Source organism: Aulonocara sp. 'chitande type north' Nkhata Bay, linkage group LG11 (genome assembly GCF_057382095.1).
Source record: "Aulonocara sp. 'chitande type north' Nkhata Bay isolate Kocher_YH1m ecotype deep benthic linkage group LG11, A_spYH_male_GT1.1, whole genome shotgun sequence".
NCBI classification, from domain to species: Eukaryota; Metazoa; Chordata; class Actinopteri; order Cichliformes; family Cichlidae; genus Aulonocara; species Aulonocara sp. 'chitande type north' Nkhata Bay.
In genome coordinates, this window is record NC_141354.1 from 16882771 (window position 1) to 16941836 (window position 59066).

Sequence of the window (59066 nt, forward strand, 5' to 3'; positions counted from 1 at the left end):
TTGTGTTCAATAGCAGGATTAAAAAGGTTGTGGAAGTCTGTATCTTCTGGGCTATCTACTCGGCAGTCTTTGTTGGTGCGCACATTTTGCAAGCTACCTGTGAGAAACTGGGGACATTTCTGCTCGAAATCCACCGTGCAGCTGCTCATTTTTGTTTTAGCGTCAAGAGCCTGCGCCATCTTGGAGATGTCCACTGATCACCCTGCATTCCTTCATGTTTTCTGTACATAAAACATGCCCTCCACCCTCTGGAGACATGGGACTACAGAGCCTATTGAAGCAGTATAAAAATGATGTCTAAAATTAGTCGTTTGTTTGACGTTGAAAAGCCACCCACAACGACCATTTGGATCTGCATTTGGACTATAAAGACCCTGTACACGGAGGTCCTACAGACGACAACATGTCAGCAGAAAAAAAGACCAAGACCTATTAATTTATCACTATTGATCATGTTTGACTAGGTCAGTAGTGTCTCATTGACATCATAAAAGGGATTTGTTTGACAGTACTTGCTGGATTATACATTACTCCAAAGAATTTGGAGAGTCCAAGAAATTCAGTGAAGATCTAAGAAGGAGATTTAGATTTACACAATTTGGGTCTCTTGGATGTGTCATCAATTTCCCAAAGTCAGGAAGAAGACCCAAACTATCACCCTCAAATGAGAGGAAAATGATTAGAAAGTTTAGGAACAGTGTCACTGTCCTGCGAAGCAAGTTTTACATGGCCATGGACTGAGAGGGTGCCAGACAAGAAAGAAGCCCCTGCCCCAAAATCCAAAACATTAAAAACTCTACTGAAATTTGTAGTTCCCCATATGAACAAGCCAAATCCTATACATAGTTAGATGAGACACAGAATGAAGAATTTAGCCATAATTACAAGAGGTATGTTTGGAATAAAGGTTAGGATTTCAAACCTAACAACATTGTTTCAGCTGTCAATTATGGTGGCGGTAGCATCATGCTCTAGGACTGTTTTGCTGCCACTTGTATTGGTACATTGCACAAAGTTGATGGAATAACGTAAAAAGATGGCTAGCTCCGAATTCTTAAACTTTATCATAATAGCTGGAGACTTGAAACACAGTTGGGTGTTCCAACAGGACAGTGATCCCAAACACACATCAAAATTGGTTTTGGAATGGATAAAGCAGGATAACATTAAACTTCGGGAAAGCCCCAACTCCAACAATATCGAAAATTTGTGAACCACACTTAAAAGCTGGTTCAGAAACCAATCATTTTAAATGAACTCTACCAATTCTGCCAAGAAGAGTTTGCTTACCATGACAATCCACCCTCACCTCCTCCTCCTCCTTATGGGTACTTTGTGGCTCTGTAACTTCACTTTACTGCCTCATTTGTTCAAGGAAAGCTATAATCATTAGACAATAATGATAATGGTCTCGAATGACATTAAACATAATAAACTCAATAAACAAGTGGTAATAATTTAGTCTCCATCTTTTGCAGGTTGTTAAATAAAATTTGCAATTTGCTAAACAAAGGTTTACTGAATTTTACTGAATTTTAGCACAAATGTTTGAATTCTCACTGTGTAAAGAGCAATTTGCAGTTTATCCTAAACAAAGCCAGAGACAAAACTCCATCCTCACCCATCCCTACTCCATATGTGTTCGTACAAGAGGAAAGAAACATTTTTATTAATAACAATTGGGTATCCTTTTTGTTTCTTTTAAATGGCTATGTAGATGAAGTCAATATTGCATCTAAAATGCTACATCCAGATGAAGAGAATCAACTTTTGGCGAATATCACAGCTACTCACTAAGTTTGTTTCAACAAGACTGCTTTTATCTAATATCCCCTACTACACACAAGGAATTGTAACCCAACCCATGGCTTAGGGTCTGCCATGGCCATCTAATTTGCTCTGCATTTAGGACTCATGAATAAGTAATGACATCTCTCAGTACTGACAGTAAGGCCAAGAGCTTTCACCTGCTCCAGCCCATGTTCAGCGTTAATGTTTTCCTTCCTTCTTGATCATGTGACAGACAAGCAGCTGACCTGAAACCATCATAAACAGTGGCATCCTGTAAGTGCAAGACAGTGAGGAAATAGGAAGCTAGAATATTTGATTTGGATCCAAAATCATTATCTAGGTAGAGTCAGTGCACAAGTTATCAAACTTAAGTGTACTTAAGTGTACACTTACTTAAGTGTAATAGATCAATTTCTGAAATAGCCAGGCATTAATATGAAATGGTTGATATTTTATTGAATTATATTTGAACTTTGTTGTATACATCAGTTAGTTAATTTGTGGGACCACTACATAACACTGGCACAAATTTTAGAAAGTATACAAAAGTATTAATTAAAATACATCCCTATGTAAACGTTAAAAAATAGAGAGATACAAAACTGCCCAAAGGCTTATCATCACAGGACACAATACATTAAACATCCAGAAAAGCTAGGATTTCATTATATAGATTAGTTCTGAGCTCCAATTTTGACCACTTTCTGTATTTATTCTTTTTTTTCTCTCACTTTTTTCAGTATGCACCTACAGTACTGTTCACAAGTCACTTGTCTTTCTTATATTTTGCTAGGAAAATGGCAAATCAGTGCACCAAATTATTGAAACATGCAAACATAGAGTTTGTACAGTTCTCATGAGCTTGAAAATCACTATTTATTATGACCACTTTTATTCAGCACATCTTGAATTATCTTAGGCAAACTTTCTCATAATTTCTTTAAGTGGCCTTCATAAACAGTTCTACAGGTTTCCACCCTCTGTCAAGATGATCCCACACTTCAGTAATGTTGAGGTTTGTGGTCTGCGGAGGCCATGACTGAGACAATGTTAAGCACTGTGTGTTTTTCTATCCTGCTTTTACTACATTGGTAGTGTGTTTGAGATCATTTGGACCTTATTTACTAACAGTGCATACACACAAATCTGAGCATAAGGATTTGCCATCATGTCATTGTTGACGATCAGTTGTACCATGTTGTCCACTGCCATGTCGACAGTGGACAAAAACTCCAGATGGCGCTTTGTGAGTGCAAGACTTCAATCTGCTACTGAACCTGCAAAGCTTCTTATGATTAGTATATCTGCTGATAGCTTGTAAGGTAGCCAACTCCGCAATGCTATTGACATGCTTTCTAATTTGATAGAAATTGATAAATTGTTATCTGATAGATCTGATAGTTATATCCTAAGCGTCTTGCAAGAAAAAAGCTATGGTTGGCACTACAAAGTAATATAAAATCTAATAATATCATCATCAGTATAAAAAGTATGATAGGTTTTCCGACTTTTACCAGGAGAAAAGGACCCAACTACTTTGCAAGAAGAAGTGTGTTTCCTTTTTATTCATACAGTAGAGGTGAACACCGGCACCACAACCTGGCGATAATATGCCGCCCCCCTCCTCTTATAGTTTTAGTCACTTTTTAAATTATGTTCCAGTGGTCATTTTTATCAGTACGCTAGATTTATTGATATGTTTAACAATACATTGTGATTTTGGCTCTAGTACCTCTCCCTTGCTGATGGATTTGCTATGAAGATGAAAATATGGGTTCTAAAGGTGATAATAATACCAGAAAATTTCAATCCTTTATCCCCTTGCTCTCTTTCGCTCCCTTTCTCTCTGTCTCTCCTCTTCTTTTGTTATTGTTGAAAAGGTTGCCTAATGTCCCCACATCCTTACTTGGGCATATTCATTTCATGTTAAATTGATGAATTAAGTTATCCCTGGCTCAAAATCAATTGCAGCTTGCTTTTTTACACTGGCGAGAGAGAGAGAGAATGCATAGAGACACTGATAAGGCTCAGTCCCGTTATATGTCATTTTAAACAAAGAAGCAAAGCAGCCTGTGGAGACTCCCTATCAGCTATTAAACAGAGACGTAGCACGCAGCCTGAGATTGATGATTAGCATTTTCTACTGGTAGAATAAAGATGCTGGCCTGGACCAGCGATAACAAGAGTGACTACAAAGAAAGGCATCCCTTTTCTCGCCTTTTTTTTCCTCCTTTTTTTTTAAGTATTTTTTTTTTTATTGTATATTTGACTTTATTAACACCCATAATCATAAATAATCATTTCTTCCTGTTTGTGTTCCACTCTTTTCCATTTTCTGTCTCTTTTTCTCTCTCCGTCCCATCACTCTTTGAATTTCTGTCCTTCTTTCCGTCTCACTTTACAGAGGCAAATAAATGTGCAGGCCACTTTGCTGTCCTTTTGTCTTGCATCTTTGTGTAATCGGTTAGGACTGGACGACGCAGAATCCCTTATGTCACAGTCAGAGACTTGTAAGTCTAGGCCAGCTACAAGGCAGAATGACACAGAATGAAAGCGGGTTAAAAGAGGGGATTTAAGTAAGAATTTGATAGGACCATGTAGGGGCATTGTTTTCTTTGCTGCAAGGCCAATATCAACCACTGTGCTGAGACCGTTTCAACAGCATGTAAGAGCTACAAGACAGCTGAGCTTTAGATGTACAAAGAGACATATTTCTCTTGCAAAATACTAACTGAGAGATTTGGTAGTGATAATCTGTTTTTGTAATCTTAAATACACGCTGACTGTCAGATGTACCCTTTCCTTCATTTAAACACTAATACCATTTTTAAAATGTATTTCATGTAATACTTTATAAAACTTAGCTTTCATTACATTTATGCCTGGCACACTTTTTTTCACCCAAAAAATTAATTAAGTAAAACAAAATTAAAAATGTAAAAAAAAATGCATAAAAGTAAGTGTCAGTTCAGTCATGGTTTTATTCAGTCTCCTGGATTAAATTGCCTCACAGGCTGTTGTATTCTACTGTATGTTGTTTGTTTTGGAGGTCAATTCTGATGTAAAAAAAATGTTAGTGGCAGGTCATTGAGGTTCCTGCAGCATTCAGTTTTTGGCATATGCTTTTGATTGTGCAGCATCTTCAATTTATAGCTTTGTATTTTGTGTACATTATTAGTTTTTAGAACATGTTATTTTTTGTTCTTGTTATCAAGAAAGACACTTTCTTTTCTTTTTCCGTTTCTGATTCTGTTTTTTTTTCTGTTTCAAAGATAATTTACATGAAATTTATGTTTAATGTGAATCACTTTTTTGTCTTTTTACTCTGGTTTAAGTTCTGTAACACAACTGATCTTATCCAGGTTTAATATGTGTTTACTTCAAATTTGATATCTGAGAATTTTATAGGACCTTTTTTTTTAATTATCATATTTATTTACTTAGAATAGACTTGTTAGATGTCAGGTCAGGGTCACTGTGACCTCACATCATTTCTATTATCACATCTATCATTTCTAGAATACAATACATGACACACAAAGGAAATTGAATTCAATATGGCATAAAAGTTCACTTAACTGAAGTATGAGCTGATGAACCGATGCTCAAAGGTTACGATCATATGACCTCACAAAAAACAAACTTTTTCCATAACTTAAGAATTTTTTTTATCACATTTACAACAACATTTAATAAGTGTAGCTATGCAAATTGGTTAAAGTGGTTAAACTAGACGAGTTAAGAAAATAGTCAATAAAGCAAATGGAGTCAAAGTTCACTTATAATCAAAGCACAAATAAGTGTTGTTTATTTTCATTGCTGTACTTGAATTTACACACGTTTGTTACCCATATGACACACATGGCTCTGTGTATACAAAAAATATGTATAAGGCTGTGCACATTGAACACATGCACTAACATAACTTTAATCCACAAATGCATGCATCGTCAGCACAGCAGCAGAAGTAACAAACATACAAAAATAGGTACACAGTCAAGGTTTGCATGCACATGTATACAGATGCAGATTTGGTCCTTCCAGTGGTCTTTCCGAGTGATCAAAACAATATCACTAGAGCTCCTCCAATTGCTCACAGTTAGTACTGCAGCAAAAGAAAAAAAGTCCACATTGTACATACTGTAGTCCGATAAGTGCATAGACATATGGATATAAATAACCTTGAAACAAGTCGCTTATTTTATCCAAATAAATTAAGTATTTCAACCTCTAGCATAGTTTAGATTTGCAAGTCTTAGGATAAAATACTAAACTTTAAGCAGAAACTCTAACCTTTATATCTTTGCCACCTACATAAAGATCTTAACTGGATGGTTTGAAAAAGATGAGGAACTGACAAAATGAAAAAGCAGGCATGTCTCAAAAGGAAAAATCAAAATCACTTTGCTTTGATACCTTTGTCATCACCATAGTTGGTCAATTAGACTAAACACTATCCCTCTTGCAGAAGAGAACATAGAAAGTAATCAGAGAGAGGACGAGAGAGAGAAAATGGGGTACATTTGTTGAAGTGTTGGCAGATTTGGAGACAGGGAAGAACCAAGAAAAAAAAAGAAGGAAAAAAAAAACCTAACAAGGACATTTGACACATGAAATGTGACATCTGCCTTTCATCAGCAAGCCACCCACACTTCCATTCCCACTTTGCCTGGACACTTGTACCAATCCAAGTAGAGTAATTTTGTTTCTGTCTAATCTTTCCAACCTGCTTGTCAAGAGAAGAATTAACCCTCTGTTTCTTCCACTCTCCTCTCCCAAGCATTATCTTTTTGAATCTGTCTCAACTGTTTTAATTTTGTTTGTGGTGCCCTCTAATGTAATACATTTTAAGAGTCTGGGTTTGTGTTGTTGCTTTTGAATGAGTGGTGATGAACTTTAAATTACTGAAGATTTAATGTTAAACTGTCAGCCACAGCATTAAAATGATCTGGCTAACATTTTCTTGTTCAACCTCATCAACCCTTTGGAAGAAAGTAATATTAGCATATTTAATTCAAACAAACATAATGCTCAAGCTTATTCTACCTGATAATGTAAGTGATTTACAGTAAACTGTCCTTGAAACCACAAACCTGTCTTCCACAGATAAAACGACATGTTAGGCTATAGAACAAAACCATCATCTGTCCCCACTCAACATGTAGACTGAATATTAATTTAATATTCAGGAATTTTTTGGAATTTAATTCCACGAGTTTCGACTTCCCTTTGTTATCAGTGGTCAGTGTGAAACAAAATCATATTTGGCACACACACACACCAAATGCAGGGTAAATTGGGTTGATACAAAGCAAGGACTGTCTTATGGGCTTCATCTGAAAGTAACGTGTATGTATCAAGAAATGTGCACCACTGCACAGATAGACGTGTCTTTTAGCAAGTGTCACTTGAACCATATCATATACATAATCAATTATGCCATAATTTAGCAGGTATCCAAAACCATAAAGCTGTATAGTTCAGAAAGCAGAGATACACTTGTTGATCTTGTTCTTGAAAATAATTGTAACAATCTGAAGACCCTGCTTTGGCTAATAAAGTAAAGACTAATTTTAGAAGTACATTTCTTTCTCATTCCTATTCAGAGACACAAATGCACACACACACACACTCGTGGTTTTACCACTGAGGTTGATCCGTGTTTTCTGTCACCTGACACTTCCCCTCTGATGATAGCACCACAAGATATGTGTATTGTGTGTGTATGTGTCTGTGCGAAAGAGCAGCATTCAGGTTTTATCTGTTTCCCCTTCCTGCTTAGTATGATGCAGTCACATTCCAAATCACTGACACCCATTTGATTTCCATACTGGCTTGTGTCTCTATTTTTTCTTCTTTCTTTGATTATTCAAGTGTATGGGGGTTTTTTTTCTTATTTTAGTGGGGGTTTTTTTTTTATCTCTTTGTTCCTTTGACTTCATTCTACACGGCTTGAGAAAATTATTTAATATGAAGATTACAACAAAAAGATCAAAGCATAACCAAAGTCCAAAAAATGATCAGTGATTCAGTCACGCCATGGTCACACTCGTTGTGCCTTTCAAGGTCAAATACTGTCTCTGAAATATCCCAGCAACATTTTTTTGAGTGTTAAAAATATACTCTCACTTCCTGAGAGATCCTTTTGAGACAAAGGGAGGTTGTTTCCCCATCAAACAGGAGTGGGCACTCAGCACCATTTAGTGATATATTACAAAGTAAACACATGCACAAGCACTGTCTGTATAATCTCCCCTTATAACTCCCCACTCTCCCTTTTGTTTTTGCATGTGTAATATTACAGTTGTACAGGTGTCCAGTCGGCAAAGCAACGCTGACAGACAGGCATGCCAGAGGACAGCCAAGCACTTGTGTTCACCACAAAGATCTTTCTTGTCCTACAACTGGCTGTCTTGCCCAACATGTGGCTTTGGTTACAAAACCCGCTCTTCTCTCAGGAACTCCCTTCATCTCAGCGAGGAACACAGAGGACGATGGAAGGTGCTTTCCAAGATGAGCGGCAAAGTGGCTTCCTTTTTCAAAGGGCCGTCGATGTACACGGCTCATGGATTCCTGTGTTAGCTCTGAGATAGCACAGCACCTGGAGAGGCCAGACAGGAAGAAAGGACACGAGATGAGAGGAAAGAGATGAGGAAAAAAAAAAAGAAAACAGCGAGAAGCCGCTTAGATGCAATGCCAGAGAAGGCACCGGCAGCTTTCTCAGATTTCAAACATTCGTTGTGTGAAATTGCGGTTTCAAACTGTAGCGATCAGACCGCCTTCCCCTCCCTACCCGCTTCATCCTGCACTCATCATCAGCATATCATGCAATGTGTAGATTAGTGGTTTCACAAAAGCCTGCTGCACAGAAATGGACGGTTGTGAATTCCTCTCTTACCTGTAGGTTCTGATAAAATCCTCTCTCTGGGATAAACCTACAGCATTACACTTTTGTTTGAGGTTCTTTTCTTTACCACTTTTTGTCTTGGAACCAAATGTAAAACAAACCAACAACAAACAAAGAAAAGTCATATGAATGCGTATTACTCATGCAAAGACGAATGAAAGTAAAAAGACAGGTCTTTGTCATAGAAGCAATAGAAGAGGGATAAAACAAAGGGCCTTTGGTGATTGACACTTGCAGAGTCCCCTGCCAATCTCGGGCACAATCCATTTCCTCAAGCCAAAGTGTTCTCTTTGTGTGTTGAGTATGTTTTGGAACATGCCGGCCATTGATTGACATGGGCGCAAGGGCTGGTAAAACATTTCTGTGGTGTGAAGCAAACAACGGTCCATCTGTCACTCTGCCTCAGATGTTTGGCCTGGGGGGTGGGGGGGATACTATATAACAGTGCTATAGAAATCTGGATTTTCTTCTTTTGTTCTTATTCTTATTCCCTCTATTTAATTTCCACCTCATTCATTCATCATAGCTGTTCATTTGTATTTTTGTTCTCTAAATTTTCTGCTAACTGGTATTCGAACTTATCCACCGTTGGACTTCATCAGCACAGACTCAACCTTCTTTCATTTCACATTTGACAGAGTTTGCCTTCAGAAACTGATAGTCAGCTTTACTGCACTTTAATTCACAAATGCATGAAGCTGCCTCCGTTTTGAATCTGGGTTGAAATGTGATGGTGGTGATGACAACTAAAGCCACTGAAACGCCTGTTTAGAAATGGAAGAATTTAAGATCCCATCAGAATCCTGTTGGAGACAAAAAAAAATAGTAAACTTAACTGGTTCCAAATTATGTTGATTGTTCACAAAACAGCAGAAACAGAGTGATAATTGTCCTGTTACAGGTTTCACTGTGCATACCTTACACGTGGCTTTTGAGTAAACACCATATGCAATTATAGTGACATATTTATACTTGTTTAAGATGTTGAAACTTCATTTTTTCTCTCCCCTTCAAACAGTTGCAAGGCAGAGTTCTGACACCCAGTGCAAGTCACCACCTTGCACCTTTCTGTTTCCAAATGAAAACAATAGAAAAAATGCTGTATATATAAAATGTCCTGATAGCTGTGTATTTTTAAAATGTCATATGGATTGATTCAACACCGGCATTACAATTTTAATCAGTGGTGTAGAACCAGTTGTTAAAACGCATGCGGCAGCCCTCCAGGCCATAAGAAATTGGACAAGGCACCGGGAAATTGTCTCTCTTCTAGAAACAAGTGTTTTGTGATTGTTTACCCCATGTCTTTAAATTGGATTTCTTCCTTTTTAATTTAAGCACCTCAGCTATGGGATTGAAGGATGGAAAGAGAGGGAATGAGCTGTCGCAGAAATGGGGGAAACCTTTTCCCCTATTTCTTTCCCCCTTCTTCTATCTCTCCATCCTATCCAGTATTAACCCTGTCTTATATGATTCCTGTCAAATGCAAATGTCACGACCTGATACGGTCAGCCCACAGGGCACTTTGGCTACATGCTAGTCCATACCCAAATTACAATATGAAGTTTAATGGTGTGTGCTAGTCTGTCTGTGCCTGCAAAATGAGCGTTGTGTGTATGTGTTTGTGTATACGTGTTTGACTGGTTGTCCTTGACATATCTGCAATTGGAAAAGCCATAAGCAAAAAAAAAAGGAAAAAAAAGAAAACAGAGAAACATGACTGCTATGAGAATGAGGAGAAATCAAGTGTCACAATAAAAGTAAAGCCTCCAACATGCATCATCATTTTTCACACTATGCTTGAGTACCTATACAAGCATGTACTTGAATCAATAGGCTTGCAAAAGGGAAACTTTAAAAACTGCTGTGCACACACAATGCAATGCAGTTCAACACTCTGGCAAATATAAATGCGATTACTTTGAGTTTTCTGCACAGCGCAGTCTATTTGTGTCGCGTCTTTTATTATGAAAAATAAATAACTAAATAAAAGGTATTTCTAAATAAAAGTTATTTCCAAATAAATGTGTCTTAAACGTGTCAACTGCCCTGTTCACACCTTTTATCTGAAATGAATGTGTTGAAATGAAATGAACATATTTTCATGTAGGTACTTAAGACATACATATACACACCCTCTCACATTCTGCTCTCACTAGCGGCCTTTTACATCATTTGACATGGGATGGAAAGGAGTTAGTGAAGCAACTGGTGTTATAATTCAAACTTTTATTCATTTTTAACCAATAAAGCAAGCAATAAAAACTGAATTAAATAACATGTATTTATATTTTTTCTTCTTTTTTTCTGCTGACTGATTTCAGTTTAATGGTTTAATTTCATTTGTCAAATCTTTGTCTAAAATATCTTTGGCAATTAATCAGGAGAGCATGATGACTGTTGAGAATCAAAGGAAATATAATCTTCCACTAAAATTAGCTCTTTATGTTGAAAGTGACGTGTATTATGAACTACATGGGCATCAACAGCTGTGTGTATACGTAAGCATCTTTACACATATCATTGAGTGTAAGTCAGAATTACTGTACTTCTGATGGCACTGTGAGGTTTTCACCACTAGAGGGAAGCATATAATCGGTTATAAACTGGCATTAAGGCAAGCCATTAAATAGGGTAAACAGTGTAAATATATATCACCATAAAAGTACTCCAGATGATACAAACATTAGGACCAATAATTCCTATATTATAACGTTTCTCAAACTTGATATTTACATATGCACATGAAAGAATATGCATCTAAACATGTCTGATTTAGATACTTTCTGGAACAGAACTCTTTAAAGCCATAACAAAAAGCGGCTCAGTAGATAACGTTTTCTGCACATCTCTTTTTATTCTGACAAAAATGAGAAGGGAAATAATAAATAAATAGGAATTAATTCATTAATGACAATTCTGTGAAACTTCCCCTGTGGGATTCTTAAATTAGCCATTTAAACACAAAATACAAAAAGAAACATAAATAGCAAAACACCTCAATGCAGATTTTGGACAAGTTATGGAAACAAACAAATGAATCTCCAAATGAACTAAAGCCTAAAAAAATGGATGGAAAATACTTATTTTGTTTGTTTATTTGAGAATAGTCACAATGCAAACCATTAGTCCTAGATTTCGTTGTTTCATACTTGGTTAGTTGACTAACAAAGAGCCACTGTGTGATGAACTACGTTTGGGACAAATGAAATGTGTGTTTGTTTGGGGTTTTTTTTGTTGGGTTGTTTTTTTTGTTTTTGTTTTTTGCCTGTTATTGATTACTGATTGCTTATTGAACTGATAGGATATGTTGTCTGTATGTTCAGGCCTATGTCACCTTATTCATTTAAATTCAAATCTGTTTAAGCTACATATTTACAGTTCTGCAATTGGTCTCTTTGCAAAGCAGAAAAGACTGCTATCTCATACTTTAGAGTTTATCGTTTAGTTAAGTTAAGTTAAGTTAAGCTCTGTTCAAATTCACTCTCTTATTCTTCTTCTGGCTCCTCCTTTTAGGGTTTGCCACAACGCACCATCTGCCACAATCTCACCCTATCCCTAGCATCTTCCTCTGTCACGCAAACCCTTTGCATGTCCTATTTTACTACTGTAATGTTGGCCCCAAGAAACATAAGCCGGAGCGAATATTACGACAGCAGAACTTTTATTTAATACTGTGGTTTTGTACTGGGACACAGACACTCCCGCTCTCTCTCACTGCTGTCACGTCCGCTCTCCTCCTCCGACTGTCACTGCCAACATATAAAGAGAGACAATCACTGACAGATCCCCAGCACACCTGTTCACCCCGCCCCTGCGCCGCCCCGGGAGCTCACTGAGTCACCCCTCCTCTGCAGCTGGCCAGAGACCACACCCACGCCACAACTACATCCATGAATCTTCATTGTATACTGTCCTCGCCATTGTCTGACTCTCTTTATACATACCCTGCACCACCCCTTACGTACTTTTGACTTTCTTATGCAGTACCACAGTTCTTCTCTTGGTACTTTGTCATATGCTTTCTCTAGATCCACAAAGACACAGTGCAACTCCTCCTGACCTTTACAACAATTCTTCTCGGTCCTCAGGCATTTTTAGACAGGTCCACACCGACACAGGTCTGTCATTCACCCTTCATATTCACCCTACATAATTTCCCCTAGGGATCAATAAAGTATTCTGATTCTGATATTCTTCATAGCTGGCCTCCCTCACTCTTAGTAATCTTCTGCATTTAATGATTCAATAGCTGTCCTTCATCCATCCTCCCTCTTCATTCATCAGCTCCTGAAAGTACTCCTTCCAAATTCTCAACACGCTCTTCAGTACTCTGTCCTTAATCACCCTGACCTGTTGCACATCCTTTCCAGATCGATCTTTCTGCCTAGCCAATTGATACAAGACCCTTTATCCTTCCTTAGAGTCAAGCCCTTTTCCCTTGCCACATCCCTCTTTGCTGTACACCTACATTCCCAGTATTCGTGTCTATTTCCTTCATCTCCCCACTTTTTCTTTGTTGACCTCTTGCTTTGAATACTTTCCTGTACTTCCTCGTTCCGCCACCAAGTGTCCCTTTTCCTCTGCCCAGAGGATACATCGAATTCCTTCTTGGTAGTTTCCCTTTCCACTTCTGCTGTACTTTTGCAGTCACGGGAAACTCTACATGCACGCTACTCTACCATTCTACAGAACACTGAGGACGTTTCGAAAACATTCACATCATGAACAGTGTTGGGATTATATATATATATATATATATATATATATATATATATATATATATATATATATATATTCTGAAGCTGGCAGCCTGGTGTTCAGAAAACAACCTGGCACTGAACACTAAGAAAACCAAAGAGCTCATTGTTGACTTCAGGAGACACAGCACTGACTTGGCCCCCCTTTACATCAACGGGGAGTGTGTGGAGAGGGTCCACACCTTCCGGTTCCTTGGTGTCCTCATCTCTGCTGACATCTCCTGGACAGACAACATCTCAGCAGTCGTCAAGAAGGCCCAACAGTGGCTGCACTTCCTGAGAGTCCTCAAGAAGTATAAGCTGAACTCCAACCTGCTGCTGACCTTCTACCGCTCATCCATTGAGAGCCTGCTAACCTACTGCATCACGGTATGGTACGGCAGCTGCACCATGGCGGATAGAGTGAGGCTTCAGAGTGTGGTCAAGACAGCACAAAAGATCATCGGCTGCCCTCTCCCCTCCCTGATGGACATTTATTCCTCCCGCTGCCTCAGCAGAGCAGCAAACATTATCAAGGACAGCTCCCACCCTGGGGTTTCAACATGTTCAGCCTGCTACAGGTGCATCAACACAAAAACCCACAGACTCAAAAACAGTTTCTTCCCCAAAGCCATAACCACCCTGAACTCACACATGCACCGATAACACAGCCGCCCCCCACAGCCGCTGCAGAACTGTGCCCCCCCCAGCATGTTTGCACTGAGTAGGAGATGCTCTGTATCTCATAGTACAACTGTATAGTGACAATAAAGGTATTCTATTCTATTCTATTCTATAAATTTTAACCCACAAGCACACCGTATTTATGTGTGCTTGTGTTATAAATATTCATTTTTTAAAAAGTGAAACTAAATTAATAAATATCCTCCCAAATACAAATATACAAACAAAACGTAGAGCAAATTGATCAAATTATTAAAATTACGACATTTTTGTTAAATGTGAACGCAGCATCACACCATGCTGGGCACAGGGGATCGACATGGGTAAGAAAGATTGTCTTGCGCATGCGTGATGCATGACGAGTGGAACAGCGGCTCCGTTAGCATCCAAAGCTAGCGGACTGGTTTGATTGGGGAGCACGGTGTGGAGGAAGGACTCCTGCGATATCGGCGACTTCAGACATCCCCAGCTAATCCTCGAGCCAGTCATCATCCCTCCATGCTGTCCAAGAAAGGGAGATAGCGTTAATAGCCCTGCACTGCCAGCTCAATTAGCCACTGTCCAAGACAGATAAGGGACGCTACGTTTTGCGTGAAGAGCCTTCCTTTCAAGCAGAATCAGTTTTCTGACTGAAGTATTAAGAAATACAGCTGCAGCCACGACTAATATTACCTCTATAAAAAATGAGGTTGCCGAGTAACAGACAATGTGTGATGGAAGGAGATGGAAAGAAAATGGATCAAGCTCCACCGGTCAGAAACCCTTTTGTGCACGTCTTGAAATTCACCCCACTGGAAAAAGCAAAGGTAATTTTGTGTATGTGTTTGCACGCATTTTTTAACCTATTCATGCAGTTTTAGCTGCCCGTGGAACACTATCACTTTAGTGCGACACAGAGTCATACTGGCAGTTATTTAACTGATTCCCTTGATTGCATGCATTCAGTTGAGCTAGTATTAGCTAGTCAGCTAACATTAGCTACATACATGTTGCTTTTTCTCCGCTATCTTGTCGGTTCTACTGCCTTACTTGAATCCCCATTGAAAGCGCGGGGGGTCTTTAAAACAATCGCCTTAACTGTAGAAAGAATGTCCCATTTTACACACGACTACCTGATGTAAAGCTTGTAAATCACCCTGTCTCTATAATAGGAGAACGAAAGTCAGTTATTTGAGCATGGCTGCCTGTCCAAGAGGGGCCTAGCTTGTTGCTGTTTAATTGTTACTCCGGCTATTAGAAAGGTTTTTTGGTGGGTTTCACTATATTGGATGACAACATTTGTGTACGTCGTTTATTTAAACATGCTTCTCTTCTTTTTTTGCTCTGGCTTCGTTGGTTATCGCGGTTCAATTAACACGTGAGGATTTGGAGAAGGGGGGTTGTAAACCGGCAGACACGTTTTTTCCAACCCTCCTCCTGTCTACAAATAAAATGGATTTCCCCACAGCTCTTAATGTTCAAACAATTTGCCTTTCTCGTTGAAGATGGAGCAAAACTTTATAGCAGCTATTCGTCACTGCTGCTGCACGTAATCAGATTTTGGGGCTTTCGGGCTTCTCTGCAAAAGGAGTTAATTGGAGAGCAAGTCAGGTTTGCAGCCACTAGGCTTACACTGATCAGTTTCACTTTAAAGTCATGACACTGTTTAAGTGAGAAGTACAGACATCGTTCAGCGGAAATTTGAACCCTGCACAGATTTACCTCCTTCAGTATTGTCTTGTCCACTTTTGCTACGTGTTGCATTAGGCACAGATAATGAGAACCTGCAGTCATCATCTGTAAGCTTGAGTATTAGACTGTCATGTTCTTGAAAACTGGGACTGCATGCGAATTAAAGGCACACATGGCCCATGTGTAGTTAACCTCATATGATCTCTCGAAATAGCTGACACAGAGATGTGTGTGCACCTGTGCGTTCATTCTAAACAATTACTTGCAATTGACTGCTTATTCTTAACATAGATAATGTAATATGTGCTGTGTTAGTAAACAATGTGGAATTGCAGCACAGCTATGTGTTAGGTATTTTCAGTAACACAGCACAGTAGAATGGGAAGGCCAGAGTTTATGAATGAGGCAGCTCTGCCATTCTGTAATAGAGTATGGTGTTACAGATACACATAGTGACTAGGTGAAGGTCAAGCACATCTCTTTATTTGTTGCTTTTTTCCCCATAGAGACTGGAGGGAGAATTGAGACTGTGTGGTAGATAGGTGGATCAAAGCCAAGAGAATAGGCTTACATTTATTAGCCGTTCCTCAAGACTAAAACAAAAGTGTGGTTTCTCCAGCAAGTTTAATATATAAACAAAAGGGGAAGAAATAAAAACTTGTTCATGAGACTTTGAGTCTAACAACTGGACAACTGATAAGTGACACTCAAAGAGGCTACAGAGAGCATCGTGCTCAGGTCTTGCTTTCACATCCAAATGATCAACCCACAGAGTCTGTTTTCACTTCAGAGAGAAAGGGAACTGCAGTATGTTCTGTTTATTTTAAAACCGGACATTGTCACAGTCTTTCTAGTGAAACGCACAAACTGAAGAAGTTTGTGTTGCATTGGTGTTTCACAAATGCGAAAGACTGCCTCAGTTGTGTGGTGATAATTTAATTAAGTAATGGACAATAATAGCAGGATCAGAGGAGTTGCTGTCAAACCATAAAGCTTTAACTTTATATAGTTTTGCAGGCTAACGGCTTGGGAACTGATAGGCTGTTAATGAATTGAGAATTATTCTGCTTTTGCATATTTTTAAAAGGAATAAATTCTTTTCACTGCTTTGCTGATGCTCAAAGTGGATTTCTATAAAAAGAGGCAATCGTAATAAGGTAGATAATTCTTACTAATGGGGCAAATGACTAATGTGGCTAAATCTTGGATCAACTTTAGAGGCTTTGTAATTCAATACTTACCCATTCAATCCACATAAAGTTGCTCATGCAATGTCTGTAAACTTTAGTCAAGTTAATTGACTGAGAGCTGATCAGTAGGGTGACTTTATGGCAATATTTTGTGATGTTCTTGATTAGATTGTGGTCAGCCAATATTCTATTTCAAAGAACTGTTCCTGAGAAGCTTCAAAAGCTGGTGAGGTGTCACAATGCATTCTGCTAATCTTAGGAGTCTGATTTTGACAAGCCTAACCTAAAGGCCCAAATCTGTCTTTGTGTAGTGAAAGTGGAAACATTTACAACTTCTCATAATTGCACAAAACCACACCATTAAATAATATTTCCTACATGAATGCCAGAACACAGGGTTCGCTAGCAAAATGCTGTCCTGTATATGATAATCGCTGTGATTCACTACTCGATGAGCGATGATATTGTGGTAACTTTTTAGTATAATTAGAAGTTTTATGTGGTCTGACATCAAGAGTGGGCACATCAGTTGTGTATAGTGCTTTGGAAAACAATACCTCCTGCCCCTTCATAACTAAATGGCCTTCAGCATTTGCTCTATAGTATCCAGCATCTACATCCACACTGAATAATAGTATGAGGGGTAGGGCTGGGCAAAACGATTATTTTCCTAATCGATGAATCTAGCGATTAATTTTTCGATGCATCGATTAATCTAACGATTCATTTTTCAATCCGATTCGATTTCGATTCGATTCGATTAACGATTTTTTCCCCATTATTTGACTTGTATAGCAATTTCACATTTATTAATTTATGTATATAAATGAAAAACACAAATCTATTCATTTGAAGACCTTTTAATAAAAAATAAAAAAATTGCAAAATAAAGTTGTAGAGGTCGTACAATCAATACAATAGAGATAGCATTTATCAAGAAATGAAATGTGCAAACATATATAAAATTAAGGAAAAGTTAACAAAACATTTCAAATAAATAGCAACAATGGTGTCTTTAAACAAACAAAATGTAATATTCACTTTGCTTTCTGCCAAAAAGTGCTCTTCCTTCACAAAACAAAATCCACAATAACATTGTACTACAATCTTCTGTTTTTAACAAAAAATTAAATGTTTTGCAAAACAAATATAACAAAGGAAATCATAGCAAAAAATTAATAATATACAAACAGCAGCAATGGCGTCTTTGAACAAATAATGAAATGACAAGTTTCCCCTAAGTAGGACTCTGTGACCAGACTTGTCCAAGCATCAGTGGTAAGGGAGATTTTGGATGTGGCTTTTTTTAGTTCATTCCTTAGTTTCTCCACTGAAGTTTCATACTTTCTCTCCATCATGCTTGTAAAATGACGCCTAGACGGCAGAGTGTAACCTGGTTGGAAAGTGGTCAGCATTTCTTTGAATCCCTCACCCACAGCAAGTGGTCTCTTGTCTTTTAAAATCATAGCTAAGACGCTCTCAGTAAGTACAGCCACCTCCTGGGGGGTGCATGGTGTACTTCTTCTCTGACAGTAGTCCTCCAGACTTTTCTGTTTATTCCTGAAATCATAAATCACACACAGCACACAGATGAATTCGAATAATTACAAAATAATTATATGGAAAGCATAATATCAAAATAATTTGATAAGGATCTGGTTGAGCTAGATAGATAGATACACACACACTGTTATGCCATGTACTTTCATAGCATAACAGTAAGAGGTTAATAATAATCCCCAATGTTGAACATATGATATGCAGTAATCATGATGGCTGGAAAAGATAATGTTTAAACAGCCATAGCTGATGGCACCTTTACTGGTGCACTGCTTTCTAGTCATTAGATGGCATAACTTTGACTTATAAGATCAAGCTGGAGAAGCATAATGTATAAAAACAGCGTTCAAATAGGATGAAACACATTAAATTTGACAAATCAAGAGTTCATTGTCATTTTGCTTTTGCAAGCACTTTAACAATGTTGTAACAGTGTCCACGACGGCTACGTTTAGCAGGTGGTGCATTATCCTTGTTAACATTTCTCCTGCGGCCAATTCGCTGTCTCACATTTTTGTCTTTCGCCGATTCTGATAATCAGCCTGCGTGCATTCAGACTCATTTTGCCAGCATGGGCCACAAAAAAAAAAACAATAACAACAGCAGCTGCTATATGTTACTGCTCAGCAGCTTAAATGAGTTTTGCATTTACGGAGGTTGGGTGTTTATCTGTGTCTATGAGTGAGTGTACGTCTACGTGGGGGGGGGCGGTCTGGATGAATTAACGGGTAAAAACTAGCGTTAGTAAAAAAGTTGAAAACTTACGGTGGTTTGTCCTTTGCAGAAGCTGCTCCTGGATGCCGTCGTTTGAGGTGCTGGTGCATAGCCGTCGTGCTTTTATGATAGGCCATTTCCACCTCACAAAGCCGGCAAACGACTGAATCACTTCCTTTTCTGTTAAAATATCCCCATACTGTAGAACTGCGTGTTCGGGTGGAGTGATTTAAGTTGACTGCAACTGCCTCACTCATGATTCCGCTACTCGCTGCCGCCATGTCTTTTTTTGAAAGTGACGACGCATCGACGCAGATTTTTTTACGTCGACGTATTTTTTGCGTCGACGTAATCGATTACGTCGACGCGTTGTCCCAGCCCTAATGAGGGGTATGATCCTGCTCATGTAAAAGTTGTAGTTTATAAATGTTGAACATGAAATGACACAGAAAAGATTGCAGACTGCAGGTCTGATAGAGCATAGATTGATTGGCAGACCACTGCGTACTGTATTACTGTTGGCATTAGCATTGCGAAGAACCATCACTGTTCTCTAAACTAAATCTCAGCTTCATTTTTTTTTTTTTTTTTTTTTTTCGTTTGAAAGTCCACTCCCAGAAGCACTGTCTTTTTCTTATACTTTTGCACGTTAATATTTCCAAATCAAGTGAACATTAAGGGTTTTCTTTCTTTTCTAACTCATCAGCGCTAAAACGAGAGGGAGTGGTTAAACAAAAACCCTCTGGGCATATGCAATTCGCTTGGATTTTTATTTGTCAATGCTGCTAATTCAGAGAAGTGTTTTACTATTAATTTGTTGGCATCTCCTTAAACACAGGCTAAAATCACTCTATTGTTTTTGTATTTTTGCTGATATTTAAAAATGGAAGGAAAAAAACCCCCAAATGCACAAAAAAATCATCTTTGAGGTTAGTGTGGAACTGCGTGTATAGCTGATGTTTAACACAGAGCTCACTTTCTAACTTAGCCTTCTGTTACATATGTATGATTATGTGGTTTAACAGTGCACATTGTTTTCAGCCTCTTGGGACTTTAATTAGGACAGAAAAAAGATTTATACAGTCTGTTAGATAACATTTTTATATTTGATTACATTATAAGCCCTAAAATAAAGTTTTTTTAGCATATTGCTATACCTCTTAAATTCCAAAGAGTCCCTTTACTAGCATTGCCTGTTGACATTCATGTATTCCTGTGCTTTGAATTGATCTTTCAACATTGCACAGGTTAAGACAGCGGTCCCCAACCCCTGGGCCTCGGACCGGTACCGGTCCGTGAGTCGTTTGGTACCGGGCCGCGAGAGTTGAGGCTCAGGTGTGAAATGTATAGTTTTCAGGGTTTTTATCGGTTTTCAGCGTTCTTTTGTTATTGTTTTTATCGTTAACTCTGTTTTCCTGGGTCTTTTCACGTGTGTTATGAATAAATCTTCTTTTTTTCGGTACCGGTACTAGTTTTATTTTGTTGTATTTATCCGCGACACCTTAAAGGCCGGTACGTGAAAATATTGTCGGGCATAAACCAGTCCGTGGCGCAAAACAGGTTGGGGACCGCTGGGTTAAGACATTCTTAACAACAGGAACCCCCAGCCCCCTTTTTTGAGAATGTGTTTGGCATTTTAAAATGCAGTTTAAACTGAATTTGCTGTTAGATAAGAACTCTCTCCTGATAAGGTAGGCCACTTAGACTTGATGTTTAACAGCAGTGCTTGCTATCAGGACAAATATTGACAAAAGATAAGGTGTGCTATCAGGGTCATGAATAGCTTTTAAATAAACAGTCATAACTGAATCTTTAGAGTGAGGTGCAAGGATTATCAGAGCCTCTAAGAATGCACAACTTGGTATATAACATGTCAGCTTTAAAGGATATTGCTTGTGAGTATAGGAAGTAAACCCATAAGACAAATTTGTATTGCGTAGTCTTAAATTATAGGAGCTATGTTTAGAGGCCATGCTGCAAACTCGCTGCCATTTATACTGTGTAGGACACACATATTAGGCACTTGTTTGTGTGTGTTGCTTATTTTACAAACACACAGTCATTTTACTTGTTTGAACTGCAGCCTGAGACCATTGTTGTTCGACCATTAAAGCTCCAGTTTGGCAACCTGAACAGCTATGAAGTTGCTGACATACCCATCCTGTAAGAGATCACTTCAGTCATGGATTCATTCTGTAGGCTGAAGTCATCCTTTTACAAATAAGAACTGTAGCAGTATAGAAAATAACTGATCTTTTTGCTTTTTCTCTATTTCACAGATTGCGTTAATGACAGTCACGCTATTCCCCATCCGTCTACTCATAGCTGCATTCATGATGTTGCTGGCCTGGCCTTTTGCCTTCATTGCCTCAGTGGGGCGCTCCGAGACCACCGTTGAACCCCAGTGCCTCTGGAGAAGGTGGGTGTTTTTTAATGTATAGCTTTCGATAATTTAAAAAAAAAAAAAACAACTGGTAGAACTGGCTCAAAGTTCAGTAATTAAGCTCGAGTGGCTCCATAGTGTAATGATTTGCACATCGGCCTAAGAAATGAAAGATCCCTGGTTTCCCTTTGGAGTTGTGGGCATTCAAACATGGAGCTATGGCGACCCCTCTTGAATGAGGGAGTTTAGAATGCAGAGTCTAGTACTGTTAAACTAATGTGCATTGTTATGGTAGATTTGTGATGTGCTTCCCTTGCATTACTCATTTTATGTTTTCGAAGGAACTGCACAATGAAATTTGTCAAAGTATGTGACTTCCTATGTTTGTTGAGTTTGTACGATAGCATCCATGTTCAAACATGTTTTTGCCAATCCAGCACAGTCTTTCTATAATTTAGTTGTGGAGGTGGTGCCTACTTCCTCCTGACAGTAGCCAGTATAAATTGAGGAATTTATTGATTTTTAAGACAAGAAACAATTGCATAATCATGAGCATCGTTAATATCAAGTTTAGTTTGGCTGTTGACAGCAGGCCCTGTAGGGTTAAAGCACACAGTTCTCCAGCTAGTCTTTGCTGTCTTACTCACTTTATGATGATACCAACCAAGCACTTTTTGTTGAATTTAAAGCTCTGATGTACTTAAAGTGCTGTGTGTCAAATAGAAATTTTGTGATACTTCTGGTAAAAGGTGTTTTTTAGTGAAACTTAAATTATAGCTAGTTTCTTGATTGGCCTTGACTGGAAAGATGACGGATATAATTCTGTCTTAAGTTGTGAGATCTCACCGGTAATGTTAGTGAAGAAACAGCGTGAGAAGTAATACATTTGAAGAACTAGACCCCACACTGTGCATTACAGGTGGTTATGGTGTCAGTTCGCTTCTGGTCACCAATTATTGACGCAGTTTATTTTCCATAGCAACTTACAACACTAATCCTGTGTCCCTTATGACTCTATTGTGAATATTGGTACTGCTGTTTTAATAAATTATGCTATATCATTTAAAGTGTTTTCTTTTATTTGCAAGAAGTGAAAAGTGCTTCTCACACATGGATGATCTTGTTTTCCAGACTGGTGGACATCATTCTGAGAATAATCATGCGAGTCATGTGGTTTGCGGGAGGGTTCCATTGGATGACTGTGAAAGGGCGAAGGGCATTGCCTACAGAAGCACCTATCCTTACCCTGGCACCCCACTCTTCTTACTTTGATGCCATCCCAGTCACCATGACAATGTCCTCAATTGTCATGAAGGCTGAGAGCAAGGATATACCTCTCTGGGGAAGTAAGTAACCCCACCACCACACACACAAACACACAGGCACACACAAAAACAAAATCTCATTGCTCATGACAGTGAGTTACTAGATGCATTTCAGCAGCACGTGAGGGAAAGATGATATTTGTGGTATGTGGCTTGTACAAAGGGGAAGATTATCAGTACAGCATCAGTAAGACAGTTCCCATGACTTTGCTGCCGTTACAGTCAACAGGGGATTGCCCACTCTGATTTGCATTTAATTTTGATAAGTTAAAAGCAAGTGTAGCTTGGTTTTTGTTCAGCCTTGTGTAGCTTGGTATAGCAGTGCTATACCTCAAAAAAAAAAAGACAAAGAAAATACAGATGCTATGCTGTAATGAAAGCAGATATTATACTCCAGAACAACACGTTTGAGTTTTCAACTGTGACTAAACAAGGTAATTTTGTTAAAAAGAAAAAAAAGTCAAACTTGAATGCTCAGTGTTACACTGTACTCACAACATTCTTTAACCCACAAACATGTCAAAAGGAGCCAAGTCAAAATACAAAATATAAGTGTCTGGATAAAAGACACTCAGACTAATGATTTTTTTTAAATTTTATTCATAGCCAGACATAGATCCCACAAAGCCAAATGCTTATTTAGCTGTGTGGCCTTGTCTTTGCACAACTCAGAGTAACATCCAGAGGACCGGCAGGACTTGCTTAGACGCACTCAGTACAATAATATAAGTCAAATCCTATCAACTAGGCTGCAAGTTCAACAGTCTTCTCAATTGCCAGTTCAGTCACCGGTTCTTATGTCCCCGTAAGCAGAACATGCTGTGAAGGTGTTTATGTGTTATTTTTGCCTTCCTTTCTCCTCCTGCTCTGCCTGCTGAGTCAGTAATTAGCCACATTGTTAGTTCCAGGCTGAGTGAAGCTCGGCCAAGTTAAAGCAGCTTTACTTGTGTTGCAGGATTACGACCATATTTCAGCATATTTGTTTATTGGCAAATTGTCTGTTTAAACAATATGCAGTCAGCTATTATGATTTGGATTAGCTGGGCTAAAGTGTAAAAAATGCAAATGAATGCATTTGAAATTGTAAAAATATATTGAATTTTATGCTGCTGTTCTATTGTTTCTACTATCTCAATATTGGCTTTCCCTAAAATGTTAAAGGGCCTCTAATGTTCTTTAGGGTGACAAGTCCTTTTGGACTTGCAGTAGGAACCAAGCACAAGGGCATGGCCACGTGGAATCCAGAATAAGCATTAAGACCTGATCAGCCAGAATGACGTGTGCAGAGCGACTTGTAGGGTTCTTGCGAGAGATGTAATCCCTTCCTGTCAGCAGACAGCTCACAGTTGAAATCATTTCTTCTTCTTCTTGTCATGGTCTCACCTTCTTCTTTCTTCATTTTGTTCCCTTACTACTCTCAAACTTCTCTCTTTCTGTTGACTTTCTGTATGAGCAAAGAGAGGCTTTTTTTTTTTTTTTTTTTTTTTGGTCTCGGTAAAACGAAAGATGCTTCTGCTCTACAAAGTCTTTAACCCTAGTCTTTGCCTACTCAGTTTCCTGTTTGTCATTGCACATGTCCCTTTGCACGTCTACTAGTGCACAGATTGCACATATATTGGACTGTTCAAAGTCAGAGAGAGTCAGTATGACTTAAGGGGAACAGATTTCTTTAAAAAAAAACAAGATGAGGACAAATATAAAAAAAAAACCCCCAAAAAAAACAAAACCTCTTGATTCTTTTGCTTTGATGTAGTTACTTATCTAAGGTGGAAAGTTTTTTTTTTTTTTTCTTGTTTGTTTGTTTGGTTTTTGTTTTGTTTTATTATTTGCTTTGAGCTGCATGCAAAAAGATATTTTGTGAAAAGGGTTGGCGTAATAAGCAAATGCTTCAGCCAATACCTTTTGATTAGCCTTGTCTCATGCTTTCTTGCTTTGTGGTAGATCTTTGTTCTGTTTTCACTGAGATATTTGAATGCTAATCAATAAAAATCAAATCAAAATCAAAATATTTGAATTTGTTCTTTCAGTTATTATGCACCAACAATAATTTCACTGCATTACTCAAGAGTACTTTTTTGGCTGTGAAATGAGCAGTTTTGTTGTTACGGCACAAAGAGCGCTGTAGATGCAGTAGAGAAGGTCAGAAGGAGCTGCATTGTGTCTTTGTGGAACTGGAGAAAGCATATAAGGTGCCAAGAGAGGAACTGTAGTAGTATATGAGGATGGTGCAGAAAGTGTATGAGGACAGCAAAACAGTGGTGAAGTGTGTAGTAGACGTGGCAGACGGGTTCAAAGTGGGGGGGTGGGATTACATCGGGGATCGGCTCTGAGCCCCTTTTTGTTTGCAGTTATGATGGACAGGTTGACAGATGTCATCAGATAGGAGTCTCCATGGACTATGGTGTTCACAGGTGACATTGTGATCTATAGTGAGTTGAGGAGAGCAGGTGGTAAAGAGCCTGGAGAGAAGAGGAATGAAATTCAGTGAATGAGAGGGAGATGGGTGTAACAGTGAAGCTATGAGGGTAGATAAATTTACACTCCAGGGGTTAACCAGCCAAAGCAATAGACAGTGCTCTATAGATGTGAAGAAGAGAGTGCAGGCAAGGTGGAGTGGGTGGCAACAAGTGTTAATGTTCTCATTACACCTTACATTTTAGTGATAGGGCTTAGAAAAACAAACAAATAAATAAATGGTCTAGCATTACATTGGGCAGTTGCTCTGTACCTGATAATATGCACACAGTTAACTGGTTCAGCACTGTTGTTGTAGATTGTGTCAGTATGTAAAGGTTAAAGTTTGTTTCAAATGCAGGTGATTATCATCAACCAAGCCAGCAGCAGTGGACTGACAAAAGCTCCAGCGTGTAACTACTGCCAGCACAAAAACTGTATCACTGTCAACAAAATAAAAAGAATCATATCATATAGACGGACATAACAAATAGTCATACAGCCACCATTACCCCTGTTGTCCCTGGTTGTTTTTCACAGATCGATAGTTGCACTGACCATTACTGTTGTTTTGTTGTGCTCTGAATTGAAATCGCAGCCGGAGGTGTTTCAAATCAGTTATCCCATCATCTGACGATGGTCTCATGGTCATGAAAACAATGATGATTAGAGGGCTGTATGTTATGTCCTGTGTGTTTTAGTGCCACCTTCTGCCTGCTCAGAGTTCCTACAATGGAAACGTGGCTTATATTTAAACATTAGATGAATCAGAATCAGAATACTTTATTAATCCCAGGGGAAACAGTTGCTCAAGGCAGTAAGAAAATTAACTAGTTAAAAAACAATATACTACAAAATGGTTCTTATAAATACAAATAGCTCTAATATATAGATATCCCAATATATCAAACAAAATTGAATATGGATAAAGTTTTAATTGAGGTCCCTCTCTTATCATACTTATTTTGTTATTGTCTCTGTACAGTATGTGCAGATCTTAAAGGTGTGCAACTACTGCATTGTGTATGTGTGCTTTAGATGGAGGAACTGTACATAAAGATGACCACAGGCAGCAATGATTTCTTGTGTCATTCAGTGGTGGATTTGGGTAATCTCAGTCTGTCACCGACTGTGCTCCCGTGACTGGCCAGCATGTCACTGAGTGGGTGGGGGTTATTGTACAGAATTGGTTTCCTAATCTGTCATCAAAAGAGGAAGTTGACATCAAATGTGTGACAGTTTTTGTTCCTTAATAGCTGTGTTCCTTGTATTTGTGTATCTCCTTCTGTATATTTATGAGTTATACTCACTGAATAAAGTACACCATTTTTTTTTTTTTTTACAGCAAAAGGAAATGCAAGTACAATGTAAGATATATTTAACAATGATTTAATCCTGCAAACTTTTTGTGGATCTTACAGATTTTCATAAAATTATGCGTTTTTGCTTGAAATGTATCTAATCCCAGTCATTATTGGATACGGTTTTTCCTTTGTGTTAAAAACTTTAGACTTTTGATTGAGTTTTGTGCCTGCAAAAGATTAGATCTCTGCCCAATTAAATTATTCTGTGTAGTGAAGCGTTTGTGCTTTTGATGTTTGACAGTTCTACATTTACGATTGGGATATTTATTGCAGAAATAGAAGTATTTGTTGTTTGCAGCAATGGCTTCTCAAGTAATTTCTATCTGAATTTCCTCCACTGTCTTCCTTCTGCTTCAAGCTTTGATTAAGTACATCAGGCCGGTGTTCGTTTCCCGGTCAGACCAGGACTCCAGGAAGAAGACTGTGGAGGAGATCAAACGCAGAGCCCGCTCTGGAGGAGAATGGCCTCAGGTAAGTTGGTGAAGTTACGCAAGAGTCACCATGTTGCACCAATTAAATGCATGAATGCCATGATCTGTTTTTACCAGACATTGCAGTAAACATCAACCACTAACTAGTTTCCCTCTCATACATACAGATCATGATTTTTCCAGAGGGAACGTGCACCAATAGATCCTGCCTAATCACCTTTAAGCCAGGTAAGTACCCATGTTTTTTTTGTTTTGTTTTGTTTTCTTTTTTAACTGTGTAATTGCTATTCTAATTTTTTCTTAGACCAGCATGTTTCCTTTACAAATATAACAGATGAAAACTAGTCTCCTGTCTTGTTTTTGTTGTTGTTTTTAAATCCTCGTAGGGGCCTTCATCCCAGCTGTACCAGTGCAGCCTGTGGTCATTCGTTACCCTAATAAACTGGTAAGTAAATTGGCAAAAAGTTGTTTTTTTTTCCCCCCCTTAGCCTTTTTGTCATTAGGTGATAGATTAGAAATAGGAGCTGTGAGATGTAGAAAAAAACAAATCTAGAATCGTGTCCTGTGGCATTAATTCATTTTATTTGGAAAAGCACTCATCGCCCTTTTTGTTCCTCAAACCAATTGACTGGTTAACCATGATGCTTTTGTTATGGAATTTTCAAATACCCAAAATGTTTTGTTGATTGATGCCAATTTGTTTTGCCATTTTTTTTCCTCATGATGGCACTATTGGCTTTACTTTTATGATGCCGAAATTCATGCACAATGATAATAACTGTGCAATGATGCACAGCAAGGCTGTTATCTGCTGATATCACAGCAAATTATCTTACTATGACTGCAGAATTTAGTCATTCAAAAGCATAACAGCTTTCTGAGACATAATTTTACATATGAAAATTATGTCTGATGAAAATGAAGTCGGTGTCCACAGCTAGAGGAAAGAAAGGGGGTGGGTTCCACAGCTTTAAAGAGTTAAAAGCGATTCCAGAAGTTTTTCAGCCATATGAAATCACTCTAGCTGAGAAAAAACGCTAGTGATGCCCATTTTGCCCATCTGTATTCAGCCGCAAAGCATTAGAACGAAGTACAGAAACCAATTTTTAATAACTTCTAGCTAGTCTGTGTGAATATTAATTCCTGGGCTGCCTCATTTGCATTTAATAGGTGTCATTGCGTGAGAACAGTAGACTTTTTAATATAATGGTAATAAAAAAAAAAATTCAGTCTGCCATGAAGCATAATGGATTTTGAATTTTATTGACACACATTATCTTACTGTGTTTACATTTAAGGGATTAAACATAGCATTTCCATTTTTTGGAGCAACCTTATTTTGGAAATGTCCATAAAAGGATAGAAGCCTTCCAAAATTTAAAAGAATAAATAATCATTAGCACAATGAATCTCTTAGCTTTGGAAACCTAAGCACGTATCCAGGTGAAGTCTAAAGCTAATACATGTTTTCGCTCTGAGTAAACGCATCAAAACTGTAACATATTGAAACCTGTATGAAATGCTTGTTGGGGGTGTCTGAAAAATGTTTGTCCAAACTGAATTTTAATGTGCTAGAGTTGAGTATTTAATTGCACACTTAACTTACCATAAACTAATTACACTGTAATCATTTTTAAACTGATTGAAAATAAGCTGCCTGTGAGAAAGAAAGCTGGAGCAAAGTTATCACTTGAACCAAGAAATAAAAAGTAAAAGTGTGTTTGAGAGACTAATAATTTGTCTCTTCTTCATGTGGTTTGTTTGTTTATTTATTTATTTTTAACAGGACTCAATCACATGGACATGGCAAGGCCCAGGAGCGTAAGTACAGAATTTCACACTTTCTTAATTTAACACTTTGTGCATTCTTTACATACTGTAACTAACATTGTTTTAAGTCAAAATCAGACATAAATAAAGAACTAAACTCAAAATAACAAATCTGGAAATTGCATAGTATTTACACACAATCTCACATGACTTGATAATTTGACAGTGTTTTAATTAATTTATTCTCGCATGTTACCTTAAGCTTTCCCAGCTGGAACTTAAATATTAAAGGGTTTGAAAATTTGTGCATTAAGAAAATTAAATAAACAACAAGAAAAATGTAAGAGGTTTTCAGTTGACGTGTTGTCTGTGCAGGGCTCTCCTTTTTTTTTTTTTTTTTTTTTTTTTTTTGTTTGTTTGTTTGTTTGTTTGTTTGTAATTTGTTGTTGTTGTTGATGTCCTGTTATTATCCAGATTCCAAATTTTATGGCTGACACTCTGCCAGTTACACAATGAGTTTGTGATAGAGGTAAGTGTGCATTACTGTCAATATAGATAATTGCATATCTACCCGTATGAAAAATATGACTCTGAGAGAGATGCTAATGATTTTAAAAAAGATATTTTTGGGGGGGCTTTCTACAGTTTCTTCCCATCTATACACCCTCAGAGGAGGAGAAGAAGAATCCTGCACTCTTTGCCATCAATGTGAGACGTATCATGGCTAAGTATGTTGAAATAATTGATCATATTATATACATTTCAACAATTTATGTACACAACACAAAGTTGACTGAGGTTATTATTCCAATTCCAATTTTGCCTCTTCATTTAAAAACGGTGAATGCAGTGAATGTCTCTAGCTGTAAAGTTGTATTAATCCACATCTTTTAGATTTCCATTGTCATCTAATTATTAAATAAAGTATACACTGTTTAGAAACTTTGCATTTTTCTTTAGAAGTATAATAATTATATATAAAATACAATCCTAAATGAATGTGAACCACCTAGTTATCATTGTCTTATGCTGTGTAAGGGCTATACTTGCCTATTAGATTACTACATTTTGTGCATTATTGCTTTGAGCTACACATGGGGAAACTTCAGCTCTGCAGATTCATGGAGAAAACTTGGAACATTGTTCCCAACTTCAAAGTAGATGTATCAGATACTTTCTCTGCGTTATTGGCCTTAAGCAAAGTTCATATTGATTTGCACAAACTGATGTCCCATCATTATCTCTCCTGTGTGGTGCACAGAGCCCTGGGGGTACCCATCACAGATTATTCATTTGAAGACTGCCAGCTGGCCATGGCAGAAGGCCAGCTGAGGCTGCCAGTCGACACCTGTCTGCTGGAGTTTGCCAAGCTTGTCAGGAGACTGGGGTGAGTCATTCAAACTTTCCAAGGCAATAAACCTATCAAAGATGACTAAGTAAGGGGCACAAGGGTGAGGAAGGCAAAATATTCTCCCAACACTGCAGGGATTTAGCGTTTTGCCTAGCAGAGAATGAAAGAGTCGAAACAATGAAAAACATGTAGCTTGTTGGGGGGGGGAAATGCAAATGAGTAGAACGGAGCACATAAATATTATACAGTATAACTGTAAAGTCTATAGAGTTGTCATAGCTTGCTCATTCTCAGGAGCACAAGTCTTCTCATTTTTTCCCCTCTCTCTTTGCTTACACTGTTATTCTTATGTTATTATGTCATCGCTGTCCCAGATTGAAACCACAGAACTCCGAGAAGGTTTTGCAGGAGTATGGGAACAGAGCCAGGAAGCTTGAGGGGCAGAAGCTGGGACTGGAAGGCTTTGCACACTTCCTTGATGTGCCAGTTTCAGATATGCTGCGAGACATGTTTGGTCTTTTTGACGAGGTAAAAACTGCAGCGACCTTTTACTGATAACCATGATTGCTCTGCAGTCTTTCACAGTGGTTACTGCTGCTACTTGAGTGCATTTTGTTTTATTATTTTCACGTTTAGTTTTTATTATGCAGATACAGAACAGCAGTTTTAGAAAAATGCACAACTGAAGCAATATTCGTTCTAGTTTGGGGCGTGATTGAAGTAGTCTGATGAGAAAGTGCTTCTAGAAAACTGGATTGTATGCGCTTTCTTTAAACTAAACTCAGTGTGCATATTTGCATAATGGAACCTAAACAAGAAAAGATTTGTTGCTGCAATGTGTTTTTGACCTAAATGGCTATCGGCCAGATGCTTCTGTGAAACATAGCAGTCTTGCTCACAGTCTGATTTTATTTTTATTGTGGTCTCTTGTCTTTTCAGCATGAAGATAACAGAATGGATATTAGAGAATATGTGATAGCCTTATCTGTTGTATGCAGGCCTGCCAAAACTCTGGAAACAATGAAATTGGCCTTTAAGGTAAGATTTATGCTTATCTGACCAACTGGCAGAATAGTTTTGTGCTTCATAAGCACCAGCATAACATTTGCTCCATTAACGCATCTTCTGGGTAGTACATTTATATTTGTCCCATATTTCAAAACCTTTCAAAATGCTTGATGAAGTGTGCATTTAGGGTTTCACTGAAGCCGATCAGTTACTCTGGGTATCTATAAATCAGCTTGATGAAGTAAGGTGAGAAGAGCATGATAATCTTCTCTTCTTACTTGCTTGATATTTGAGTTGAGCAAGGGCTGTCACCTTATATGCTGTTCAAGTGGCCCTAAAGCAAAGCCAAGGAGAATGTTTTAATCTTATCATATTTCCTCTTCCCCAGATGTTTGAGGCAGAGGAGGATGGTGCCATCACAGAAAGCGAGTTAGCAGTTATACTTAAGACAGCTTTAGGCGTGAGTCACATCAGCGTGTCACATCTGTTTACCGCCATTGACGTGGACAACACAGGGAAGATCTCATTTGGTAAGAGATCGAATAAAACGGCCATAAAAATATTTCACTGAATTCTTTTGAGCTATAATTAGTTATCAAAGTGAGTTTTTTTCCCCTCATGCATTGGATTAGATTTGACAACCAGGACACTTTATTTTAAGATGCCCTCAGTCTCTTGGCAGTTTTTCCTAATGCTGCCTTTGTGTCTGGCACCCCCATGTGGTCTTTTCGCAGACAAGTTCAGAAACTTTGTGGAGCACCACCAAGACTTTGCTGACGACTACCTGTACACAGAAAACACAGACCTCCACAGTGCTCCCTACAATGATCACCAAACCCAACCCAGCCTGTCGACACTGAAAGTGAAAGGAGCCGCCGCCACCAGCAAAACGGCTAATGGTATCTGTCCCGAATTCAGCGACCACGATGGCACAATAGATGGACTCAAGAAACACAACTAAAAGAGTTTAGAGAAATTGGATGGGGAAAGCAAACCCCTCTCCTGGTGAGAGGAGTGTTGTGTAAGGAGAGCTGTAAATTGCTGAATAAGAAGGGACTATCTTTCATTAATCACAAATACAAAAATCAAGTTTACCATAACCTTTTATTACCATTGTATCCGTGAAATTTATGAGATTTTCAGCCTCTAAAAGGTTTATTTTGTTACTTTTTTTTTCCTCTTCCATAGTAAGATTTGTCAGAATGCCAAACAATGGCTGTTAGGGTTACAATACTTGAATACTTGAAGCGCAGGCACATATTAAAATTTCTAGGGCAAATTCTTTTCCCTCTAACAGAGTATGGACTGTCCTTTTGTTTGATATTTTTTTTTTATTATTTTTTAAATATATAAATGAGGGGAAACTGAACAAAATGAGCCCCCAGTCATCTGTATTTGGTTATCATTGATTTGTAACTTTTATCCATTTCCTCTCTTTATGATAGCTGCCTTTTGAGTAGAAAGTGCAGAAAGGATGGGCTCAAGTTAATTTAAGCAGGATTGAGGATTAAGTGCTGAAAAAGGAAGGCCTGAGGGTACCAGTGACAACTGTTGGACTACTTGAAGCATTTAGCTTCAATAGCCACATTTGAGGTTAACTAGGGTTTCTGCAAGTTTGTGGTCGTACTTGCTATGAGCCTGGTGTGTGTGGATGTATTTGTACATAAATATAATATTTGATTTCGCTCAGGGTTCAGAGACAAAATTGAAAAACTTGTATGATGTCACAATTTTTGGCGTTCAATGGATCACATGCATGTACATTCCACAGTTTGGTCATTTCTCACCCGCATAAGTTTTTTTTTTTTTTATGTTTTAAAAGAAATTACACTTGGACCAAAAATGCATTTGATGATTTCACGTCACCTTCTAGGTTTGTTACTGTCCTTTTGAGCTAGTTGTGTAATGTTGAAAAGAGTGGAAAAACATCACTGTACGTGACCACTGAAAGCACATTCAGTTAAGTAGCTTAGTTGGATATTTTAAAGGCAAAAGTGTATTTTCTGCATTACACTGTTATCCTTGTAGGACCATATTATTGTCAATTAATCTTCCCTAATGACTTCCAGGATGGAGTTTGCTCCTTAGTCATCTGTAACATTGTGCTTCATACACCCCATTTGAGGGACCAGTCTGTTGTTTGAAATGTCCGCCTGTAATTTTACTTTTGGATTCCCCCCCCCCCCCCCCCCCCCCCCCCCCCTCCAGGGGGTCTGATTTAGTCACTCAGTAAGGGGGTGAGGTTGTGATTTCAATTTTAATGACAGTGAAGGGATTTAATAAAAAATTAAGGTTAAGTAGTTCCTCATTTAGTTCTTTGGTCAGATTTTTATTTTATTTTTATTTTTTTTATTTTTTTTATTTTGGAAACAAATAAAATGAGGGATTTTGGGAGATTATTTTAAATCACATTTCCATCTCATCTGTGATCATTCATAGTGTATATGTGTATCCCATTATGGCTTTCAGTGAAGCAATATTTCACATCTCTTAAGCCTTCTCAAGATGTATGCTTTTGAAGAGTTCTTATATGCATTTTGAATATTCCAAATGCAGGACATTTTGTGAATTTTTGATATACGTATATGACTGATTTTTATTTTCACTGCCATGACAAAGATCTGTGATCTTCTCTGCAGATTTTATTGTTGATAAATGAGCCACATTTTATTTTTCTTTGTGTAATAATGCAGTTGTTTTTGTGCTGTATTCCTCTTACACTATGAAAGGTTTATTGCTATATTATTACTACTCGTGATGATATCCTTGAATCTGTAGAATTTTTATGCGAAAATCAAGAATGTATAGACAATCTTGTCACAATTGGAAGCCACTCGGCACTGATCTCCAGTGGACATTTTCCTAAGGAATTAAGGTTTCAAAAGTTTTATTTTCTGTCTTTTTCACACACACACACCCCCCCCCCCTCCTCCTTGTTTTACTAATGTGTGATGTGTGCAGGTTGAACTAAGTAAAGTGTGAGTGTGTACATATGTCGAGCCCTGAGGTGAAGAACCGCCACATGACGGGCCACATCATACAGACACTCCAGACTGCACACATGTCATGACAATCTTTTGGTATTGTCTCCATACTTTGTCATTGAAGTTTTATCGATTTGTGCTTGCACTTTAGTAGCTTTTCCTTCTTAAATATTTCACATTGCTCTAAAGCATGTTGCATTTGTAGACAACAGTATTGTAGGTCATTTTAATGTGATTCTTTTTTTCTCATGTATTTGTTACAGTAAAGGGAGCACAGAGAAAAGTATAGATCACAAAGAAAGCTCCCCCCCCCCCCCCCCCTTCCCTTTTTAGCCCTACTTTTCTGCAACATCTCAGGATTGTGGAAATTTTGTAGCCTGAAATTGAATTTGTGAACTTCTGGGACTTGGCATCAGTGTAAAGATTTGAATGACTTAAACCTGTTTGCACCGTGAAATGGATAAGTATTAAATGTACTTCTTAGTGATGTGATTTTTCTAATGCATAGTTAACAGTTCACTCTGTATGTTTGAAACCATACTGTTTTTGTATATAAATGGGGAATCTTATTTTGAATTACGGCTGAAACAGGAAGTCAATATTTCAGCACCTGACAGAATGCGATTTATTGAGCCACAGTAACCCCTCCTGCAGTTTTATTTTAAATGGAAAGCTCCACTGGACGGTCAGAGGATGATGATGTACTATGATATGTATTCAAGTCAAAGATCTGCTTTTTATATAGTCAGTATTTATATTCAGAACAATTCTGCATTGGGGCTATATGAAAATTTCCTTCCTTTCCTTTCATGACTTTTTTGTCTCCCTCCACTCACATATTTTCATTTCAGGTACCTCAGTAGAGGCAGTGTTTTTCCTGACTTTGTATCAGTCTGAGAAAATGTAAACCTATGAGAGAACTTGTATGCTATTACTGCCTGCTTAAACAGTTTATCTAACAGTGAGCCTAAGACGAAAGACTTGTGTACTCTGAAAGAGCGATATTAACTTTCTGATGGCTCACTGTATATGGACCATGAAACTGAACTACTTTTCTCCTGTAGCTTTACTTCAAACTTTTTTCTGAATAAGTTTTTGTTTTTATTTTGTTAATGCATTTTGATGATTGAGAGTTTTGAATTTGTTCAGGACTGCTATGATATAACTTGTTAATGTGACTCGCCGATGGAATTAAAGAAGCATCAACACTCCTGTCTGTCACAGTGTTATTGGGTCATTCTGTAACAGAGGTTTTATTATGTGAGGTTGGGGTGCAATGACTTCTACATCAGTACAAGAAAGCCTTTGCAGTGAAAAAAAATTCTATTTGTAATTATGAATTTAGCTTTACTGTATAACGCATGTTAAAGATATTGAGGAAAGTGTAATTGCAGTATCAATTCTTAAATTGTTTTAATCTTCCATATATGCCTTACATCTATAACCATGAATTATAAGGTTGATAGAAACGTAGTCAGGCCACATGTTCATACAGTCATCTATTTTCTTGACCTGTTATTGCAGAAATGCCTCCCTCTTGAGGAAACACAGAGAAAATGCAGTGTTTTTTTTTTTTTTGTTTGTTTGTTTGTTTTTTCTTTTAAGTCCAGTATGTTGAGCTGCAGTAGGCTGCATGACGGAGACTGGGGTAGGAGAAATCCATAATGGTACAATTTAAGTTAAATATCTAGCAAATTATGTGACTCACAATACGTTGAGGTCATGTTTATGAAATGATTTGCACAAGTATATTCAGCCATTTAATTTCCTTCCAGCTCTGTTTTTTTGTCAGATATACTTTGGTCACCTCTCTATAGACGTTAATCTCTGTTCTGTTCACCCAGTTCCACCACTTTGAGCCACAGTGAAATGTTTTGACATAAATTATGTGCATGTGACACACTATCCATGTACATAATGGGTTACTCACAGACATTCAGAGTTCACAGGGGATGGATGCTAACAATACTGGTCGTCCCTTGACTTTTCCTTTAGTTCCAGAAGTGTGTAATTCAATGAATTTATTTTCCATGCACTCTTGTTACTTAGGGGCCTCTATAGTGTGACCTCTAGTGTGTAGCAAAACTAGGCAATTCTCTCTGCCATTCTGTAAAACATCCAGCAACAATATGCTACCATGCTTGCATAAACATTTAGTACAAAACCTCAGTGTGTATGTACTCCCTGAGCAATTACCATGGCTGAAGACTCTTCAGTCAGTTGAAACCAATTGCTCAATAACTGTATGTAAGAGTTATTATTGTTCCTTTGTGGTTACCAGAGGCTTTGTATGTAACTGAAAAGTGTTAATGGCATTTTCCCAATTAGAGAACACAAGTAAAAAAAAAAAACTGTTTCAAAAATAATTTATTATTGAATTAGACTTTCAGGAACCCCCCCTGTGATGCTCAGGAGGTTAAATAGGTTAGTCTGTGGAGGGGAGGAATGTTCTTATTGTCTGAAATGAGTGCTTATGCTCATGACTCAATGGGTTAAGAATTTGTCCTCATTCCTTCTCCTGTGTTTCTTTTTCCCTCCTTTCATGATCAAGCAGACGGCGCTCACAAGGAGAAAACGGGCTTGTGCATCTACTAACCCTCTCAAATCATCATCTAGATGTAACTGCTTATTCAAAGGAGAAAACTCATTAGAACGAAAAGGAAAGTTTCAGGTTGTAGTAGTTACCAGCCAGTAATACTGTATTACTGGCTGGTACTGTACTGTACTTCTTCCCATTTTAACATTTTTCTCATTTTCTTTTCCTTTTGCATTGCCTTTCACTTCCTCCTCTGCCATTCTTTCCTCACCCTTGCCTATCTTCTGCTCCTGCTTGCTCCCCTCCTCCTCCTCGTGACCCTTCTCCTCTGGGTCTCAGCTGTTGCATTTATGAAAACAAGACACTCGATTATGTTCAACTCATCGTTGTCCAAGCTCTGTCGGAAACCTCATAATTCCAGCACGGCTTACATCGACCCAACAACTTCTGATACGAGGCTTGAAGGATGATTGCACTTTAAAGGTGTGTGCGTTGTGTATTGTGTCAGTTGAGCTGGGGTTGGTGGACAATTGATCACCACGATTGGCTTGCAAACAACAAGTTGCCATTCTAAACATGAGTTATACGTCCGTCCAAGGGGAGCAGGCTGATTGGGTTATTCAATGCCCTGGTCCTGCTGTGGTTAAATCTGAAATGGAAGGGGTCTAAGTGTCAGTGCTGATTCTGTTTTGCCTGCTGAACATTACAGGTAATGACATTTTTGCTTGGACACGGTGTGTCACTTGGTCACTGAGATCGTTTTAAAGGTAGAAGGGGGGGGGGGGGGGGGGGGGGTATCAACTAAGAAAGACCTTTGATGTTAACCTTGGGTTTTACACATAAGAGGCAAAATTATTAAAACCTCCCAGAACACCTTACTTCTACTTCTTACTATTAAACCCCAAAGCAAAGTTTCATTTAGTTCAATTAGTATTTTGTTTGTGTGTGTGTTGTTCTTTGTGCGACTGACACTGATTTCAAGTGGGATAGGGTTCGATGCATATTATTATTAGATACGGTTGCCTTTTCTTGCTGCTGCTCACAATGTTTCATTTCTTTTGAGGGTTTTCGCTAATGCTAGCTGCTCCAGGAGACAGGTATTGTTATAAGCTAGTTTGAATCTCAGGTGAAACCAAGTTAGAGATTTGATTTTGAGAGACTGAATCATTGCAGTTTGTTGCATAATGGTATTCTGTGTTCATGCTGATTCGGCCAAGCCAACCCTTTTGCGTATTTATTTTGGTTTTTTAGACATTTTTTAAGACAAATTAAAATACATTTTTTCTAATTATATATTAAAATTGTTCTTGTTATGGCAGCTTATGCAAATCATATATTGGTGATAATGCCTCAGACCCACTGCAAATTAATTTACTGAATAGTTTTATTTTGGAGGTTGAAGGAGCTGTATGGTTTTCTCTTTTTTCTACCACCGTCTTTCTTCTATCACCTTATTACTTTGGGTATTGAGATTGCAATGAATTGCTGCCAACTGTATTGCTGTTAAAGGTGAGTTCCCTGAACATAAAACCAAGAAAGTCTATGAACAGCTTTAACCACAACCACTCTACCTTATATAAAGGGTGGCTGTAGCTCAGGAGATAGAGCAGGTCATCTACTGATTGGAAGGTTGGTGGTTTGATCCCTGTTTCCTTCAGTCTGCATGCCAAATATCCTTGGGCAAGATACTAACTATGCATCCATTGGAGTATGAAGGTGTGAATAGTGGATAGAAAGAATAAAAGAAAGTGTGAAATGGTGAATGTGGCATGTCGTATAAAGTGCTTTGAGTTCTCTGGGAGAGTAGGAAAGCGCTATATAAGAATCAGTCCATTTACCAATACAGCTGTAGGTTAGATGCAAAATTAAGGCTTTTCAATGTAATTAATAAAATTATTATTTAAATTTATTTATGTTTTTTAAAAAATTTTTTGCACTTTATTTTAGAAATCTTTAAGCTTTAAGCTCTCACTGCTGTCTTATCCGTGGGCCAGAAAAGATTAGGTGCTTATGTTATACAGCTATAATGTATCTGAATCAAGAGGATGATAACGATGCTGAAACTGCATGCATCTGGGAATAAGTGTTGCAATATTGTATTTGCTTTTTATCCCCTCACACTTACATGGATATATGATGGGTGAGAGAGGAGGAGGAAGACATGAAGCTTGATCGAGGAGGGAGGGAGGAGAGTGACGGTGATGGGGGGGTGTTGTTGATTGTTTCTCATATTTCAAGAGTGGTCCCGCAGACAGATCTCCATACAAACCCACAGGGTGCTCGGGGCTCTGTGTGTCTGTCAGTGGAGCCAAGGAGGGTGGGAGGGCTTTCTATAACTCATAGATTGCCAGTTCCTCATCTTTTTCTCTCTTAATTATCATCTTTTTCCCCCCTTCTGTTTGTGCTTAACATCTCTTGCTTTGAGTCTAACTTATCAAGGAAGGTCTGCGTAAATATGATCAGCATCAGTTTACAGCACACTAGAGAACATCAGCACTGGAATTGAATCCAAACTGACATCGGAGTTCAGCTATTATTTCTAAAAGGTAAGAATATCATTTTGTAGTTTAAAATGTTTTGTGCTTTGTAACTCTGTATTTCCCTGTATTAATAGCATTATATATCCATTATATCCTGTGTTGTTAGTAAAAAAGAAAAATTAATTAATTGCAATTTAATTACAATAATTTGATGTGATCCTTTTGAAAAGATTTAGAGAAAAACAAAAACAAAAAAACACATACACTTTCACATAAAAAGTATTTTTGTGACATAATTTTAAACCAAAATTAAATCTGGAGTACAACATGTTGGTAGATAGTGTGCATCATCAACATACTAGGCCATTCTGCAAGTAAAATGGTTATCAGCACTTGTGAAATAAAACGAGCATGCTGTGATGACCTTGTAGACATGCTCCCCCATCCCTTCTTGTTACCCTCAGTCTGAATCAAATGACTCTGTTGTGTTTTCTCTTTCTCTCTCTTATGCCACATTTAATTTTTTTAAAAACATGTATATCTTTGCTACAGTTTCAGTGTTTAAAAGCATCTCATATTGTTCTTAATCCTTAATTTTCATCCCAGTGATCCTTTTGATGATTTTTATACTTGAATCAAAAACCTTATTCTTCACAAACGGAATAAAAAAAAACAAACTCATTTTTTTCTGTCTCATTTTGTGCTCAAGACTTGTCAGCTTTACCTACCGAGATTTCAACTATTACCATTTTGCACCGTGATGTCCTCAGTTGTAGCCCCAGAAAAACCCACCTCCAACACGATGGGTCCAAAAGAGGTCGGTACAGATCTAAGACACACAAGGCTGTTACTGTGCAAAGGTCTCAATTTATGAAATGACTGCATTTGCTCTCTCATCTGTGTGACTCATTATATTGTACTAAACTATAAAGTGCTAAAGATCAGCATTATACAAATATGATGCTTTTTTTAAAGAATGACAAAAATGGTAAAAATAGTACAAATAATAGTATTTTACAGTACATTTTTAATACATCACCATGAATAACATTTCTTAAGGTGAATGTGTTTGTAATATTCCATTCTGCATTATGCATGATTGATTTTAAACTTGGTGACCCTTCAGGTGGAGCTGATACTTGTAAAGGAACAGAATGGGGTTCAGTTCACATCGACCACCTTAGTGACTCCAACTCCGACTCAGACTAACCCCAGTGGGGAGGAAGAGAGGGAGACCTGGGGAAAGAAAATTGACTTCCTCCTGTCCGTGATTGGATTTGCTGTGGACCTGGCAAATGTCTGGAGGTTCCCTTATCTCTGCTACAAAAATGGAGGAGGTGAGATTGATGAAGAGACTGATGTGAGGAAACTGTGTTTTTCTTTCTTTCTTTCTTTCTTTCTTTCTTTCTTTCTTTCTTTTTTTTTGCCCCAGTCCAGGGGATTAGTCTGCCACATTGAGAGGGGTAGGAGGGCATAAACATGGTGACTGTGCTGAGCAAAGGCAAATAAGAAAAATAATGAAACAGAGAGAGAAGAAGGCAGAGAAAAGGAGGAATTAGTTACAGGCTAGAGTACTTTATGCATGCATGTACTACATGCACATGTTTGTGTGTGCTTCAGATCTGTGTGTATGATGGCCGTTGTTTTCGTCTTATTTCAACCCTTTACAGAGATCAAAATAGGGGAAAAACCACCACAGCTGTTCTGAATAGATTAGCTCTAACAATCAGTGTCACTAATTATGGCTGTTTAACATAGAGCTCTCATTATGTTTAAGAGCTGTAAATGATGCTGCAGCTATGGTCAAGGCTAACACACAGCCTTTCACGTCGCTAAGTCTAATATGTATGTAAGGAAATATGACAAAAGTTCTGTCAGAGGCATAAACTTTATCTTCAAAGACAAACTACACTTTTATATATGAGCCCCCTCTTTTGAAAATTGTGTTTTCATTTTATTAGAATAGTCAATTATTGGAGTAAAGAGGGCTGTCTATCGTACAGTGGCAGTTTGACATAGAAAGAAAAATGTAAAAATACTAAATACTACATTTTCATAATCTGCGTTGACACTGCATATGATCCTGTAAACTGGCACTAAACTGATGCTGTTCTGTGAATTTACATGTGTGAACATGTCTGCAAGACATAAGTAAATAAATGTATTTATTTTTAAAATTGTGTGTGTGTGTGTGTGTGTGTGTGTGTGTGTGTGTGTGTGTGTGTGTGTGTAGGTGCATTTCTGGTGCCGTACCTGTTTTTCATGGTGATAGCAGGCATGCCACTCTTCTACATGGAGCTGGCTCTGGGTCAGTATAACAGAGAGGGGGCAGCAGGAGTCTGGAAGATATGTCCCATATTTAAAGGTAGGAAAGTAAAATGTATGAAGGTAAAATCAAATGTGACAGACCCTTGCTCACATATGCAAACACTCGAGGATATACGCACACCCTCTTAGGAATATAATAAATGTATCATGGGACGAGTTACATTTTTCTGTATGTCCATCTGCCTACATGGCTGTCTGTCTGCTAACATTCTCCCTTTAATCCCTACGTGTCTTTCTGTCTGCTTGCCTGCCCACATGCCTGCCTGTCCACATGCCAGTCTCTTTTGTCTGCTTGTCTCTGAGCTGAGCAGCGACAGGCATTGTTTATCCCTCCCGGAACATCAGGTTCTGCTGGCACTCACATGGAAAGCAAATGAAAATTGGGCTTTTAGACTTTTATTCTGATTGTCCGCATCCTTTTGTGTCACCCAGTGGCAGGTAACACTGGCTGATGCTTGTTCTGGGTACTTTTCAACACACCGTTAAGCAAAGCGCAGTTCAGGAGAAATGCCATCCAAACATACACTAATGGAGAAACAAACATGAAGTCCGACTCACGTTTCTAAGCAAAGTCATGAGTTGAAAATATAATGATACACTTTACTTGGCTCTGTTTTTTACGCTTTTTAAACAAGCTTTAATTTGTGTGCATTCATCCGTCGCTTTCTCTGAATTCCCTTTGATTTTTTAGAAGAAGTTACCTCTGATAACAGCAGACCATCTGTTGCTCCACAGTGAGAAGCCATAAGGCTGTCTTGTGTGGCATCGTGCCCTTGTTGGTCTGAAGGTGGCCCGCAGTGTGTACGTGTTGCTTCGTGTTTTTCGTCTATGTGTGTTCCTTGGAGCATGTGCCGTCTGTCAGGGACCACACAGAGTACGTTGACGTTCTAATCACACGCTTCACTCTCTCTCTGTCTCTCAGCAGGGGGATAACAGTAATTATTCAAATACACGTACACATGCCCGTATTGACAGTAATTATTCTGATCAAAAAGCTGGTTTCCTCCCAGGATCAATCCATTTGAAGAAAAAAGGACTTGGAAAGGGTTGGTGAAGGGAGATTGAGAGATAGCACGGCCGCATGTGGCGCTAATAAGAGACATGGCTCCCTGGACAAATATCACATCCACATTACAAAGAAATCAATAAGGCACAGTTGCAGTTATGCTTCCTAGCAAAGGTTAACATTTAAATACAGCCTTAGAAGAGTGGACATTGTTTCTGATTTACAGAAAGGGTAGATGGATTGATAATTAAGGCATAAAGAGGCAGCGTTTGAAGGTTGTTTCTTTTTTGTGAGACTGCAGGCATGTAGCACTGGCTACTCTGGCTACTGTATACTCACAGTGTGCTTTATGGTGTGCACTAACAATATGTTATGTCTGGTCACGAGAAAGACAGTAATATTATTAGTATTAGTAGTAATATTCTTCAGTATTGTATCCTTAGTGTCTATGATATTCATAACTTATGTTTCCCTCAACAGGCGTAGGCTTTACAGTGATCCTCATCTCCCTCTATGTTGGTTTCTACTATAACGTCATCATCTCATGGGCAATGTTCTACCTCTTCTCCTCTTTCACCGGCGAGCTACCGTGGGTTCATTGCAACAACACGTGGAACAGTCCAAACTGCTCCGACTGGGCTGACAACGGCTCAGTCAGTGACATTTACAAAGCCACCCCGGCTCAGGAGTATTTTGAGTAAGTTGGCCTGATCTTCAGCTTTAGCACACTATTTGTAAGGAGTAAAAAAGGTTGCTTAGATAGTCCTGCACATGTCTACTGCATGAGGTATGATGTGTTTGGTTGGAGTGCAGTAATGGAATGCCTTTGCAGCCTAAATAGCTGAGATATATTATAACAGAGAATCAGAAATGCACAGTTTGGCTGCATTTAGCCAATATTGCCTTCCTTTATGAAGCTGACCAGGTGTCTCCTATTTCAGCAAGTGAAAGGGGTTGTTCTGCTGTGACAGATGCAGTATTTCATCCACGTTAGATAAAATGGCAGTGGGCTATTTATGCACAACCACCTGCAGACAATTTGACTATATCAGCTGAAAATTGGCTGATCTTATTTAGTCTCATCTGTTAGGCTGCCTCTAAATTTATGGATCAAGGCAAAAACAATGTCCACTGAATTTAGTCTTTAACGTGACACATGCTTGGTAACTATCTAGAATAAAGTAGACTTTGAACGTTGTCACCTTTAGGCAGTTTTCCCATCTTAGCTGCCATTTGTGATAATGTAATTCATTATAATGCATTATTTTCAGCACTTGCAACAGATGTAGCGACACTTGGTGCAGCATCTGGTCAGACAGCCTGAGGTCTCAAATCTCCCTTTAGGTGAAGCTCAAGTATCATCTTTCAGAAACAGGGACTGGATGTAAAGCCAATCTTATGAAGGGTATCTGGAGCCTAGTTTATACTTCAGTTTCTGATATGAATAATAATATTATAATGAACTTTAGTCATTTTTATCTTGATTGCAGCAGTTATTATGATTACATCTGGAATCAGTGAACCCTGAATATCCTACTCAGTACATACAGTACTGTATGTACTTTAGATGTGTGTGTTTTAGTAATGGTATTTTACGTCCTGTAGTTCATATGGAACATATTTAAACATATATTTAATTGGTGTTGATACATTTTCATGACAGAAATAATAAAATAGGTTATTTTTTTTCTTTTTAAATGTCTGGAGAGAAGTCAACAGAGGTGTTGCTTTACCTTCTGTTGCATATGTTCTTTTTATTCTTTTTTTTAAGACGCTAAGCTCTCGTCAGAAAAAAAGGGAACCCTTTGGATTTAGTGCAGTAACTATGGTAACTAAAAAACTCAGAAATTAGCTACAATGTTAAGGCCAGTGCAGACGATGGATTGGTGTCAACAATGTGTGACATGAAATTCTGGTGACAGCTTTTTAGGCCAGTATTCTTGAGCTCATCCTGTCTCTTCACACCTCTGTTAAGCGAAGTCTTTCTAAATTTGAATGTGCTCATACATACAAGACAGTCAGTGTACACTAAATGGTGATTTAGGAGTCACCATGCCTCTTGCTTGAATGTTCTCCTTTCTCAGAAGGGCAGTACTCCATATCCAGGACAGTAACGGCATTGATAACCTGGGTCGTCCACGTTGGCAGCTGACTTCCTGTCTAGCTGTGGTTATTGTTCTGCTCTACTTCAGTCTCTGGAAGGGAGTCAAGACTTCTGGCAAGGTAACATATAAGATAGCAGACATTAATTACTGTTATATTTGCAAAACTAAAAATCTAAGTGAGTCATGGTGCACAGTGACTTTAACAGCATAGCAGTCAAATGCAGCACCATCTTTAAATGCATGATTGTTCTGCATGCATGTATCTTTTTCTTGTGTGTATCATGTGAGTGTGTGTGTGTGTGTACCTTGTGTGACTCTTTCAGGTTGTGTGGATCACAGCCACAATGCCCTATGTGGTCTTAACTGTGCTGCTGCTCCGCGGAGTCACCCTGCCTGGAGCCATTGATGGCATTAAGGCCTACCTCTCCGTGGACTTCCTAAGACTCTGTGACGCCAAGGTGAGCGCCAAAAGAAGAAAGAGGAGACACAAGTGAAGTGAGAGTGACAGTGTTCCACAAGAAGAAGATATAGTATGAGGGGAAATACTGTGGCTTTATTTACATTTTCACTTGTATTTCCTGTATTTAATTTTTACACTTGCATGTAAAGAGACTCCAATACTAAAAAATGAAGAATGCACAACTACAAAATTTTTTTTAACATATCATACTACTGTGCTTAACAGGAGTTCTCATGGCAGGGAATTGTAACTTGTACCTGTTGCTTGACATCCAATGCAAAGCCAGTGTATAGGTCAAAACCAACACATACTGCAACAACTAACGCTGATAAATTTAGCATTTAAAGTCCTAGATCTTGATGAATGATATTCTTATCAACCCAAAATGTGATATAACATAATCCAAGAAAGTATTTTATAGCTGTAGATTTGTTGGCATAGTTATGGATTTTCTGAGATAAATAACCAAAACAGAAAAAAACAAAACAACAACTCAGAAAAAAGGGTAGAAAATACAGGCTGTATATAAAAGATGGAAGTGGCCATCAATAAAAGAAAGTCTAAATCTGTGTTTTATCTTAGTTTATTTTATTTTAGTCTAGTTTAGTTTAATTATGGTTCCACAAAGAGTGATTTAGACAACAGACCTGCTCACACACAAAAAATGTTGACACATAAAATTCTGAGCTCAAGTCCACAGATTAAGAGAACCCGAAACAGCGATAACAGAAAAAAAGCATAATGAAGTTTTATTTGCTTAACAAACAAGAAGCATAACAAGAGCATTGGGCTCTACTATTGCTATCCTCTATGTCTACTGTTAAATTAACCCTTTAATTTTATTGTGCCAAAAGCCTGAATGTGGAATTATTTTAGTGCAAGTAAACACAGCATTGTTTTAATTGCTACCTTCCCTGGAGGCAATAAAGAAATTTGAGAAAACTACTTGTGTCACTCATTTCAAATATTTTTCTTATCCATGAAACCTCCTATCACAATATAAATATCTAATTTAACTTAACACTAGGTGTTGAGGGTCCCAATAAATCCACATGCGTGACTAAAGGATTCATTTATGATAGCGAAAGCAAGGACAGAGATTGAGAGATGCACGGGAGCAATTGGAGAATTAGATTAGATAGATGCATGGAGCAGTAATTTGCAAAATTACCCCCCATATTCACAAGCGTCTTTCATCTGCTGCTGTTGAATGAGTTTCCTGCAATTATCTCTAATAATGGCTTTTTTCCTCTCCTGTGCCTTTTGTTTGCCGCTTCACACAAGTGCGCTTGTTCTTTCTCTCCCCAGGTCTGGATTGAGGCAGCAACGCAGATCTGTTTCTCGCTGGGAGTGGGGTTTGGTGTGCTAATTGCCTTTTCCAGCTACAACAAATTCAGCAACAACTGTTACAGGTACGGATACACGGGGAGAGGCAGGTGGGAATTCACGGAGGCACACGGAGGTGGGGAAGCTGATTCTGCAAGCACACATGCAACATAAGCAGGTGAATTACAATAACCTTTGAAGCTCCTTGAAACCCTCTATGTCTTTGACACCAAGCTGCGCAGCAGACTACTTTAGATGTTACACCAATCAAAACTGTTGCACTCTTTGAAAATCATCTGCGACCCACAGGTGGCTTTTATCTCCCCCGTTTTGCCCTTTAAAAAAATGCTTCTGATAACTAACACTTCGAGGATTCCATAAAAGCATAAACTCGCTTTTAACGTACCATTTAACCTTAAAAAGGTTATTGCTGTTTTGTTCTTTTTTTTTTTTATGAAAAGAACAACTCACTAGTTTGTCACATGATGCAAGATACTGAAAATCTGACAGAGCAATCTATCTAGATCTAGATCAGTCAAAGGTTTCCTAAGCTGATGTCAAGCCTGTACATAATTTTTTTTTAAGTGCATCCCTGATTCACAGCTGGTCTGGTCAGTTATGTGGATATTGACTGTTTGCTGGCTGATGATATATTGACAAAGTGTTTTACATTCTTATTATGGACTATCGTGTTTCTGCCTTCTTTTATTGATCCAGGGACGCCATCATTACCAGCTCCATCAACTCTTTAACAAGTTTCTTCTCTGGCTTTGTGGTTTTCTCCTTCCTTGGGTACATGTCCCAAAAGCACAACGTGGCTCTAGACAAAGTTGCAAGAGACGGTATGATTGTTTATTGTTGATTATGCAAAGCTTTTTAAACTGTTTAATTTTGAGTTTAAAATGTCATAAAACTGACGGGAAGGCTATAAGGCTGTTGATTTTGGCTAATCTACAACATCCATTTTTGTTCTACCTCCTCTTTTACTTTTATTTTATATTTGCTAGAAGGGGAAATAGTTTGAGCACTACATTTTGTTTTGCGCTGCTGTTCACCTTTGCTCTTTTTTTCATGGTTTTTGTGCTCTTTTAGGCGCTGGATTAGTGTTTGTCATTTACCCCGAAGCCATTGCAACACTACCCGGGTCATCAATTTGGGCAGTTATCTTCTTCATCATGCTGTTGACTCTGGGCATTGACAGTGCAGTGAGTATCCACACAGACACTCACAGTTACATCCCTTTGGTCAGCCAAATAGCATACCTTTTCTGTGCCAAATTACTGTTTTTCATTACTCTCAAATATATAGTCTAGGAGCAGTAACTATCCAAGCATCGACGGGCCTCTTCAGTGACTTAACAGCTCAGGACTGACTTTTTCTTTCTTTCTAACTGCTGTGTTTTTTGTTGTAGATGGGTGGCATGGAATCAGTGATCACGGGACTAATTGATGAATTCAAATTCCTCCACAAGCACAGAGAGCTGTTCACCCTCTTTATTGTTGTTTCCACTTTTCTCATCTCCCTCTTCTGTGTTACAAATGTAAGTCTCTTATTGAGGAGTCTGTGTTTAATGGCATGCACATCACGTTAGTGTGCTAGTTAGAATTTATCCTTGCGCTGTGGTTAAACTCTAGTGTTTGCATACGTACAGACATAATATCTGCAAAACTGTCTAAAAACAAGGTAACAGTAGAAAACTTACAGGCATTATTTTCTTTCTCTCCTCTTCCTCTCCAGGGAGGGATGTATGTGTTTACTCTGCTGGACCACTTTGCAGCAGGAACATCGATTCTGTTTGGAGTGCTTATTGAAGCCATCGGTATAGCGTGGTTCTATGGTGAGAAAGATGGACTAAAGAAAAGAGGCAGGGGGATGATTTTTTTTCATGGCCAACAAAGCTGATGCTTTATTAAGGGTTTGATGAGAAATCTTTTCGCATAAGTCATCTGTGCCTCAATGCAACATATTTCTATTAGATGTAAGAATATTGCTGCCAGACAATCCATTCCTACTGGCCACTTCACTCTCTGACCAAATCTCTACCCAAGTCACAAGCATATACAGTACCTGTGGTGCTTGCAAGATGAAGACGAATTCTAATCATTGCCCGTGTGAATCTTTGTGCTCAATCAGCAGTGATGAAGAACTATGTAAAGAAAATTGTATCTTGGGAACCGGCAGGAATCAGCTGCCTCATATCTAGATCGCAGGCTCTTGTGTGCAAGTCAAACTCTCTCCATGTGGCCAGATTCTTATGATACTCCATTTAACATATTTTTTGTCAATAACAAATTAAATTATTTGTGAATGACATCAGACAGAGGAAGAAAATAAAAAAAAAATTATTATATTTACAGGGTAAGAGGCACTGTATAGAAAGACACCTCTAGTTTTGGTAGGAGCTCATGAAGACAAATATTAGACCCCTGTGTGCTCTTTAGTGACCTCTTGTGGTTCTGTAGATAATTGCAGTAATGATAGCCATCTGGGTCCCCCCCCCCCCCCCCCCCCCCCCCCCAGAGGGAAGGGGTAAGTCTATGTGTGTTTGATTTTTTTTTCATGGATTTTCACTGACAGCAATAACAGCTTAAAAGAAAAACAAGCAAATTAAAAAAAACAAAAAACAATAATTGAGTGGAAATTCTAGACCCTATCCGGAAACACCAGCAGACAGAAAAACAATTTAAAGGTCAGAGACTGAGTTTCTTGTCTAATGTCTAATAAGTATGACTATGAAGAGGTGCATAAAGGACTAAATACTAAGCAGGCCCCAGGCAATGAGGTCAACATATTGCCCCACTTTGGTGGGTCCTGACCTTGGCAAGTCAGATAAATCAAGCCTAAGGCTTTAGGGGGCCTTTTTCTGGCTCTTTTCCCCCCAATACTCTTGACTGCTGACAGAAATGCTTGACCACATAAGTACATCTAGCAGTGCGGAATACCTGGCAGTCGTTCCGGATCTATTCCTCTGCGGTGAGAGATGCCTTCAGGACAGGAAGGCAAAAAGGCAAAATACAGCCAAGGAATAAGAGAAGCAAAATCATGACAAAGGTGAAAAATGGTGCAGCAGCTCATAATGGTTAGCTTTGCAGAATGACGTTGGTTAATGCAAATAGTTTAATGGTATGCTGTATTTTTGCTATTTTTACTGATACCTGATAACCTCTGGTATTACAGTTTTTTTTGTATTAGACTTAACTTTCAATTTAAATGTATACACATGGAGCATGAACACACACCCTGCGTTGATAATGCTCATACCAAAATTTCTCTTGGAATTGTGCAGAGAGAAAGACAGAGAGATTGTTCTTCTTATGCTCCAAGCTAATATACAGTACTGTAACTCTGCTTTTCTTTAACCATGTCATGGTAATATTGAGTATTTCTGTGTGTTTTAGGAGTGGACCGTTTCAGCGATGACATTGAGGAGATGATTGGCCACCGACCAGGCAGGTACTGGAGGCTATGCTGGAAGTTTGTCAGTCCCTGCTTCCTCCTGGTGAGTTATACAAACCCCAGCAAGTGAAAGTTAAAAAATGTGAAATCAAAAGATGCATAAAACTTAGACTGTAGTTTGATCTGATTCTCCTCTCATCAGTGTTTTTTTTTATCATGATAACCAAACAAAGTTTGACTTTTAAACAGAGAATTTAGTTTTCCACAGACAACATGTGACCTCAATACCAGAAATAAAAAAGCATGTTTAATTTTGCATCTAAAAAAATCAACAGACCTGCTGAATGAATAAAGTAGCTTTTCAACCCCCATACATTAACCCTATCATTATCTCACTGCTTAGCTTTTGATTCACATTCACACTGAGTATAAATCAGATTGTTCATATCCTCTGCTTATGTCTTGCAGTACACTCACACAACTATATGTCAGCAGCAAAACACTGTTACTACAGCATCTTCTTCCAAATACGTACACAAAGGAAACAACTTTACTGGATATTATTATTCCCTAGTCTCTCATCTTTCCTGGGGTGGCTAAGGCATGTGATTCACTCATCATGAGAATGAATGATTGAGTTCATTTCTTACTATGCTTTCCATTTTAACATCAGCCACAAGTGTTGTCTTGCAATAATCTTACCTCCTTTTAATCAGTGGTTTTTCAGGTCATGTGTGTTCATAAATCTCTTTCCCATAGTTCATGGTTGTGGTGAGCTTTGCCACATTTAACCCCCCAAACTATGGCTCCTACATGTTTCCTGCATGGGCTAACATGCTTGGGTGGTGTCTGGCCATGTCATCAATGACCATGGTGCCTCTCTATGCCATCTACAAACTGTGCACACTGCCTGGAAAGTTTTGCGACGTAAGTCTATAAGCTCCAAAATCTTTTCAGATGATTCTTATCCATACTAATCTTCCATCTTTAGCTGCCTTTGTCATGATGGAGCTCTTTCTTGATTAATTAAGTGGAGTGTATGACAAGAGTTAATTACTCTTTTCCCTTGAACAGAGATTGGCTTATGCCATCACCCCAGAGACAGAGCATCATCTGGTAGACAACGGGGAGGTCCGGCAGTTCACTGTAAGAGTTAATTCAATCATACTTTATGGTAATTTGTACGGGAGCACAGTACTGTAATTTATTTCTTTGACGCATTGCACTTTTCCCCCCCCCCCACAGTTGCATCACTGGTTGGTGGTCTGAGGGCTACAGAGAGAGTGGGAAAGAAAGAAAGAGAGAGAGTGCGAGAGAGAAAAAGAGAGAGGATGACTGCATGGACACTGAGTGAATGCATGCACAGTAAATGTCCAAGGAACAAAGAAGAGGAGAGCAGTTTATTTAAAAACAATGATAATGGTGGTGGGAAGTTTAAAAGTGCCAAGAAAAAAACCACACACACACACACACACACAATGAAATCGTAGTGTTCTTTAATTTTGTGTGAAGCTGTGCATTGGACATCTCCACCATTTAATTACTGCTAGTGAATGGGATTCAGTTAAACAGTTCATGTGGTGTTCAGCCTGTTCTTTTCCATAAATGCAAAGGTCCCTGAATGCAGCTTGCGAAGTAGCAGTGTGAGAAATGTTCTTGGATATTTTTGCATTAGCCATTCCCAATAACGACCAATGAAAGCTCCAAGAAAATGAATGCTGTATGTTTAGATGCCCATGGACATTTGTCAACATGACAACTGTGGAAGATGTTGAGGTGCTACACACAAACAATGTCACGTTTTATTTATGTTGGTTTGTTTCATTTTCAGTTAGCTGATAAAGTTCAAACAGCATGTGGCCTTTATTTTCATTACCTTTATGTTTTTATTGTTGTTATTGTTCTGGGTGAAAAATCTTCAAATATTCAGCGCTCAGAAATAATTGAAATGCTGAGCGCTCAAAGTTTTACTGAATCCCAGTCCATATTATGTTAATGTCGCTATATATCTGTTTGCTGTTTCTGTTAAAAGACTGTTATGAAGTTAGGATTCCTGCAGAGCATATTTCACCAGGTTTTTACTTTATTTCCAATTCCAATATTGCATTAAACTAAAATGACATGAGAGTAAAAAGGAGCTTTTACTCTGAGCTCATTCACTTCGCATCACAACGTAATTCTTTAGGTTAAAAATCACAAAATACGCTGAAGATAAAACTGTCATTTATTACAGCTGCCCTGGAGTCACATGAGCTCAATGCCAATTCTAAAGTTTAAAAGAACGTACCGATAGACAAAAAAAAAAAAAAGCATTAGCCACGCTGCTGATTTAATCGACCAAAGAGCACGGTGAGTTAAAAAAAAAATTCAGATATCTCGTCATCTAATGAGAATATTTTGCCAAGGGATGTACTTTCTTTTAAACTGTACACAGCTCATCTTAGAAGATCATTAACTCTTTACACATTGTAACAAATCGTGTCCCCACCCCTTCCTCAAAAGTTTCAGGTTGTGATTTGGCGACAATGACTGTCACATTTCCTCCAGAAAGCATAAAGCTTTAATTTCACAGTTTACACAGTCTTAACCAGTATTTCAAGACTGTTTGAAAGCTGCTTTTTATTGAACTGCAAATAAATAGTGTGTAATGTAACAAACTGGTATATCTGTGTAAGTAAATGTAATGTAGAGAGCCTTGTATTGTACTGTATGATATTAAATAACTGCAAACACACAAACGCACATATATTCATATAAGATTTACATACATTTTCTTCCTCTTGCAAACTCTTTCTGTTTAATCAGAAAACAAGTAATCCTTCCCAAACAGGTCAATAATGACTTGTTATCACTCCTTATGGTACATGTAACACTATGTCCCAAATTGTATGCCTGTGCTGCTGTACTGTGCCTTGTGGTGTTTACAACTGTATAATTTTGTTTTGTACTGTCAAATAAAGTATAATTAATTCAATTTAAATATACCTCATTGTTTTCTCTTTTAACCAACAGCAACAACAATAACGATAATACTTTCTTTTCCTTTCTTTATGGCACTGTGATGGCTTTATAGAAGTTAGCACCTAAATAATTTTTTTAAGTAACTGCTGATCAGTGAAGCTATTACTTTAATATTAAATAAAAATGATGTAATCTGGTATGATCATTAGGAGCACAAATGTCAGGGTTCCACTCGAACAATTTTGTGTACAAAAACCAGAAGGTTTATTGATCCCTCATAACGTTGTCTTCGGTATTCCAAAAGAGACATTTTAGCCATCTACCCTCCAGGCATGTCTGTATTCAAGTGATTTATTCTAACTAAACAGATAACCACTAAACTGAAAAACATAAACACAGCCCGCATGTTGTGAAAAGCACCGATAATTGAGCTCTTTCAAGATTGGTCAGCGTGACCCAGACTCTGTGGTGTTCATTACTGTAACAAGTGCGTTAGACAAATGGTTTCAGAGGCAGTCCACAGAAACATAATATTCCTTATCCACCAAGACAAACATTTGGGTACAATTGATGATTAAAAAGCACGATCTCTCAAAAGAAATCAAAAGTTTAACTTCCTGGTTATTAAATGACACTGTAAGGGTTGATTTGTCATTCAGAATGAAAAGATGATTAATTCACTGCAATTTCATTGTTTATTAGACTTTACTTAGTTACTTACAGTTTGCTAATTGATGTGTACTAATGATGGGAAGCACTAATGTAACATTCTACATTCTGCATTTGTTAAAGATTCCCAAATGTTGTTGTTTTAAAATAAATGTTTCATTAGTGTTCAGTGCATCTGTCCTCATTTCTAAGGCATCATATATCATAGTTTTATCAAAGCTTAGCATGTTTTAAAATTATTCAATTCATTTAAATGAGGAAATAGATCACGAGAGTACATGACATTTTACAATGTGTCATTATTTATTTAAAAAATCTAAGTCAAAATGCAAAAACAGCATGTGAAAGCTAAGCACCTCAGTTTTTCATGCAATAATTTTGCATTTTAGCTTAGTTTTTGTTAAATAAATGATGCCGTTGTTATGTATTGTTATTATGCAATTTTAGACCCTGCTAAAGGACAGATGATCTTTTTATGATTCCAGATATGTAAAATCTTAGAATCGACAATGGGTACACTTTATTCTTACCCTGAGTGTATATATAAATATGTATGGGACACTGAGCATAATGAAGAAGTTCATTTGGCTAGTTTGCCTTCAAGGTTATTTTCTCAGGCATGTAGAGAAGTCCTGTTCATTAAGCAATTTCACCACAGACCTGAAACTTGCACCAAACAGCTTTTGCTCATGAAGAAACTAGATCATCATCCATTGCTGTCCATAAGAAAGTAGTGATCAATAGCACTATCACTGGTATTAATTAACTTCTACACATTATAGCTGGATAAACTGAAAACTACTACTACTAATAATGATAATAATAAAATATAAAATACTAGCAGGTACTATATATTCATGACATTGCCATCTATCCATGGGAACACAAGGCGGTAAATGACAACTAGCAGGTATGACAGCAAAATTGAGGTAAGAACTGGTCCTCAAATCCACAGTGGTAATTTGAAGATGGGAAACAGGTGTAGTAACTGAACCCAGGTGGCAAATGATTCAGCCACACCTCCAGCCAGAGCAGATATTTAGGTTCTTGAGAGCCCTAGTGCACCATCTGTATGGGCAGGGCAATATGGACCTGTAGAGCAAAAGGAGGTCTGCACAGACCCTCATGCTAACCATCTCATAAAAGGAGGACGTTTACATTGTTCTTGATTCTTCCTCAGTTTCAAGAGTATTTAAGACATGCTGAAGTGCTGTCAGTGGCTGAGTAGTAGACAGAAGTGGCAAAAGTACAGATGTTCTTTATTTGAGTAGAACTAAGTAAAGAATATCTCTACTTTTGATACCAGTGTCAAAAAACACTACAATAAAAGCTGAAGTGCTGATTCAAGTAATTGGTAATTTGGGTAATTTGGTAATTTATTCCAACATGTGAACAATATACAAGTACATTTAGAAAAGAAAATAAGAAAGAAAAAAATACTATACAAATTACATAAAAAAAAGTTCTGATTAATTTACATGTTGAAAGGGAGTGGGAAGAAGTAAACACTTATTTAATCCCACCCCTTTGCCATAAATGATCAGTTAATATTTAGTCAGCTTCCTTACTGATATAATTTGTAATAAAAATAGTGAACAGATTTCTGATATACTATATACTATAATATCACATCATGAGTTTTTTTGTCTGTTTGTTTGTTTGTTTTTTAAATAGCAACATTCACTTAATTTAAATATTTTCCTTTTCTTTATAGTTCGAGAAGATCATATTTTTATAACTCTTTTTGAACAGTTTTATGTTTGGACATTGCTTTAATTCCATATTCAGACTGTTCCATAGTTTCACTCCATGAACAGAAACACAAAAACCTTTTCTTGTAGTACGTACCTTCATTGTTTTGAAGTTACAAAAACCCCTTAAATTACAACTTCCTTCTTTCAAAAAAAACATACTCTGAATATTACCTGGCAGGTCTTTATTTTTTGCTTTGAATAGAATTTGTGCTGTTTGGAATTTCACTAGATCATCAATTTTCAATATTTCAGACTGCAAAAATAGTGAGTTTGTATGTTCCCTATAACCTGCATTGTGGATGATTCGAATTGCTTTTTATTTGAAGAGTAAAAAGTGAATGTAATGTGGTTTTATAGTTATTGCCCCAGACCTCTGCACAATAGCTTAAGTATGGTGAAACCAGTGAACAGTATAGAATATGAAGTGATGTTCTGTCGAATACCTGTTTTGCCTTGTTTAGTATTGCAATGCTTCGTGATACTTTGGAATGAATGTATCTTACGTGAGCTCTGCAGTTAAGTTTTTCATCTATTATTACCCCCAGAAATTTATTTTCACTGACTCTTTCAATATCAACACCATTTATTTGAATCTTTGCATTTGTATTTAAACTACTATTTCCAAATAACATAAGTTTAGATTTATTCAAATTTAATGATAATTTATTTTTATCAAGCCAGGACTTCACTTTACTTATTTCATTAGTCATATCCTCCAATAAATTCTGCAGATCATCACCAGAGCAAAAAATGTTTGTCGTCAGCAAAGACAACCATTTTTAATACTTTGGACACTTTACAGATGTCGTTAATGTACAAGTTGGAGAATTTTGGACCCAAAACTGACCCTTGGGGTACACCACAAGCAATGTCCATACATAAGGAACAACCATTTATTTTCACAAACTGCTTTCTGTCACTTAAATAACTCCGGACCCAATCTGAAACTACCCCTCTGACACCATAACGTTCCAGTTTTCTTATTAATATATCATGATCTATAGTGTCAAATGCCTTTGTCAAGTCTATGAATAACTCAGCCACATATTGCTTTTTGTCTATGGAATTTGTGATGTATTCTATTGAATCTAATAGTGCCAATGATGTTGATCTGCTTGATCTGAATCCGTACTGACTCTCAGTGAGTAGCTTTTGTTTATCTATAAATTTTTACTGTCGGTTTTTAAACAGTTTTTCAAGAACTTTTGAGAATTGAGGTAGTAAAGAGACAGGCCTGTAGTTGGTGAAATGGTGTTTGTTTCCAGATTTGTATAGAAGTATAACTTTTGCTATTTTCATTCTGTCTGGAAATCGACCAGTTTGAAATGATAAATTACAGATGTATGGTTTTATAATAGCCTCAATGACTCTTTTAACCACTATCATATCAATATCATTACAATCCAAAGATTTCAGATTTTTACAGCAAGTGAAGTGAAAAAGTACAGGCTCTGAAACATACTTAAAATAAGAAAGTAGAAATAGCTCCTTGAAGAATATTTCTACCACCTATTTTTATGCAAAGTTAGCTGAACCTTTTGCTACATTAATGTAATAGTAATGTAATATTATTAGATAGAGTAAAATAAAGTTTGTATTCCTATCTGTAGTACACAGTTTTGCCTCTTTCGTCTCTTTCTATGTGACATACCCTGGTGATTAATACAAGAACAGGACTGTCTTTCATACGTTACTGGATCTTATCCCAGCTGTTAAAACTCCCATTAACTTAAAAAAAATTAAATGTTATCCTCAGAAATTGTTCAGATTTTCAAAAATAAAAGCCTTCACTTATTTATCATTTTATTATGATTCCTTAATGTGCCAGGTTTACAAAATAAAAGCACACATTTTTCTTAGTTACAGCACTTAACTGTTTTTGTATCAACTGCTATCTCTACTGATCCTTTTTAGCCAAACAAGCACTTTTGTACATTTACATTTTATTTGATATGGACGTAGATCCTTAATATACCTGAATTTCTACGTTTTCATGATGCCACCCGACTTCAGTTTCTCGCTAGTGTTATCAGGCAATGACAGATATTTGTCATCAAGTTTTTTCCAAATGTTGTCAAGCAAGGGCAATTGCAAAGCAATTTTGGCTGTGCAGGGATAGGGTTTAAAAGGTGCCATTATCACATCCGATAAACAACAGCAATTATGTATAATTTCATGTCTTGCCACTGATGTTGAGATTGAAAAAAGACATACATATACACAAGGAAAGGTGGAAGAAAATGGAATTTTGTTGTTTTGATGTGCACTGCGCTTATATTATTTGGGCTTATTCTTGATATTGTGTCTAATGGGATATACACATTCTGCAACTTTCCAGTCACTTTAACTGAAACTGTGTAAACCTTGTGCACTGAAAGTATTAAATAAACATGTCTTTTGAAAAAAAAAAATGCTAGGAACATAATCATTTTTCCAAATTAAAAAAGAGGTACTTTTAGCTGCTCCCTTATTTCCAAAGGTTTGTCATTTCCTGATGCAGCCCTCTCATTTGGAACCAGCATTAGGAGTATACTAGCTTGTGACCACCTGAGGCTGGGTTTGCATCTCCTCCCAGTCTCAAACTGGAGGTCTTTTATGTTCAAAGAATAAACGAATCAATTTAATTTCATAGCATACAGAAAACAAATAAACAAAGCGGTCACTGCCTGTAGTTAATTGTACATTTGAGACAATACTCTATAACTTCTTATGTCATGAGAGTATTGCTAAATGCATCACGTTTTCATGCACCATACTATTGTACTACTATGACATCACGGAACCAACAGAGGCAACCCTCTGTGAATGGATAAGTACACAAATTACTTTTTATTGCATAAAAATACTTTCTTTTGGCTTCTTATCTTGCAGGTGTGTGTTTATGATCCGTTATTTGGTGTCCACTGCCCTCTACTGGTTGGAAAAGGGCACTATATGCCACTATAAGCAGCCCATCAATGCAAGGTTACTTGTATATACAGTTCGGTTGCCAAAAAAAAAAAAAAAAAAGAGAGCACAGAGCTTACTCATTATGAAGAGTTCAAATAAAGAACCTAACCCATTTTAATATAACTGACCTCATATCCTGTCTACTATGGTGTGTTTAAAAATATGATGCAAAACTTGGTGGTTTTTTGTTCCACTTCAAATTTCAGTATTCGGATAATAATCATACTAGTGTAAGCTATTATTGGCCCAGGCGTGAATTCTCTTTGTAAATGAATTACACTTTATGCATCATCTTCTAGGTAATTCACGCACTTACAGACGCTCATAATGTCACCGAAATGGCTCCAAAAAAGTACACCACAGTGGCTATATTTATTACATTTAGTTATATTTATTATAATTACTTGTGTAGAACTTTTGCTCTGAATTATCTGACGGACCTCTAACAAGCGGATTACTCAGCAAAATTATAAAAATAAGGTGGAAAGCTTAGAACTTCACAGAAATCAACCACAGACAGTGCATTAGTAGTAATAGTTGTTGTTCGTCGTCGTCTTCTTCTTCTTGTTATTAGTAGTATCAGTATTGGTTCTAATGGAAACATTGCATTCATTAATTAAAATGAATCAGGGTCTTTTGACTTGTATGAATACATTTTCACTTTTGAGCAAAAGTACATAAGGTACACATATCTAGAAGCTGCGTTTCCAGAATAATTACAGTTCACAAGACAAACATGTTTTTCGCCCCGCTTTCAGGATGTCACCAGC

At 37.8% G+C, this 59066-nt stretch overlaps 2 protein-coding genes across 2 annotated transcripts; both read left to right on the top strand.

Moving 5' to 3' along the window:
- The first annotated feature begins 14479 nt into the window (after positions 1-14479).
- Positions 14480-33535, top strand: LOC147318728 (lysophosphatidylcholine acyltransferase 1). Its single transcript, XM_086310809.1, has 14 exons — positions 14480-14927; positions 21536-21675; positions 22771-22985; positions 27141-27253; positions 27381-27441; positions 27600-27658; positions 29000-29034; positions 29458-29512; positions 29629-29711; positions 30245-30370; positions 30709-30862; positions 31274-31372; positions 31731-31872; positions 32077-33535. The coding sequence occupies exons 1-14, from the start codon at positions 14805-14807 to the stop codon at positions 32301-32303; spliced, it is 1632 nt and encodes a 543-aa protein (XP_086166935.1). The 5' UTR covers positions 14480-14804; the 3' UTR covers positions 32304-33535.
- A 5622-nt stretch (positions 33536-39157) lies between these two features.
- Positions 39158-53142, top strand: slc6a3 (solute carrier family 6 member 3). The gene is made up of 16 exons (XM_086310810.1): positions 39158-39408; positions 40052-40159; positions 40469-40679; positions 41576-41707; positions 43157-43373; positions 44761-44899; positions 45105-45239; positions 46550-46653; positions 47285-47409; positions 47660-47772; positions 47979-48107; positions 48305-48404; positions 49966-50066; positions 50723-50890; positions 51038-51109; positions 51209-53142. Exons 2-16 carry the CDS (start codon positions 40103-40105, stop codon positions 51230-51232), a joined length of 1827 nt encoding a protein of 608 aa, XP_086166936.1. The 5' UTR covers positions 39158-39408; positions 40052-40102; the 3' UTR covers positions 51233-53142.
- Positions 53143-59066: the final 5924 nt, after the last annotated feature.

What these genes read in the sequence shown, in the direction of transcription:
- LOC147318728 (XM_086310809.1), top strand. Translation starts at nt 14,805, where the DNA reads ATGAGGTTGCCGAGTAACAGACAATGTGTGATGGAAGGAGATGGAAAG. An exon ending in CCCCACTGGAAAAAGCAAAG is followed by an intron (nt 14,928 to 21,535) that starts GTAATTTTGTGT and finishes TCTATTTCACAG; the next exon opens with ATTGCGTTAATGACAGTCAC. An exon ending in CCCCAGTGCCTCTGGAGAAG is followed by an intron (nt 21,676 to 22,770) that starts GTGGGTGTTTTT and finishes CTTGTTTTCCAG; the next exon opens with ACTGGTGGACATCATTCTGA.
- slc6a3 (XM_086310810.1), top strand. Translation starts at nt 40,103, where the DNA reads ATGTCCTCAGTTGTAGCCCCAGAAAAACCCACCTCCAACACGATGGGT. An exon ending in TAAGACTCTGTGACGCCAAG is followed by an intron (nt 45,240 to 46,549) that starts GTGAGCGCCAAA and finishes TTCTCTCCCCAG; the next exon opens with GTCTGGATTGAGGCAGCAAC. An exon ending in TGCCTGGAAAGTTTTGCGAC is followed by an intron (nt 50,891 to 51,037) that starts GTAAGTCTATAA and finishes TCCCTTGAACAG; the next exon opens with AGATTGGCTTATGCCATCAC.